General features: G+C 41.3%; 5 protein-coding genes and 1 long non-coding RNA gene across 14 annotated transcripts in view; 3 read left to right on the top strand and 3 right to left on the bottom strand.

Annotated features, from left to right (window-relative positions):
- Window positions 1-323, top strand: part of LOC117743698 — a 4,161-nt gene extending 3,838 nt beyond the window's left edge. For both annotated transcript variants that reach the window (XR_004611114.1, XR_004611113.1), the window contains exon 4: window positions 1-323. This exon is cut by the window's left edge and continues 594 nt beyond it. This is a non-coding gene — a long non-coding RNA (uncharacterized LOC117743698).
- A 137-nt stretch (window positions 324-460) lies between these two features.
- On the top strand, window positions 461-3,309 carry LOC117743697 (cytochrome c oxidase assembly protein COX20, mitochondrial). Its single transcript, XM_034551437.1, has 4 exons — window positions 461-625; window positions 1,111-1,225; window positions 2,276-2,339; window positions 2,797-3,309. Exons 1-4 carry the CDS (start codon window positions 593-595, stop codon window positions 2,939-2,941), a joined length of 357 nt encoding a protein of 118 aa, XP_034407328.1. The 5' UTR covers window positions 461-592; the 3' UTR covers window positions 2,942-3,309.
- A 1,817-nt stretch (window positions 3,310-5,126) lies between these two features.
- LOC117743695 (high-affinity choline transporter 1-like) lies at window positions 5,127-18,955 on the bottom strand. 3 transcript variants are annotated; one of them, XM_034551432.1, is made up of 8 exons: window positions 18,665-18,955; window positions 17,674-17,787; window positions 13,735-13,890; window positions 12,540-12,688; window positions 9,971-10,114; window positions 8,895-9,048; window positions 8,138-8,355; window positions 5,127-7,263 (listed from the first exon to the last, which is right to left on the bottom strand). In XM_034551432.1, exons 1-8 carry the CDS (start codon window positions 18,846-18,848, stop codon window positions 6,712-6,714), a joined length of 1,671 nt encoding a protein of 556 aa, XP_034407323.1. In that variant the 5' UTR covers window positions 18,849-18,955; the 3' UTR covers window positions 5,127-6,711. The 3 variants fall into 3 exon arrangements, with proteins under 3 accessions (XP_034407323.1, XP_034407324.1, XP_034407325.1); XM_034551433.1 differs by having other exon boundaries at window positions 6,421-7,263; window positions 17,674-17,809; window positions 18,665-18,742; XM_034551434.1 differs by lacking the exon at window positions 18,665-18,955 and adding an exon at window positions 14,580-14,658 and having other exon boundaries at window positions 6,421-7,263; window positions 17,674-18,123.
- A 14,601-nt stretch (window positions 18,956-33,556) lies between these two features.
- Window positions 33,557-46,446, top strand: LOC117744030 (solute carrier family 22 member 7-like). 5 transcript variants are annotated; one of them, XM_034552090.1, is made up of 12 exons: window positions 34,340-34,894; window positions 35,711-35,749; window positions 37,322-37,708; window positions 40,081-40,184; window positions 40,356-40,510; window positions 40,739-40,907; window positions 41,198-41,321; window positions 43,473-43,573; window positions 43,695-43,909; window positions 44,093-44,201; window positions 44,868-45,074; window positions 45,772-46,446. In XM_034552090.1, the coding sequence occupies exons 3-12, from the start codon at window positions 37,328-37,330 to the stop codon at window positions 45,845-45,847; spliced, it is 1,641 nt and encodes a 546-aa protein (XP_034407981.1). In that variant the 5' UTR covers window positions 34,340-34,894; window positions 35,711-35,749; window positions 37,322-37,327; the 3' UTR covers window positions 45,848-46,446. The 5 variants fall into 5 exon arrangements, with proteins under 5 accessions (XP_034407979.1, XP_034407981.1, XP_034407980.1 ...); XM_034552087.1 differs by having other exon boundaries at window positions 34,763-34,894; window positions 35,629-35,749; XM_034552088.1 differs by lacking the exons at window positions 34,340-34,894; window positions 35,711-35,749 and adding an exon at window positions 33,557-33,673.
- A 3,419-nt stretch (window positions 46,447-49,865) lies between these two features.
- LOC117743992 (solute carrier family 22 member 7-like) lies at window positions 49,866-59,132 on the bottom strand. Its single transcript, XM_034552030.1, has 11 exons — window positions 59,041-59,132; window positions 58,273-58,673; window positions 57,608-57,711; window positions 57,249-57,403; window positions 56,852-57,020; window positions 56,436-56,559; window positions 52,991-53,091; window positions 52,655-52,869; window positions 52,363-52,471; window positions 51,488-51,694; window positions 49,866-50,836 (listed from the first exon to the last, which is right to left on the bottom strand). The coding sequence occupies exons 2-11, from the start codon at window positions 58,651-58,653 to the stop codon at window positions 50,761-50,763; spliced, it is 1,641 nt and encodes a 546-aa protein (XP_034407921.1). The 5' UTR covers window positions 58,654-58,673; window positions 59,041-59,132; the 3' UTR covers window positions 49,866-50,760.
- Window positions 59,133-70,476: 11,344 nt separating this feature from the next.
- The window catches only part of epas1b (endothelial PAS domain protein 1b), a 32,134-nt gene continuing 31,981 nt past the window's right edge, over window positions 70,477-70,629 (bottom strand). For both annotated transcript variants that reach the window (XM_034551702.1, XM_034551703.1), the window contains one exon: window positions 70,477-70,629. This exon is cut by the window's right edge and continues 5,298 nt beyond it. The gene's annotated coding sequence lies outside the window, so the exon portion shown is untranslated.

The raw sequence follows: 70,629 nt of genomic DNA, 5'->3' as shown, positions 1-70,629 counted from the left end.
GTATTGTGTGTAGAATATAAAATAATTTGTCAAATTGTACCGTTTTATTTTTTCATGCTGGGTGAAGTATAAAACAATAATGAATATGAAATAGGCACACGTATGTTGCAGGATTTGAAGTTGCTCGTTTGGAGAGAAAAAAAAAACATACATGCAGTTTTATTAGCAAAGAATATGCACATTTGATGTAAATATATTATAGTAAGGCCTTTCTTCTTTTTTTATTTTGGTGAAAAATGTTATTGCATTATGTGATTGCAAATAACAAACAAAAAAGGGGGAACATTGGGACATTACACAGTACACACAAGCATTATATTGCAATCAACCAAACATAATTAATCCTTTAACTTATTCACATTATTCACTATTATCACAATTCAACCTAAAGCATTTTAACATTATACCGGAACGTCACACCAGCCCGCTTGCTCGTTTCCAGTCGGCGATTAATAGCGGCAGGACCCATTCGGTTGGTGAAGCGCATGCGCGAAGATGCAAGACGGCGACGAAAAATTGATCGTTACATGACGGGTTTTCTCGCGATATATTGGGTATAAACGTCGCACGAGGAGACACACGGCGACGTGCGATGGCAGAAGAAGAGCAGGAGAGCAAGGTCAAGGTGGGTGAGGCCTTTAACTGTGACGTCACGCGTTTAGGGAGCACTTTAATGGGGGGGGAGTCGTTTTCAGAAGGTCAACCAAAGTGGGTCACAAAGGGTTAACTTGATTCGTGACGTCGGTTTACGTGTTACCTGGTTCAGACTTCATTTAACTCGCCTCAAGTTACCTTTCACTTTATTGAAAGGAGCTTTGTTATTGTCATGCGCAAATAATACGCCATCAATTCATGTCCATTCAATAGGAAAAAAAAACATTCACACACATTATACACACACAGTGTAAACAAGGTTGTGACTATGCATGTGTAAAATGACTGTTGATACAGATACAATATATATATTTTTATTGTATTGTGTATATATTGTAAACATGTTTGTTTTTGCTTCAAACAAATGTATTTATCTATAATAGTTTTGGTTGATTATTCACATTTTAAAGGTCTACTTTCATCTCTTTTTCTTTACCGGTCCGTCTCGTCTTTCAGGGCTTCAGGCTGCTGGGGATCCTGGACGTCCAGAACACCCCGTGTGCCAGAGACGCCGTCCTACACGGAGCCGGGGGCTCGATAGCTGCCGGCCTGCTGCACTTCCTGGCCACGAGTGAGTCTCATTTGATCCTGAACTGTGTGTGTGTGTGTGTGTGCGTGTGTGTGTGCGTTTGTGTGTGTGAGTGTGTGTTTTAACTCTCCACTCGGCTTTTATGTGATTCCCTTTTCTCACATCTTGAAGCAACCTCCAGCCAAAACGGGGCTTTTGAGAATTAATCGGATGGTTGACCACAGCAACATCTCCATAAGTGGACAAGTGCACTGTCACCAGTCAGTGAGAGGGACAGCCCCCCCCCCCCCGAGCAATAAACTAAGGAGAAGTTCATATTGAAATGTGCTCCAACTTAAAATATGTGACCTGATCAACACATCCAATGAAATGCTGGTCAAATATTAGATATCATATTTGGCAAACATCTGTTTCGTGCTCATCTGGATTTGATTTTATTAGCTTCAATTAAAAGAGTTGATTTAATGCACCCCATTTGAAAAGCGTCAATATTGTATAAACCTCGTATGTGTAATTTAATCTCTGTTTTTAGGTTTGTTTTGTGATGTCTGCCTCTCGGGACTACATATGAAAAATAGCCTCTTGGCTAACTCTGACACATTTACAGAAATGTTTTTATTAACTGTCCCTTATCAAGTTATAAAGTAAGTAATAAAAAATATATATATATATATATATATATATATATATATATATATATATATATATATATAGCATTAAATACAATGTGGATATCTCAAAGACTGTCAAATAAATGTATTTAACATAGTTTTGTTGTTTAAAAAAAACTATTGTGGCCCTGTATTTCAGGAAATTCATTTTTAAGTTCTTTAGAAAATCAGCTCATTAAAGATATTACTTTTAAGACTAAATATGTTTTAGTCTAAAACAAATTTTATATTTCCCCCCCGTCTTCATCCAAGTGTGTGTTCTTTCAGTTTTGAGAGCAAAACTCATTGAGGATGTTTTTAAGTATTGAGCCTTTTTAAGGCGTGAAATCAATAAGACCCTGCTGATGAATATAGATGGGGGGGGGGGGGGGTTAAAGCTAAATACTAAACTCTCAGCAGCGGTCTCTTTTGTCGTCCGCAGGTCGGGTGAAGCGCTCCTTTGACGTGGGGTTTGCAGGCTTCATGCTCACGACACTCGGGTCCTGGTAGGTTCTCGTGTTGATTCACACTTCACTTCTTTTTCGGTCTCTCAGCCTCTGATCACAACAAACTCTTCATTTTCCACATAACTACCATGAAAGAAAAGCGTCCTACCCTTTGACAATATTTGCAGAATTTCTCCCCCGAAAAACACGAGCTCACTTCTTACTGCAGTCTCCTCTCTAGTCAATTCAACGAGAGAGGAGCCCAGTGCATTGTGGGAAGTCTCTCAGCAGTCAAGCCACTTCTCTCTGTGTGTGTGTGTGTGTGTGTGTGTGTGTGTGTGTGTGTGTGTGTGTGTGTGTGTGTGTGTGTGTGTGTGTGTGTGTGTGTGTGTGTGTGTGTGTGTGTGTGTGTGTGTGTGTGTGTGTGTGTGTGTGTGTGTGTGTGTGTGTGTGTGTGTGTGTGTGTGTGTGTGTGTGTGTGTGTGTGTGTGTAACCGTGCCGTGTCTCCTTCCACAGGTTCTACTGCAGGATGAGCAACGCCAAGCTTCGTGCGCAGCAGAGGATGATCCAGGACGGCATCAAGAACAAGGTGGTCTACGAGGGGACCGTTCTGGACCCCTCAAACAAATCCAGGACGGCAACGCCATCGGGGCCCTCGTGACCTCCGGCGCTGAAGCTCCTGCCCTTCCTCTGGGAGGAGGAGGAGGAGGAGGAGGAGGAGGACTTTTGAAAAGACTCGGTTGCACAAATGATGGAAAGAACTGCAATTCCAGTATCCAGTTTGTTTTCTCATTATTTATTTTGAGACGTATGGACCTTTTTGATTGAGGAGCAAGCTGTGCAGAGAGTTCATCTCGACCCTGAAACAACACCAAATGATTTAAATTTAATATTTTCTCAATGTTTTTCCAGATGTACCAGTTAAACTCTCACTCCTCCAAAAGCCCTGTGACGCACGACTCATGCTGAGAATTCACCTTGATTGTTCTTAAATGTGTGGAAAATAAATTGTACGCTGATGAAATAATGTGTTTTGTGCATCTTGGGATGTTTCATCAGTGGTGCTGAAATGTCAAGTAGTTTATCCTTTTTTTTTTTTTTTTTTTTTAAAAGGTATCGCTGCCTTTCGATGTCCTCAACTGATCAATTAGTGTTTCTGCAAATACATTCGTAGCTTAGTAAGAAAATGTGAAATCATTTCAAAAAAAGTTGTTGCTTTTATATTCATGGAAACAATATTTAATGCTGCAAACTTCTTTAAGAAAAAAAAGGAAATTGGGTGTTTTTAAAAAAATATATATATATTTTCAATACAACTCAGTCATAACAGAAACCAATGGACGAGCTGTGGAGATGCAGTCCCATTTTAGAGGATGCAGCCGAACGGTGAACATCAGTCTTATCCGCAGAGCAGCTGACTCAGCGAAAAGTTCCCCCTCGGCTGCAGGTAGGAAACCGTCAAACAAAAGGCACATCAACGTTGTCTTATTCTGATCCTCTGAATTACTTAACATTGCAAAATGTTCCGTGTAAAAGCGTCAAAGTGGTTCATGTAGACCGCACTGCTCTTATTCTGCTTTTTGTTTGGTACTTTGTGGATTTAACTATAAAGATTTGATTGTAATGTTCAAAGAACCAGGAGTATTAACTGATATTATTAATGTGTCTACTATAAAAAAAAATTCCACCCCGTTTGGTGCACGTGTTGTACCACCGGACGGCCAGCAGGTGTCGCTGCAGCAGCCTTTTAATCTTTCCGTTGCATCATCGCCCACCAAGTCCTGTGAGCTGAAGTCTACTGAGGGAAATGTTGAAGATGACTTCAAGGTGTAAATTTAGTCTAGAACAAAAACAAAAAGTCATCTTTAATGGTGTTAGTGTGTTTTTTTTTTTTACTGATGCCAGATAGTTTCCCCCCTTTTACAACCAAGTGTTGTGGCTCCAGAGTAAAAAATGATACACACTTTGCTTTATTCATCTCGAAATGTAAGAGCAGATTTCCTGGACGACAACAGCTTATTTTTTCTTTCATTTTCTTTTAATACATAGTTCTGTCAGAATGTGTGCACGTCATATCCGTAACGTCACGACGTAGAAATGACCACAGGCAAGGTTGTTTTTTTTTAAATTTGAAAGTACTCCAGATAGTTCTTTACATGCCCTAACATGATGTTGTCACATTTCTAAAACATTTGCCAAAAAAAACAAAAACATTTACGGGGCTTTTCTCGCTCGCACTTTGAAAATCTTCTAAAAAAAATATACCTAAAACACTATAGCGGCCCCACGCGAATCCAGACGACACAAATATAAGCAAACCAGTAATATTAATGCAGTTACAATTCGGAACGCACCGTCCCTTCACATCCCTGCTACCTAAATGTTCTCGTTTCCCAACAACCCCATGAGGAGGGGGGGGGGGGGGAGAGGAGGCGCCGTCCTTTTGACCGCCACACGTGCGTGGTCTTATTATAGAAGAACTTTATCTCCCTCTGTGTTGCTGTGTCCTCTGGGACGATTTGTTGGCACACCGGCAAGTCGAGAGAGAGAGAGAGAGAGGAGAGGGGGGGGGGGGGGGGGTGTCACCTCGGATAATACCACGCTGATATATTGTTACCTGACTTAGATTGTCACAGTCACGGTCACGAGGGGGGGGGGGGGTGGACATCTGTCGCAGCCCCGGCATGCCACATACTTGTGTCCTCGAGAGCTCACAGCACACACGTGAGGTTCCAGATAATAAAACGTGTTAAGGCTTTTTATTTCAATTCCAAAACGTGTCCATACACATTGTGATTCTTTTTTTGGGGGGTTTCAAACATATATATATATATATATATATATATATATATATATATATATATATATATACGCAGTGTTTTTAATTCCCTCAATACGAACCCATGAAGCTCTCCATTACGCCAGCAGTCACGAGTGAAGGCCGGTCGGCACACCTCCAAATGCTTTCCATGGGATTTAAAAAGAAAAAAAAAGAAAAAGGGATTTACCGCATTTGTATATCTTTTTCCTCATATTTGCATTCGTCAACAAAAACAAACAAAAAAAAGGAAGTAGTCCGCTGGGAATCACTGCGTTTGGCATGATTCGTGGTCGGCTGTCGCGAGAACTTCCCTTTTCGTTGTCGAAGTCATTTGGTTGATTATGTTGACGGCGGCGTAGTGTTTAAAAACAATCAGTTGTGGTGTAAAAAGACACGTCGCATTGACCACCGCCCGACAATGGACCCTGAAATAATGTCCCAGTACGATTTTTTTTTAAAACTATAAAGTGCATGTGTAAAAGAAAATGAGGTTTGTTTTAAACGTTTCAAATGAACCGATTTCTATTAAATGCGCCAGGCCACCGTAAGCCCCCTTTTGCTTCCATCTAATCTGTTTTGCTCAGCCATGAGTACGCCATAATTAAATCCGTGGGCGTTATTGGGTTGTTTGAGCAGCCCTGTTGGTTTTCTTTCCTCTTGTTTTCGCTGCGTCAGCAGTATTAAGCCCTCGGTCACGCCTCGGTTTCAATACTTTACTGGGGGAAAGCTATTGTTTTTAAATGCTAATGCCTGCTTTGAAAACCAGGACTTGTGTGGTGGGTTCAAATATAAAATTACCTTCTTTTTTTTAAAGCTTCGAGGGGATTATCTCATGAGCCTAGCGTGCTCGAGCTTTAAGTGACTTTTATCACTGTTTGTCTTTGGAAGTTCAAAAAAAATAAGAAAAGCTCACTCGAATGCAGCGACGTCTTACTTGGTGTTTTATTTTGCCCCTGATCTCGGTCCCGAGTCTTTTGACATTGAGTAACCTGCCAATATCAAAATCCGATCGGATATTTCGTTGTATTTCCACAGTGCAAACCAAGGTTACAATAAGCCCACATCAAAGTGTGTATGTTTGACAGCTGCGCAGCTCTGCTTTAAGAAGATTATGGCCTTCACAGCAGGTGTCCTTTAATGGTTTCCTAGTAAACTGTGTGCACCGATAGCATGGTGTGTAATAGTCGGGAGATTTGAGAGGGGCTAAAACAGTCCTCCTGAAAAATAAATTAAAGTTAAATCAACAGCAGCGCTTATGGTCAATCTATGACACAACTATGAATATTTTAGTTTCGTAGGAGGGGGGGGGGGGGGGGGGGGGGGGGGGGGGGGGCCCGTTCTACTTGTGTGTGCCCAGCGGTGTGTTCTGTTACTTATCCATCCATTAAAAATATAGCTGAGCTCCTATAATAACAAAGAGCATAGGTGTGATGTTTTTTTTTTTTCTTTCCATTTATGTTGTATATAAAAAGTATACAAAAAAATCAAAATATATTGTACTGTTAAAATGATGTCGTTACACATTGCAAACATTCGTTAATAATCCAGTCCTTACTGATGTATAATGTAAAAAAAAAAAAAAAAAAATGTACTGAAATGAGCTTTCTTACTTAACATGTCGATTCGATCATAGGTTCACACGCGTCACTGTTCTCGTTGGCCTCTTTCAATTTCTCGTCCTTCGTTTCGGACACGGCGTCGCCTTGTGATTGTTTAGAGTACTGCGTCTTCACGTTAAAAACATCCCACTTCTCCGGGATCAGGCCTTTGTTGAAGAGCAGGTCCGCCAGGTAGGAGAACAGCAAGATCGACAAAAAGGCAGACAGCATGCAAATGGTCCTGATCGGGGAGCGCTGGACGTAAACGCCGTTCACCAGCGTGCATCCGGGGAACTTGAGGACGGGTGCGAGCCCGATCAGCGGCTCCCCGCACAGCACCCGCAGCACCGTGCCCACCGCGCAGCCCAGCACGGCGCCGTAACCGTTGGAGATGCTGAAGAAGAGGACGCAGACGAGCTGCGGCAGCATGAGCGTGTAGGTGAGGTCGGACCGGAGCATCCAGATCATCAGCACGCTGTTGTCCAGGAAGGTGAGAGACGTACCGGCCAGGCCCACGACCACCACCGAAAGCCGGATCACCCACTGGATCTCTCTCTCCGATGCCTGGAGGAAAGAAAACGACAACATGTACTTCCTCTAATGTGAACGAGTATAAGGATGTATGTTGTCCTTTAACTCCCACGTGAAGCAAATCTCAAGGACCCTTCAATCGGGCACATCTGGTCCCAAAAAGATGCAGAAAAGCTGGTTCACGCGTTTGTTACTTCCAGACTAGATTAGTGTAACTCCTTATTATCAGGCTGCTCTAATAAGTCTCTTAAATCCCTCCAGTTGATCCAGAATGCTGCAGCTCGTGTACTCACAAAAACTAAGAAAAGAGATCACATGACTCCTGTATTAGCTGCTCTGCACTGGCTCCCTGTAAAATCAAGAATCGCATTTAAAATTATTCTCCTCACCTACAAAGCCTTGATTGGTGATGCACCATCATATCTTAAGGAGCTTGTAGTACCATATTGCCCCACTAGAGAGCTTGTAGTACCATAGACCACCACTAGAGAGCTTGTAGTACCATATTGCCCCACTAGAGAGCTGCGCTCACTAAATGCGGGGCTACTTGTGGTTCCTAGAGTCCTAAAAAGTAGGATGGGAGCCAGAGCCTTCAGTTATCAAGCTCCTCTTTTATGGAACCAGCTTCCACTTTCAGTCCGGGAGGCAGACACAGTCACCTCATTTAAGAATAGACTTAAGACTTTCCTGTTTGATATTTCTTATAGTTAGGGCTGAATCAGGTGTGCCCTGGTCCAGCCCCCTTGATATGCTGGGACAGGGATGTCGTATGTGTACAGATTGTAAAGCCTAAGCCTGTAAAGGCTAATTCGTAATTTGTGATATTGGGCTATACAAAATAAACTGAACTGAATTGAACGGATGAGAATAATCTTCCCCTCCTCCTCCTCCTCCTCTTCCTCCTCACCTGTGGCCTCAGGATGTTCCTGTAGATGTTGGCGGTGAAGATGGAGGCCGCGGACAGCAAGGCGGAGTCAGTGGATGACATCACAGCGGCGGCCACCGCCCCGATGCCGATGATGGAGATGTAGGTCGGGGTGAGGTGCTGCAGCACGAGGGGCAGGATGAGTCCCGCCTCCCCGCGCATATACGGAGACGGAGAACCATAAGAGGTCAAGTTCCAGTCTGAGAAAGACAAATAGACACACACGTGTGTATTAATTTGTGTATTAGTTTCAAGTTGTTTTCCCTTCAATGTTTTTTCATTAATTCTTTTATTTTAAAATATTTTCTCTAGGCCAAAGATTTAATTTAATATAATTTAGCAGGAGGGGATTCTAAAATCTTACATCCTGCACTGCACAAGGTTTATTGTGATTTTTATTATTGATATATTTCATAAAGCGAAGCACCGATCGGACCTTTCTCAGCCCCAATAGCTATCCCTTGGTATTGGCCATCAGCCGAAAAAATAATATGAACATTGCTTTCTTGGCTCAAAAACAAAATGTAACAAATAAATACACAGCTTTTTCAGAATTGTTATTTCATAATAAATGAATACATCTTATACCAGTTACTTTATTGCAGCAACACATTGGAAAGTAACTAAACTGAGTTAGTCTTCCAAAAAGTGAAGGTTAATGTGATTTTAAGTCCCAGGTTTAAACATGTTTTAGCCTGTGGAGTGTCAAACAACAAGATCTCTGTTCCTGAAACCGTACTTGTTGATGCAGCCACTGCACCGAGCAGTATGGGAGGGATGCCCAACGTGGGCACGATGAACGCCGCAGCGAAGCAGGTGATCTTGGCCGTGGCCGAGGAGGCGGCTGACAGCGTCCTCTGGTGGAAGTTCTGAAGACCCAAGTTCCCCAAACCCTTGAAGAGGTGGAGGACAGACAACAGACCAGGTAAGTCACACATTGGATCATAGCAGCAGGAAAGCAGTAGAACCTCAAGGTTCATTAGCACGTGTCCTCATCTATATTCGTGTTGTTTTATCATACACGTTAAGCTAAGCAAGAGCCACTCCTGACCACCATCTGTGTTTGGATTAGAACAACTTACTGGGAAACTATGGATAAATATAGTTTGATCAAGGATTCAGGGAGTCCCCTCCGCCCAAAAAAAACATGAAATGTAAAAAAAAAAAAATCTTTTGGCAGAACAAATGATAAACTCTGTGACCTAAATGTAATGAAACACGAGGGGCACGAACCGGAGCTGGAGCGGCTCAATCATCCCCTACCTTTAAAAAAACAACAAAAAAACAACCTCCACCCCTTGAAGAGCTCTCAACACTGCTGGGAGGTAAAGTCCTTCAGTCTCCTTCACCCAAGCTTATTAACAGATTTAGCAAGACCTCTTTACACGGTGTCATGATTATCAGCTAATCTCGGCTGCAAGTTGGTTTTGAAAACTTAAGCTAGCTGTCAAAGTCCCAACTGTGTCAAGTGGAGGAATTCACATCTCTGCAGGCTCTATTTGGTAAAAAAAAAAAAATTATAAATAAATAATGAAATCGTAGGAGAATGTTTGTGTAACACCTGCAGTGCAGCCCTGCTCATTGCATAAGACAGATAACAAGTCTTTTTTAAAAAAAAAAAAGGAGATGTAATCTTTGAAAAGCATATTTGGACCATGTCCAAAATGTCTGAAACTAGATATGCCGCCCGTGACTTAATAAAACAGTCAACCAGAGGACATCCTTGTCTGCATTCTGGAGCAAACTTCACCTTTTTTAATAATCGTCACCTTTTAACACGCATGCAATCTTTCATGAGAACCCTTTTAGTCTCACCAGGAGTAGAAAGTTATCGATCCACCTCCAGGCCCTGTCTGCCTCCAGGGTACCGACCCACGGAGACTGGAAGGTGGAGTTGTAGGCTGTCTCGGTGATGTCCAACACAGCGGGGCCCATCATCGCGAAAGGAACACACAGCCACTAAGAAACAACAACAATATAGTGTTAGCTCACAAAGGACCTCATGCTAGACCACGTGAAGGTTCATTAAAGTTCATCAAAAAGCAGCATAATAATTTTATTCTTCTCTCAGTTCACCCTAATGGTTAGATGAAGATGTCCTAGCGTTACCTATGTATTTACTGTATCTGCTTGTTTTTATTTATAATTTATTTATAATTTTATAAGTCTGTTTTAGCGTTAACTCATACAGACCGACGCAGTCACACCTCAGTGTCCAGTTCACGTGGTGTATTCTTTTTTTGGACTGGGCAGCGCTAACTATTGAGCCATCGTCACAAAGAGATTCTATCCCATACAAGATTGTGTCAAATTAATTAATTTTGTTAAGCTTGTTTAGGTTTAGCTAACAAAACTACTTGTTTAGGTTTAGCCAACAAAACTACTTGTTTAGGTTTAGTCAACAACACTTCTTGTTTAGGTTTAGCCAACAAAACTACTTGTTTAGGTTTATCCAACAACACTTATTGTTTAGGTTTAGCTAACAAAACTACTTGTTTAGGTTTATCCAACAACACTTCTTGTTTAGGTTTAGCCAACAACACTTCTTGTTTAGGTTTAGCTAACAAAACTACTTGTTTAGGTTTAGCCAACAAAACTACTTGTTTAGGTTTAGTCAACAACACTTCTTGTTTAGGTTTAGCCAACAAAACTTAGGTTTAGCCAACAAAACTACTTGTTTAGGTTTAGTCAACAACACTTCTTGTTTAGGTTTAGCCAACAACACTTCTTGTTTAGGTTTATCCAACAACACTTCTTGTTTAGGTTTAGCCAACAAAACTACTTGTTTAGGTTTAGTCAACAACACTTCTTGTTTAGGTTTAGCCAACAAAACTACTTGTTTAGGTTTAGCCAACACAACTACTTGTTTAGGTTTAGCCAACACAACTACTTGGTTAAGTTTAGCCAACACAACTACTTGTTTAGGTTTAGCCAACAAAACTACTTGTTTAGGTTTAGCCAACAAAACTACTTGTTTAGGTTTAGCCAACAAAACTACTTGTTTAGGTTTAGCCAACAAAACTACTTGTTTAGGTTTAGCCAACAAAACTACTTGTTTAGGTTTAGCCAACACAACTACTTGTTTAGGTTTAGCCAACAAAACTACTTGTTTAGGTTTAGCCAACACAACTACTTGTTTAGGTTTAGCCAACAAAACTACTTGTTTAGGTTTAGCCAACAAAACTACTTGTTTAGGTTTAGTCAACAACACTTCTTGTTTAGGTTTAGCCAACAACACTTCTTGTTTAGGTTTAGCCAACACAATTGCTTGTTTAGGTTTAGCCAACAACACAATTGTGTTAGGTTTAGCCAACACAATTGCTTGTTTAGGTTTAGCAAACACAACTACTTGTTTAGGTTTAGCCAACAAAACTACTTGGTTAAGTTTAGCCAACACAATTGCTTGTTTAGGTTTAGCCAACAACACAATTGTGTTAGGTTTAGCCAACACAACTACTTGGTTAAGTTTAGCCAACACAACTACTTGTTTAGGTTTAGCCAACAACACAATTGTGTGAATATATTCACAAAAGCTACAGACAAAAAGGATGTGGCTGTGAAAGCTAGCTTCAATGTGGCTGAAGCTACCTAGCAGTGCATGCTAAATGTATGTGAGTAGGTGTGCCCCAGACCACATAAAGGTGTGTGTGCAGGTGTTAAACGTCTAGGAGAAATCTACATATCATACAGTTGGCAACATATACATATTCAGTATGTAATGCCTGGGTTGGGTTCAAATAGCATTGTTGGCTACGGACACCTGGGTGCCATGTTATATAAACCTGGGTGTAAATAGCCACAATGGCTTCTGACACACACACTCACTAATAGCATCTGCCATGAATAATTGTATTAGTTGTACTATCAAAAATGATATAGCCAAGTTTTAAATATGGGGCATTTAACCTAGCTTAGCATAAAGAGCAGAAGCAGGTGGAAACAGCTAGCGTGGCTCTCTCCAAAGCTCAAAAGTACACCGACCAAGACCTATAACACCCGCTAATTAAAAGGTGTCTTTTGTACTGTACGCACATAAACATGTAAAAACAGCTGGCACGTGAAGATGCCAGGCAAATGAGCAGAGGAGCAGATGTACTGAGCTTGTGGATATTGTTCGTGACGAAATAGTTCCAGCACGCGACTCCGCCTAAAACCACAAATTGATGGGTTTTTTTACATTTCTGTTTTGAAAACTACTAATTAGTGAGTTTTTAGAGAACTTAGTGGGCCTATTTTTGAACTTTAAACAGAGCCATAATAACAGTGTCATCCTTTTTCAAACACCTCCCTGTTATAGGGAGGTGTTATAGGTTATAAAAAATAATCCACGGCCTATAGGACGGCTTAGGGTACACATTAGGATGCAGCGATAGCGATAACTCACCAAGCTGATGAAAATGAGAATGAGCTGTATGACGTCCGTGTAGGCCACAGAGTAAAGACCTCCCATCAGGGTGTAGGTGATGGCCACAGCAGCCGAAATCCAGATGCTCACAGTGTAGGACAAATTCAGGATCACACTCATCGTTACACCTGTAATATGCACACACACATTAGTGATTTACAAGTGCTCATTTACACATTCAATATACTTGTGAGGACGTGAAACCCTAATGTTGACAGTTGTGTTAATGTTTCACGAACCTTCACTTGTCAACCAAACTTATTTTTCACAATAAGAGAAGTAAAAGTAAGACATCACTTTGTAATCTGTATATTTTCTTCAGAATTTTAAGCTAATCAAAAGAGGAAACGTCCTTCCTTATCTGGATAGAAATACAGCAATGGCACTCGGCCACATGCGTGCTGCTATACTGTTTGAGGTTGAGTATTAACACAAAGTTGTTATTGTACTCGCCAAGGTTTTGTCGGATGGGCGAGTCAGAATTTGATTACCTAATCAGTAGTTAAATAGTTAGACGAGGACAAGCATGCATTGAACTTCAGAAGCTGCATTATTAAATCGCACAAGCACACCCTCAAGCCTTTTAGTGTTTAACTGGTGTAGTTTCTTTATCAATTCAACTGATACGGAGTGTACCGGTTGGTTTCTTGGAACAGAAACTTGTTTGGCCTCTTACTTCATACATTATTAAGTATGACTGTATTTACAAACCAAGTACAATAGAAGAGAGGGCGCCAGAAGATAAATGCTCCTCAAATAATAATTAAGAGATGGGATGTTGGCATAATATGTATAATATTTAATAGCAATTTATCAGGAGACACATAACCAAAACAGAGCTTTTTGTTGGTTAAAGTTGCCTTAAATGTGTCAGGAAACAGACAAGAGAAGAGATCAAATCTAGAAGTCACTGGTATTACCCTTATCTCAGTGTTTGAATGCATTTTAATGCATTACCACAACACTTATCTCGGACCAACCACTCCTCTGGTTCCCGCTGTGACTTTGGGTCTCGTTCCTTTGATGGAGTTATTTCAGACCAGCCGTACAATTAGATAACGGCTTGTGTTTCACTCAACACCTCGGCAAAGGGCTGCGATCAACAGCTGCTCCGCTGCCAGGGTCAACACACATGTATCAAACGCATCACACCCACACATCGAGGCAGTCTTACCTAATCCTATGAGTGTTCCCGTTACCCACATAATCTCTGATGCGAGCGAAGCCAGAGACAGAGCGGCCGTCGGTACTTTTCCATATTTGATCTGGAATGGATCCATCATGGTCACGTATTTATTGTTTCTCATCGGCTCGGCGAAGAACAGGCCACCTCAACGGATAAAAACAAAGACGTGGACAGATTCTTTTGATTAAATGGCTGAAGGTATTGAAACAGTTATTTGTCCATTTGGTACATAAGATAAGCATCATGGTCCACATTAGGCTTTGGAATGAGAGAAATGGATTAGTTTAATTGAGCAGATTTCTAACTTTTTTTAGCGAAACACTACATTTCTTGTTTTTTTCTACAGGAAACCGTTACACAGAAGTGGTGAGCCGCGAAGGTGCTGACACAACAGAGGACAGCCGAAATGTTCCGTGTTTAAATTCAGCGTTTCTTTCTCTCTTTATTTTTTTTTTTATTTAAGAAGTACAAAAAAAACAAAAAAAACTGGCTAATTGTCAAACATATTCAAATATCGAATCACAGCAAAACAAACATGTATTAAAAAGTGTGTCACTGTGATATGTATCCACATTGATATCCGCGGGGCATTCATCGGGGTTTAAGAGCATAAATCTTTCTCTCATGTGATTTTTCATGTGGAAGAGGAATGCCGTTCTTTTTTTTCTCTGCTAATCTCCGGAAATAAGGGAAGCTGTGTTTCCATTGATCAAAAAGGTGTTGTTACTGTACACTGTACTGTGTTATGCATTTCAGGAGATTATGTATGATAAAGTGCTATAATTACCTGTTGTGAGAAAAAACAATTTCTCTTAAACTGCCATAGTTCTTACTTTAGTACGGGATGTCCCACATTGCCCAGCAGGCCTTTTTTTTGTAGTTTCCAGAGAAAAGGGAATCCATACACCTCAACTGTTAAGCAGCAATAGCAACACAAAATACAGAGATGACAGTGTCTTAATGATGCTTTCACATAGTACAACCAAAAGGTCACATGTGCACGTTCATTTCTCACAGAGTCTGTAAAACAATGGACGAAACTTTAAGTTAAAGAAAGGTTGAGCCCAGTCTGACTGTAGAGCTGAGCCCAACCAGCCCAGTCTGAGATGTCCTAAATGGAAAAGACTGGTATCGAGATATTTCTTATGTATTATCGTGGAATTTTCTTGGTTAAATGTGTCGTTTATTCTAAACTGTAATGCATCGGTCAAATATGTGCAGTTTGACCTCATCATTTAACCCATCTTGAGCATTTAGGAGCAGTGGGTTGCTGTATAGCGTTTCGAGGCCACCGGTCCACAGTGGGAGTCTCTACCTTTTGGTCCCACATGCCACAGTTTTTATTTGTTTTCCCTTTTTGCCCCGAGTTCTCTGGTTGCCTTTGTAGTGAACTTGAGAGACTGTTTTGCATAGAGATGCAAAAATCCTTCTAATTTACAAGTGCTGGTAATGTTCCATGTTCCATCGTCGTCGTCATCCTATATATATATATATATATATATATATATATATATATATATATATATATATATATGTATAACGAGCAATATATATGTATAACGAGCAAATGTCCTCATTTTAGGTGAGAAGTTTCATGCACAAATATGTGGGAAGATATTATAATTGTGTCACATTGTGCGATATAATTACATTGTTTTCTCAGTTATAATCCTTGTTTGTTTTTTTAATAGTGCAACATTTCTGCAGAAGTCTCCTTCAGTCTTCTACCCTGAGGACTTTACTGAGTGAGTGAAGACTATTCAGGGCACAGGACATTATTCACGTATCCACAAGAGGTCGCTTAACATAAATATAGTTTGTTTTAAAAGGTCCAATGTGTCAGATTTAGTGGCATCTATGGGCAGATATGGAATATAATATTCATAGCAATGTTTTCATAAGTGTATAATCGACCTCTTTGCCCAGAACGGACAAACCCGACACCGGCTCTATAGAGCTAGCCTTTTCCGCTTTCGGGAAACTGGTAACGTGAGACGGAGTCTGAATTCAATGTCTCCCAAAGTAGGTCGAGGCAAAGGAAATGTTCGCAAATGTGTGATTTTTGGGCTATGCAAAAATAAATTGTATTGAATTAAATTGAAGGTCCTGAAAGATAGCGCGGGATTACCGCGATTTATGGGGCGAGTGTATGGGCATTCAGTCGGTTTACGAACACAGACTGTACAAAATATGGACGCAGTCTCCGTGACTCATAAAGCGTCTACGATCTTAATCGTGCCTCTCTTTGAGCCAAAGATGTCAAACTTGAGGCCTGCCGACAAAGGTAATTTAATGACGATGGGGAAGCGAACGCATTTGTTTGTGCTTAAAGGACAAAACCGGTTAGTCTTCTATCACGAGGCCAATTCTGTTGCCGTTTTGACAACAAACACGGAGCCAAGTACTTTAAATTAAGCCTCAGAAGGAAAAACATTTAAATTGCCTGAGAATTAAAAGGCATAATGCAATCGCAAGACCACATAAAAGGTACGTGAGCAGGCGTGCCTCCAGACCACATAAAGGGTATGTTTTCTGTTTTCTGTTTATTTCTTTAACTGCATTGCAACTTTTATTCGATTTCTTGATTTTTTTACATTACATTACATTACATGTCATTTAGCTGACGCTTTTATCCAAAGCGACTTACAATAAGTGCATTAAACCGTGAGTCCAAACTCAAGAATCAAGCAAGTACAATTTCTTCAATAACGTTAAACTACAGAGTACTATCCGTAAGTGCCATTTAAGTGCTACTAAAGTGCTAAACAACAAAGTGCTATCGGTAAGGGACATTTAAGTGCTACTAGAGTGCTACTACTTTTTGCCTGTTTTTAATGTGTTAATGAATGTTCTTCATTGTTTTTAAATCTCGTTTTCTTTTGCATTATCTTTTGATGCTTTTGATGGTTTTACGTGAAGCACTTTGAATTGCCTTGTTGTTAAAAATGTGCTGTACAAATAAACTTGCCTCGCCTTGGTGTGATCCAGATCACATAAGGGCGTGTGAGTAGGTGTGCCCCAGATCACATTAAGGTCAGGTGTGATCCAGGTCACATTACGGTCAGGTGTGACCCAGATCACATTACGGTCAGGAGTGACCCAGATCACATAAAGGCGTGTGAGTAGGTGTGCCCCAGATCACATTAAGGTCAGGTGTGATCCAGGTCACATTACGGTCAGGTGTGCCCCAGATCACATTAAGGTCAGGTGTGACCCAGATCACATTACGGTCAGGTGTGCCCCAGATCACATTACGGTCAGGTGTGCCCCAGATCACATTACGGTCAGGTGTGATCCAGGTCACATTACGGTCAGGTGTGATCCAGATCACATTACGGTCAGGTGTGCCCTAGATCACATGAAGGTGTGTGTGCAGGTGTGCCCCAGACTACATAAAGGTATGTCAGCAGGTGTGCCCCAGACCACATAAAGGTATGTCAGCAGGTTTACATTTGTTTGACACCCTTGCGTTATGCCTTCATGTAATTTAAACGGATGAGTTGTATAAAAATGCAGACTCAAGTGGCCATATGAGGAACTGTATTTTTTTTTTTTCTGGGACCTTTTTTTGGTTGCAGTTTTGGCTCTTTGGTTGCAGACTGCAAACTTGCCACTAGATGCCACCAAATCCAACACAATGGACCTTTTTTTTTTTTTTTTTTTTTAATATGTGAACCTCCAGCAGATACTGTTATTTTTTTTTTTCTCCAAATAAGGACAATCTCAAGCAGGGGGACCAACTGTACATTTATCCCTATTGGGGATGGGCAGCTAAGAATACCAACGTCCATTTTTATCCACGCAGCGCGGTGCGTAATGAGCATTGCAGCCTCGTGGTTGGCCCACCAGCAGCGGGGCTGTGTACAAAAATGAAAACAAGTGACACCGGAGCGCTGCTCTCAGCGACCGTTCACCGTGAAACCTCACCGATGACGAAGCACATGGTGGCCGCGATGGGCATCACGGCCCAGATCAGTCCCATGGAGGGGTTGTAGACCGCCTCCGCGGTGCCCACGATGAATCCACCTCCGACCCACGTCGCTGTGCACACAAACACAAGAGACTGTCACACACACACACACACACACACACACACACACACACACACGGGCAGAGGGCAGAGGCATGGAAGGTTAGCTTGCTGCTCCTGTCAAACTCAATCATGCATGTAACCCGAGAACCTAAGCCCCTTACTGGACGTAAGGTGATATGTCTATCTTGGATAACAAAAAACAAAAAAGATATATATATATATATATATAACCTTTCAGGACTCAAGGTGGAGGAACCGGGCATGTCTACTGCAACTTTAATAAGAGATTAATTTTAAATAGGGGGAATTTGCTGTAAATTTAATGACCACTTACTTTACCCCCCCCCCCCCCCCCCCCACCCCCTGTCCTGAAAGTGAGCCGACACAAGTGATTTAGGCTGAGAGTCAGTGGCATGCGTAAGGATTAAGCGACATTTCATACGGATTAATTTCCTGCTATACTCCGTTTATTTTATTATATTTATTTATTATATATATATTATTTATTTTCAACCACATTATAACTTCCCGTTTTGCTTTTGTCTCTTCACCGTCGGTTATTATAGCCTAATGACTCACAACATGCACGCGCATCGCCTGCACTTTTCCACAGATTTTTTAAAATTTGTATTCATTCGTATATTTATTTTTATCGATATATATATATATATATATATATATATATATATATATATATATATATATATATATATATATAAATAGATTTTAAAAACGCAGTTTTTCAGGCGGCGAGCTGTTAATAAATAACCCCGGAGTCAGATCATCTTTTCGGGTCTTCACGCGTAAAAAGAAAAGGGACAAGATGACTTCCGGTCTGCACGCCCGCTCCGTCATCCATCCCGTCCGTGTGCCGCAGTTACTCGCCTGTCATGGTGAAGATGCCGACGACCAGGCTGATGCCCCGGTTGCCAAGCAGTGCCATCTCGGTTATATCCCCGTCGCCCTTCTTGGCTTCCCGTTTGGACTTGAAGGAAGCCCAGATGCCGATGCCGAGGACCAGCAGGTAGAAGAACACCATGACGGCCACGCCGGGGATGTTGAGGGCCATGATGGTGATGATGAGGCTGCTGTGGGATTTCCGACTGGAGGACTGAGCGTGTGCCGGGCAGCCTGGATGATACAACACATCCCCTCACTGCTCGAGGGAGGAAAGGAAAAAAAAGAAAAAGATATGCTCAGGAGGCGCCCTGGCGGCGGCGGCGGGGTACTGCAAGTCCGCAGCAGGCAGACAAGCCCCGTCAAGGTGAAACACACGCAGCAGGCCTAACAGTCTATTTTTTTTTTTTATTATTATAAAAAATAAAAAAATAAAAGAAGCATAGTGTGACTGTTTTATGTGGGTATGAGGGCCCGGAGAACATTTCAGCAGCTTCTGTTTGTGTATGTGGGTGTATGCCCTTTGCTTATGTGGAGCGTTTATCCGATCTGGGGGAGGGAGGGAGGTAGGGGGAGGGGGAATTGGCCCCAGTGCTTTTGTTCTTTCTTTTTTTCTTTTTCTTTTTTTCTTAGGTTGTAACAATGCCCATGCCATTCGCCACGCTGATACTCAGTCACATCCTGCTCACTTTCCAAAGAATACAATTATATTGTATATCCACCGTTTTTATAAAAAGAAAATTCAGGCCTGCAAGCGTGTGAGTTTGCTCTTTTTTGTTGTTGTTGTTATTTCTATTCTTACCTTCCGATTTCTATTTATGGCAACAAAGTACAAAAGACATATTTTTGGAAAAGCTTATTTTCGGGCCCAGTCAGTTGACGGTTGTCAGAATGCTTGTTAACAGTAGGTGTTTCCAGTTCAGATTTCCGGTTTCCAGCCCAATCACAACTTAAAACAGTCTTTTCCGAGTAAACCTTGAATAAAAACAGATTAGCACTTAAATGGCACTTTCATGTTTGTAGTTTGGGCTTTCTTCAAGAAATGTTACTTGCTTGATTCTTGTTGTTCTGAGTTTGTACTCGTGGTTGAATGCTCTTATTGTAAGTCGCTTTGGATAAAAGCGTCAGCTAAATGACATGTAATGTAAAACAGGCCCAACTGAATAAATGAGAAACTCACCCTTAAATCATAACCTTGCTAGAAACCCATGAAAAATCGGAAAAAAACCTTTTGATGCAATAGAAAACGCATCATACCCATACAAAGCTTCATATCTACATCAAATATCTAAAGATAAAAAGTGCAGTCGAACAACCAAATACACAAAAAGGTTAATGTCAGCGACGATGACGTCAAGGCAAGTGGGTACTCCTTTATCCCTAATGAGGAGCATCTCATGTCAATCAAACATTTCTCCAATAAAATTAATCTGTTTTTGACCGTCAAATGACTGCTTGTTTAGTTATATTCTTCATTGTTTCTATTGTTGATGGTTCATACCTTGATACAAACCATATGAAACCATATAAAAGAAAAATAGACCTCATTTCCACCCTCTGAGCATATTTTAATTGTATTCAACTATATATTTTTTTGGCTTAAGGAGTGTCGATGTAAATAGTACTGTTGGCTTCTGAGACCTATGTGCTAATAGTCTCCGCCATAACATAGTCTATGGGGAAGCAGTACACACCCTAAGATGACTCTACAAGCATTCAGTGGTGCAATTTTAATTGGTATGAATGTTTCACCGTGCCAACATGTCCATAGACTTTTCATTGTAATGTCATGAACGTAAACAAGTCTAAAACCAGTTTTAAAACTGCTAACCTCGGTTTTTATAACCAGTGATATCCTAATCTGTGAGGTCATGGCGGCTTTAAAACATACCGGTTATTTTCCTTATGCCCTTAAGTTCTTAATACAATGATACTATGTACTTAATTCACAGTGGGATACAGAAATTGGCTTTACCATATGGTTATTTCTACCAATCGGTGTCCCTAGATCTCAGAGACAGTAGTAGTACTACTGATAGAAATATGACTGATAATAATATTAAATGTAGCAGTGGGTGTCAAGCAGGCTCACGGCAAGCAGGCGCATCCCCGATCCATGGAAACCTGCAAAAATAAACAACCAGAAAGGCACTTTTATTGTGAAGGAGTCACAGGAAACACAATGTATTTTTCACCAAGGTTAGTGCTGACAGCGAGTGCTCATCAAAATTGTGTCCACAAAACAACAACAGTGGATTTTTTAATTTGACAAGGAAGTTATAATGATGTATAATATGCCTTAAAATCATCTTAACTTGAGGTCAATTTACTGCCTTTAATTTCTAGAGCTTAACAGCATTTAATGGTCTCAATCAGCAGATGGAGACGGGTTAGTTACAGTGTTCCTCCATTCATGGGTTATACGGAGGGACACTTGGTCCATATCTATGACTTCAACATGGGGGTTGCTCTGGGAGGACATATCTCGTATCCCGTTTAAAAATCAAGAATACACCATGCTTATATAAGAAGCAGCAAAGATTAACACATACGCCTGCACACTATTTAAATACTCAAGAGCTTTCAAAACCATTAAGGGTTAGTTTATTTCTCTTTTATGTGTTGATACTTCCTTTCATACCCAGACTGTGTTGTCTGTTCCCTAACTTAAAAAAAATGGTTTGCATTGCACTGTAAAAAGGCTTCTATTTTTGTCATAGTAGGAACCCCCCCCCCCCCCCCCCCCCCCCCCCCCCCCCCCCCCCCCAAGCTCAGCGAATGAGAGGGTTGCCACTTCAACTGCAGATAAATATACTTTGTGAACATTACAGCAAACTATAAGCACAGGAGGCCAGCGGCACATCATTTTGAGAAATTGTGTCATTGAAATCAAACGATATCGGCTAACATAAGAAACATAAACATGAGATGAGCACGAACAAAGAATCAGCAGGATTCATATTGTCAGCAGGTTATTGAGACCGCACCACCGCTAACGTCATGCTGTTTTTCCCACAATGCAAAGCAAAGGGGAGACTGTCGGTGCTTGTAATGGCGTCATGCTGCAGCAGTTGTGCAGAGCGCAGCATTTGTTTTTTTTTATAATACACGTTTGAGTTGTTTTAGCGCCACTAGTGACCTATTTTATAAACTGATCTGTGTGTTACAGAAACAACAATGACCCCCTCAGTTTTCCACTTTTTCCCAAGAGCCTCTCGAGTACGGCCGCGAGTTCCTCCTTTTGGTTGCGCCACAAAGGGGATGTGACTTGGTACAGAAACTAGCTAAACAGGAACTTAAAAATTAGCTGGCAGATATATTCTCTTCATCAATCCAACTCCATACTGTTCCTTGTCTTTGGAAGGATTCCATAATCGTACCTGTGCCAAAAATAATATTTTTAAAGGCATTTAACGACTGTAGGCCTGTGGCGCTTACCTCTCTCTTTATGAAATTATTTGAGATTATTATTTAGAAAATATGTTATTTTTTCCTCTACTTTCCTCTACCGCCTCGATTATCGCTATTGCATGCTAAAGCCAATGCGTAAGGCGTCATATTATCATTCATGCAACAACGACTAATCACGTCGCAGTAGCGGCGGAAGTCACGGGATGGTGGCGAGTCCTCCTTCTTAGACACGGTCATGTCTCCTGTGGTGATCAATGATCAGGTTGTGCAGTAGTAAAAAATACCTTGGCACTGTAATTGATGACAAGCTGACCTTCTGGCTTGTGGAGGCATAGTAAAGAAAATATCATCAGAACATGTACTTTTATCTTAAGCTTCGAAGGTTTAACGTTGACAATACCTTCATGACGAAATAGTTTTATTCCTGCTTCACTGATCATCGGTCCTCACGTTTACTTGCCCTCAAAAAAGAAACTGTCTGCAGGGTGTGGTGGAAAATAATCGGTTTTAACCTCCTTGTGAGAAATCGACGCGATGAGAAAGCTCTCAAATGTCTTTGAGTATTTTAATAAACACTTAGACACTTAGAATAATTCAATTGAATGGATAGAGCTCCTTCCCCACGGATGGTTCGGAGGTTTAACCACGAGAAAAGGTTTAACAGAGTATATATGCACATTATTTCGGTCTCCCCCCACCCCCCTTCGCAGGTGTCCTCCTCCGTCCGCTGAGACGCCAACGTCAAGGTCCCAGCCTTGGCATGTGCTTGGTAGGTGATGCTGTCTCCAAGGCAGAGGTTCAAGTGCTGAGATCAAGAAGAAAGTACAGTCAGACATATGATACAGTTGTTATTTGGGTTTGTGAGTTTGTGAGGTCAAGATAAGCCGTCTGCATGCACACAATGTTCAGAGTTGAGCGATACAAGTTACATCTAAACATTTTGACATGACAACACAGGGTATTGTTAAAGTGTACACAATGTAAGGTACTACTGTGAATGACTCTCCTCCTCTGTACAAAGTTAGGACTTTGAGGAAGGGTCAATTGTGGCTGATCTCTACCCTGTCTCAATGAGCATAAAGTTGTATTATATATTCTTATCTAAGTGAACTGATATACAAGCTGTTATTGTGCATACCATCACTGCCTGCATTGGGGGAGGTTACTCAGCAGCTCCCTAAGTAGCATGCACATCCTCTTACTTGTTGTGAAGTAATAAAGTCATGGTCAATATCTTAAGGGCAGCGTATATACCTGTTTGTCTTGTAACTAAGCTAACCTATCTACCTGCTTTGTCTTGCAACTTAGCTAACTTATCTACCTGTTTTGTCTTGTAACTTAGCTAACCTATCTACCTGCTTTGTCTTGCAACTTAGCTAACCTATCTACCTGTTTTTCTTGTAACTAAACCAACCTATATACTTGTTTGTCTTCTAACTAAGCTAACCTATATATATGTTTGTCTTGTAACTAATAACCTAGGTACAGGTGTGTCTTGTAACTTAGCTAACCTATCTACCTGTTTTTCTTGTAACTAAACCAACCTATATACTTGTTTGTCTTCTAACTAAGCTAACCTATATATATATGTTTGTCTTGTAACTAATAACCTAGGTACAGGTGTGTCTTGTAACTAAGCTAACCTATCTACCTGTTTTTCTTGTAACTAAACCAACCTATATACTTGTTTGTCTTCTAACTAAGCTAACCTATATATATGTTTGTCTTGTAACTAATAACCTAGGTACAGGTGTGTCTTGGAACTAAGCTAACCTATGTACCTGTTTTTCTTGTAACTAAACCAACCTATATACCTGTTTGTCTTGTAACTAAGCTAACCTATATACCTGTTTGTCTTGTAACTAAGCTAATCCAGCATTCCTTTTGCCTTCCACAGCCATAAAGCATCATGTACCACACAAACACTATAAAATGTACCACTGAGACGAGATTACCAGAAACAATTTTGACAGTAGGGGAATTTGAAACGGTTTTTGTTGTTGATTCAGGTGCCACACGCTCTGTTGTAAAAATAAAAGATTTGCCTTACCCTAAACTTAGTGGACAATATGTCTAATCTGTAGGAGCCTCAAGGTTGATGTCAAATAAATAATTCACGGTTCCCCTCACACGTGGACACAAAGATAAGAAGCTCCCTCCACCGAGAACTAAGTTATGATGTACTGAATTCACAGCGCATACATATTTATAAGAAACTATTCCATACTCGCATTATGCTCTGTGTTTGATGTTGACACACAACACACTGCCTCTCTTCTTGCTGATGCCTCCAGCCTTCTGTCAGAGATAAAGGAGCACCAAAAGAGTGAAAGTTTTGTCCAAGTCTTACAGGCAGTTAATGCAGAAGTCCATCCCGGAGCCCCCCACTGGTCCAAATCCAGGTACCATTTAGTCTCAAGTACCATCAGATGCAACATGGTTTGTCTGTCATTGACCTCTCAAATGCATTTGTCAGTGTCACTGTGCAACCAGACAGTACATTTTGATTCGCTTTTAATTTCACACACACAGGAACAATGTGAGGCAGACACAGTGACCCTTTTGAGAAACCTTGCCGCTGAAGGACATATAGCTAGCCTCCCCAAGTTACAGTTTGTGCAGCAACAGGTAACTTTGTGGGTACATGACATCTCCGGCCGAGTTAAGACCTTTTCCCAAAGACACATTTCTGCTATCGTAGACTTGCCTAAACCTCTGGCTAAGAAACAGCTAATGTAATAATGTGTTCCTAGTCCCTAATTAATCCCCTTGGCGCCCTGATCCAGGGTGAAGGCCTCTCCTCGCATGACCTGGACTCCTGACGTAGAACAAGCATTAGAAACTAGCCCTGCAATCAGCCCCGACTTTGGGCTTACCTGACCCGACCTCTTAGTCAAGCTTTTAACGAAAAAGACGGTGTTATGACTTCTGTTCTCTTATGCTGTGTTCCCACCAAAAGTGTTGCAAATCATTCGCGCGAGTAGCTCCTGTGCAATGCACCGACGCGAAAGGATGCGAATGACGCACATTTTCTCCAGCCAATCAGCGTTGAGACGCTCTGCCCGTCATCACTGACGTCCTGCCGTTGTTGAATCTAACTGGCTGCTCCTACTCTAGTAGTGCTGTAAGCGGCAGTTATCCAGGCGTAGTCGGTGAAAGTTACCGAGCTGTGTGTGCCTACAGGTGATGTTATGAACCTAAACACTAGGGCCTTTGATGTTCTGATGTATGTAGGAGGAAGTATAAAGCAGAAATAGTGGTTATTTATTCCATGGTGGATGGTGGAAAAGGATAACTGTTTCCACGGAGTAAAGCCACAGAGATAAGCCACGCCCCCTCACAGGCGCTAATGAAGCGAATGACGCGAATAAACCAGCGTTGCGAATATTCGCAATGCTTTTGGTGTGAACGCAGCATTACAAACTCATGGGGACAGATTCCGTCCCGGAGCATATTTATTTATCGGCTAAGCTTGCAGGACACCCGCATTGTCTTTGTGCTGCGGCTGCGTCTGCGTCTGAAAAAACGCCCTTTTGGCCTCTCGAGTTATTGTTGGTTATGCACATGTAACTTTTCTCATACCTCGTGCAGCGTCGCTCGTTCTCCTTGAAAATAAAAACGCTGTATTATATGCCAAATGTAACAAAGCGCTGCAATGTTCTGAACCCTGCATCTCTTCTTCCAGGCCCTGAGGATGGCGAGGACCATAACTGTTTGTCAGAACTCCAAGTTCTGTGCCCTCCTCGTCCTGACCCCTCTGAAACTCTTTTGTCTAACCCCGATCTCATTCTCTATGTTGACGCGCGGGAACTAATTGTGTTGGTTGAGTCGCACAGGGCTAAAACAGTCACCATTTACATTGACTCGCGTTATGCATTTGGCGTTGTTCATGATTTTGGCGCCCTCCGCTCTCTTTGTAAATTATTTTCTCACTATGCCTAAGTCAACGCATGGTAAAGATGGCAATACCAGTTTGTCTTGTAACTAAGCCTGTCACTTCCTAAAGCATCATGTTCCAATGAAGTCCCCGCCCTGGTCACTCCCTTTATAACTCTGTGTGACTTCTTCTCTGGAGTGCTCACTTCTACAGACTGCTTGTATCTCTGTATAACTGCATAAAGAGTAACTGTGTAACTGTTTTACAATATTCGTAATTAGCTTAAAAGGACGCAACAGCGGGTAAGGTCAAATTTGCCAACAAATAACTCAATGTGATCTTTAAAATGTACTCATTGTACCTAGTTTCTTTTGATTCTCATATAACAAATTGCCCCTTAGGGATAGTAAATATAATACAAGATGGGCCTTTTAACAGAAATAGTACACAGTATCTCTGAGCACACTGCTGGTGTGAACACGTCATCTGTGAAGACGGACTGAGAAAAGCCGAAAGCCAACGAGTCAAGGTCAACGAGTTTTTTAAAAGAGCTGTAGTTCACATTCTGAGCATTAATGTAGCAGAAAAATGTCCATTATCTTTGTACAGGCGTCGTGCAGTAATGTCTACCATGAGCAGAGAATGAAGTCGCTCACGGCCTCCGCTCCGCACCGCGCTGTCACGTTTGACAACGCCGTCGTAGCCGAGGATGAAAACGGCCGACTCGCCGTCGACATGTTGAGACCCGTCGAGAGGCAATCGAGATGCTCCCAATCTCGGCTGCGGCACCTTTTTATAGTTCCCCTAGAGCACAGCGAGGCAGTAAGGAAGCAGAAAGACAACGCTTTATTGCGCTTACATGTCAGATGACACATTTACATGTTTGTTTGATGTTTATTAGTCATATAGTCACTACACCAGGATTCCACCGGCACATTAGACTTGTGTTGGTCTTTCATTCAATATTAGTTATCATAAAAAGTCCAATTATACACCTATTGTATTGTTCAAAGCTCCATAAAACTAGTCTGGAACACGTGTAATATATATATTTTTCATGAAACCTTCGTTCATGACGACACAAAGTTAGAAGTCTTCACCTCCCGGAATTATAAATCTGACACATTGCTTTCGCCCTGCCTTTTTTTAATCTCATTAGTGGAAGTGAAGTATTTTCATGTGCTCCTAACTGTTATTCACAATGATCCATTGCCGGCTGTATATTTGAAGTGCACTGTATATAGCCTGCCGTTGTTTATGAGAACGGTCCTCGCGTGCCAGTGGCCATGAAACGCTCATGTGACTGAACGACGCTGTCAACACGACCAACAGCTGTGAATTTATTAGCACCGGGTGATAAATTCACTTTTCATTATACCGTTACTGGGCCAGCACTGGAAACGGCGACCAGCGATTCACTTGTCACACGCTGTAGCCAACACCTTTACTACTTGTGGAAGTACCAAGTGGTGCGCCTCAGTATCACATTCTTTAGATTACAAAGTACTCTAGATTACGAGCCAGCGGGCACGGACAGCTAGACATGTTCCCCTCGGCTTTTCTCCGTCGTCGTTTTTAATTCCTGTATTTTATTTTGGTGACCGTGGATCGGTTTGTGTCTGCTGAAATATGCTGTGGGTTATGCATTTCCTTCCTCACGAAACATGTGCTACGCTGATTTCAAAGATATAAATACATCATTGGGGGGGGGGGGCTTCTGTGTTGTGTAAGGTATATTTTTAAATGTTGTTACAATATCTTTATCAGAGTTTCCGGACCCATACCAAAACGACCAGTTATCGACATGTTTTTTTTCTGCAAAACTTTTAAATGAATGAGGAAAAGAAAAAGGTCAAAGAATAAGAGCTGTCAGTCGTTTCTTTGTTTGATTTTTGTACTTAATGCCACAGATACATTCCAGTTGGTACAACAACAACAACAACAACAACAAAAAGGTAACTGAACTTTTTAATTATGTGTCCTGATGAATTGCACAACAGGAAAAGATTGCCACGATGGAGTGATGTGTGGGTGTGTGTGTGGGTGTGTGTGTGTGTGAGATGGATATAAGCCTATAGTGAGCCAGTCTTCTGGTGATGCAATTTCTGTATTGCTTCACTATGGGTGTGTATTAATTTGTTGAGTCGTGATGGTGCCCGGGGGACATCCTTGAGAAGGTCTTATAGCGGCGGGGCTCACCGGGAACATATTGCTCCTTAACACTTCTCATCAAAACGTTGGCACCCTCAGACGTTTCATGTGTCTTAAGATGCTGAGTTTGCAAAAAGATTAGACAGCTAAGGGGGAAAATGGAAAACCTATACATTAAAATGTCACTTTGCCACTGATACCAGCGGTTGCTTTCATATTTAGTTGAGGATAGATGTGGAGGCATGGCAACACGGTCATACTCAATTAATTTACTTTTTTCCAATTACATTTATTTGCATAGCCCAAAATCCAAAAATCATCTATTAGCACAGAAATGTAGTATTGCACATCTATCGAGTTGGAGGACTCTTTTAGCCCAAGCTAAAATAAAAAAAAGCTGGATGCTTCATTTTCCATAATGCAACTCAATCGTGTCTTTTATTAGATCCACCCTCCGTGGCTTTCAAACTCCATGCCTCCTGTTTCTATTGAAGCCCAAGTGAGATAACCCAGATGACATCATCAGGCAACTCTTGCAGTGGTCCTCCGGAAAAACCACAAAAATTGTCAGAATTTCTTTTTTCGCTCTGTTGAGACACACAAACGCGTACAAGAATAAATGTAATATGGAGAAGGTTATCAATATATTGACTCCAGTTTTTCAGGCAAATATCGTCTCCCTGCATTACCATGAACACACAGGATGATGGAGAATATTCAGCACACTCATTCAAAGCAGCCAGCCGAGCTCTTTGGAGATAAGGACGCTCTGCGCCGTAATAAATAGCTTTTCAAGAACACCTTACGCACACACACACACACACACACACACACACACACACACACACACAACTGAAACATTGATATTCAGACAGACAAGTTGTCTCTCAATCTCTGAGTGGGAATTGAGATATTCGAACATGATTCAACACTAATTTAATAACAATCAGCGGTTAAGTCTTTAAAAGCGAGACAACTGAGGGGTTATTCGTGGATGAAAGATGGCATCGTTTATTGCAGGTGAGATAATGATTCAAGGTGATTAATGTGCTTTCCTACATAGTTTTGAATTCCTTAACCACAAACACAGAAGTGGTTCAGAGTCCGTCCTTCACCTCTTTTTGGGAAGACAAGATTCATTTTGACTTCTGAAAACAAGAGTGTAAAAATGAAAGGGGCTCTTGAACAAGAGACCTGGACTACTGATGGAAAAAATTGATACATTTCAATTACGAGACAAAGATGGAGAATTTGGCTTTTAACAGATATAGATATTTAAAGCTCCAAATCAAGTTTAAAAGAATATTAAACCTGCAATAATCAGTAGTTTGGATATTAACATCAATAGTAGTGCTGATATCAACTGTTGAGCATTCTCGCCTGTTATTATGTCACAGTTGCAGTCTAATTGCTCTCATCTGTTTCCATCAAACAAGCACCAGTTAACCCACTGTGCGCTCCCTGCCCAGCAACACACCTCTGGTAAAGAAAGTGGAACATTTAGGAGTTATAAAAAGTCCAGGCTGAGTTGGTGGAGACCAAAACCAGCGCTGAATGGAGGGTGAGTATTGGACAAACCTCACAAATAAGTCACATGTCTAAATAAACAGCTGCTAACATGTTCACCATAATAACTTTGTGATGTGAAAATATATCGGGGATGTAGATCTGTAAGCTTGTTTTCACATTTTTTCGATCCCCTAGTGGCCAAAAACTGAACTACTGCAAACAAAAGCTTCAATTTTCACAGTACAAAAAGAAAAAAATCAAAATGAAACAACCCCTGCAGAATAACTCACTTCCCACAGTGTTGCCAAAAGCTCCCCTCGAAGCTCAGTCAGAGGTTGTGTATTTAGCTTGTTTTTGTTGTTGTTGTTGTTGTTGTTGTTGTTGTTCTGTTGACTGAAAGCTGCCGTTTGCTAAATCGACAACACATTGTGGCTCTTTAGATTCACCACAAATGTTGGGAGGATTCCTTTTTGTATTCTATATGTTTGTACATGACCGCGCACTTTGTTTGAATTAACTGCACTCGGCTGTCTTTGTTCCGAACAAAAACATCTTTGATAAAGATTTTAAGTTCAGTATTTATTTTTGTTCTTACAAAGGGACTGACTTTTTCTCTTTGTTTTGACTGAAAATAGACTGGAGTCGGTCTTCAATGCACCGTACTGCACCCACAACATCAGCTGTGCGACACTCTGCATATCGACTCTAATCTGAGCAGCTGAAACACATAAATAGCTGCCGCGTGTCCTCTTATGACAACTGTCCCCGTCCGCGTCAATGTCACCGGCAACTTCGCTGGCAACGCCACCGCATCCGTCGCTGCACACGTAGCCCAAGTGATTGGCTGGCTGAGTTTGAGCATCGGGCTGCCCGCCATCGGACTGGCTATCTACCCCCTCAATAATCTGTCAAAGGGTTTGTGCTTCCTCTGCTTCGGTCCAATGACTTTATGCATGCACCAAACCATTTGACCACCACCTACACACAAGCAGGATTACACAATTACAATTCCAGTTGGGCCTGGTTTGATACTACTTCTAGTTTTCACCCTTAAAACCTTCAGTATGAGTTTTAGTCCCTTAATAATGGGCCTATTATTGATAATAATAGCATCAGTGGTAATGGATACAGTAGTAGCCTACTAACAATAGTTGCAATACTAATCAGCAGTAGTACATAAAACACCAAATATATGTGTCACAAAGCTCGGTTATTAATTCCGCCTGACAAGTGGCACAAGGTTTCAGGTGCACGAAGGAAGAAAAAAAGGAAAGTAATATCAGTATTTATAATTTCTGTTTCTTTGCTCCAGGTGAGAACAAAATCCCCATGCACGTCATGTTCCTCCTGGCTTCTTCGTCCGTCCCCGTGTGGACCAGGTCACGGCCGCTGGGCCAATGTTCACCTCCAACCCCACCTGACATAATCTTCTACTTTGGTGTGGTCGCCAACGTCACCCTCATGCTGTTCATAGCTCAGGAGCGCCATCTCCTGGTGGCCTACCCGCACTGCCTCGGCCGCTGCGGCAGCGTCAGGTGTTTCCCCGCAGTCACCTTGGTGGCGTGGGCCGCTCCGTTCGACCATCGTGGAACTCGCCGTGTTGCAGTACAACATCTGGTTTGCCCGTGTCTCTGCTCGCTCCCTTTCCCTTCCTCCTCTTCTTCGCCGTGGATTCCTGGAGGGCCCTGATCTGCTCCCGATCTAACCCGACGACCCCAGAGAGGAGGAGGGCGGTGTGGGGGATCGGTGCGATCTGGGCCAACTACACCCTCCTCTACGTGCCTTTCATCGTCAGCGTCCTCCTGGAGGCTCTGTTCTTTAAGGACACGGTCACATACCTGGGGCTGGTGTCTCACCTGCTGCTCTACCTCAGCCCTCTGGTGGACCCCTTCCTCTACATATTCATGACCAACGGGTTCAGAGAGATGCTGCAGGCGCTGCCATGCTGCCGAAAACAAAGTCGGGGAGAGAACATGGCACCCACTGTGGATACTGTGGCCGAGACCGTGGAGACGAGGCTTTGAGGAGGACATACAGTTCTCAAAAAAGATTTTCCGAGCACAACCGTCAGTCTAGTTTGGGACGACACACACTGTAGCAGATACCAAAACCAGGCTAGCTGGATGTCAATGTCAAACATCACACAAACATCTATGTCAGGCCTCAATTAATGGCAGCTACGGGAGAATAATATTTCTTCACTGAAAGAAAAGCAAAGAACAACACTGAACTCTGCGGAGAAGATGGTTCTCTGGAGCTGGCAAACGTTTTGATTGACAGATGGTTCATCCAATCGTCTGCCCGGTATGATTGGAAAGTATCTGGCCTTCTCCAAACAGTTTCCAATGACTGCTTCTCGGCTGGTTTCTGTGCAACCAACCACCCGGCCAGTCAGATTAGCTGTTAGCGCCGTCTTTAGTTGAATTTCACTGGATAAACTCGAGGCTAATCCTCCAGAGCAGTGCCAGCGAGCCCGAGGCTAAAGCTGGGTTTAGCCCACTTTGAATCCGCCAGTGTGAGAGCTTTACTTAGCCCCAGGTTAACCGCTCACTTAGCATGGGTCTAAGTGCGGTGAAGCCTTTTTCCAGCCAGGAACTGACCATTTACAACCAAGGCGGAGCGGGGAAGAATCTTGATAAACGCATACATGAATGTTAAATTGACCAAAAGCTTTTAGCGCGTAAGGAAACGGTCGGTCGGGGTGGTGGAAAGCTTTGGCAGCAAACATCATTGGCATGATTCATGGTTGTATAATAAGAATTTGATACCATCTCCAAGATGGCATCTTTTCAATCCAATGAGAATTGCTCACCAAACTTATTTTCTGCCATATTTCAAAAACCCAGTGGCAAAGAAAATCCCATCAGCTTTTTTGTCAAAGGAACCAGTGTAACTTTCTGGGGTTGGCCAACAAAAATATGTCATCACTGCACCGCTTTATGAGCCAGTGGTTGTGAGGCATAAATGAGCCAGTGCGCCACCTGAAGGACCGCTTACGTAATTTCTGATAACACAACGGTCCTTTCAGGATCTATTGTGGTCACTGAAAAACCAATACGTGCAGCAACTTGTGATGAACTTCTACATTGATACAACGTTTATTAAGGTTCTATTATCCAAATTCTAGTTATGTTAAAAGTGTCATTAGAATGTCAAAAAACATGCCATAATGCCACAGATATCTTAAAATATTACATAAAACATTTGTATGCCATAATTCTTTTTTTCTAGTAAAATTGTGGTATTGTATGCGACTTTTTGACACGCTATTTTATTAAATTACTTTTTTTTACATAATATATTATGACCATTTATGACATAATACATTATGACCATGTTTATGACTTTCTAATGACATATGACTTTATCATGGCATAGTATATTCAGACTTTTTTCATGAAATACTACAATATGATTTTTTTCATGCCACATTATATACCATGACCTTTATATTGACCTTTTTATTACTTACTATATGATTACATTTTATATATATATATATATATACATTATATCAAATGTATATATGTATATATATAAAAATGTGTGTATATATATATATATATATATATATTAGTGCTGGGCAAAGATGGAAAAAATTAATCGATTAATCGCATGATTTTTCTATGATTAACTGCGATTAATCGCATTATGCGCAAAATTCAAGACTGAATTAAAAACTAGCGTATTGCATGCTTTTATTTTAAAGTAATGTTGTCAGAACATTATAACAGGCAGTCTGGGATCAACAGCAAGTTAACATACAGAATATAAATCTGTTAAAAAATTTTTTTGAACAGGTCTAGCACAAAAAAAAAAAAAACACAGCTGTAATTTACTGTGCATGAGACTTTGCCTCAATAAAGCAGTTACACTGACACCCGCCGCCATCTTTGTAGTCCGCTCCGTTTCATACAAATCGACGGAGCGTCTCGAGGCTCATACGCGTCTTTCGTTGCGTTTCACCCCAAAACGAAAGGACGCTCCTCAAACCGACAACTTTCTCTGCAGGAATCGATCTGCAGTCCGCTGCTCTCCACTTGGCCGAGGCATGTGTTCATTGCTCTTGTGTTCATTGTTATTGTGTTCATTGCTCTTGTGTTCATTGCTCTTGTGTTCATTGTTCATATGTTCATTGTTCTGCGTTGGTTTATCGACCGTTCTCCCGCACGCCGCAGTAGTCTGACGAAGTTTCGCTCCACTGGTTGTTTCAATGTTGCGTAATGCCTTTAAGTGGTACTTCAAGTATTTCATGCTCGTGGTATTTCATGCGCGTGGTATTTCATGCTCGTAGTATTTCATGCTCGTGGTATTTCATGCTCGTGGTATTTCATGCGCGTAGTATTTCATGCTCGTAGTATTTCATGCTCGTAGTATTTCATGCTCGTAGTATTTCATGCGCGTAGTATTTCATGCTCGTAGTATTTCATGCGCGTAGTATTTCATGCTCGTAGTATTTCATGCGCGTAGTATTTCATGCGCGTAGTATTTCATGCGCGTAGTATTTCATGCTCGTAGTATTTCATGCTCGTAGTATTTCATGCGCGTAGTATTTCATGCTCGTGGTATTTCATGCTCGTAGTATTTCATGCGCGTAGTACTTCATGCGCGTAGTCCTCTAGTGATAAGATGATTCCAGTTTGAGTGGTTACAAATAACTTTGCTTTTATTAACTACGTCGTCTGGTAGAGATTTAACAAGAAAATGACTACTTCATGCGCGTAGTACTTCATGCTCGTAGTATTTCATGCTCGTAGTACTTCGGTAATAACATAACTCCAGTTTACAGTGGTAGCTTTTATTAACTACGCCGTCATTTAAAAGTGCATTTCTCCATGTTTTGGGTCAATGTGCGCAGCAGAATTAAGCCCCTCCCAATGGAAAAGAATAATTTCCGTTATCGCAAATAAGAATAACAGGAAGAGGAAGGAGAGGAAATGTGATGGGGAGAGGAATGTAGAGAGTGTGCAAGAAAGGACATAAGGAGCGTGGAGAAGGAACAAGGGAACAAGAGTAGAGAATAGAGGAGAAGAAGAAACAAGGGAACAAGAGTAGAGGATAGAGGAGAAGAAGAAACAAGGGAACAAGAGTAGAGGATAGAGGAGAAGAAGAAACAAGGGAACAAGAGTAGAGAATAGAGGAGAAGAAGAAACAAGGGAACAAGAGTAGAGGATAGGGGAGAAGAAGAAACAAGGGAACAAGAGTAGAGGATAGGGGAGAAGAAGAAACGAGGAAAGTAGAGTGTGCAACTGGCAAAGAAAGGACATAAGGTAAGTGGAGAAGGAACAAGAGTAGAGGATAGGGGAGAAGAGGAAACAATTAGAGGAAACGAGGAATGTAGAGTGTGCAACGGGCGAAAATAAAAGAAGAAGGAGAAGAAATATACAGTCGTATGGATTCTGCGTCCTTTCTTCGCTCCTTGCACACTCTACATTCCTCATTTCCTCTCCTGGTTTCCTCTTCTCCACTATCCTCTACTCTTGTTCCCTTGTTTCTTCTCCCCTTTCCTTATGTCCTTTCTTCGTTCCTTGCACACTCTCTCACTCTACATTCCTCGTTACCTCTCCCCTCTTTATCTTTCCTCCACATTTCCTCTCCTCCCTTCCTCTTTTATCGTCTGCTCTCGTTTCCTCTTCTCCCCTATCCTCTACTTTTGTTCCCTTGTTTCCTCTTCTCCCCTATCCTCTGCTCTCGTTTCCTCTTCTCCCCTATCCTCTACTCTTGTTCCCTTGTTTCTTCTCCACTTTCCTTATGTCCTTTCTTCGCCCGATGCACACTCTACATTCCTCGTTACCTCTCACCTCTTTATCTTTCCTTCACACTTCCTCTCCTCCCTTCCTCTTTTATCCTCTGCTCTCGTTTCCTCTTCTCCCCTATCCTCTACTCTTGTTCCCTTGTTTCATCTTCTCCCCTATCCTCTACTCTTGTTCCCTTGTTTCTTCTTTGCGTGATCTTTTCCTGTTTCCTCTCTCTGGAACATACTTGAAGTTGTGTTTCTCAGCAGCGATCCATTCCCCTCTTTCACTCCATTCCTATCTCCACTTCTGTGTATGTTAATGGTTTTTGACGAGCTATTAATTTGGCAGATTTGGGTGAGAGTGGAGTTAAATGAGCGAGTGAAGGAGGTAAGTGAAGGAGTGACAAAGGGAGTCCGTTAATATGTTGAATTATGTGTTTATTTTGGCGGTCCGTGTGGACGAAAAGCGGCGTACCTGAAGAAAACCTCTTATTTTACTGGGTCTGACGGCGGTACAGGGGTTTTTCAACAATTAAGAGAAAATTAAAAATACATTTACATTTTTATATTTTTTTGGCCTTTTTTAAAGTTAAAAATCCAAACATTTCAGTGATTTTAATATAATAATAATAATATGAAATTATTGTCGGCGTTAATGCGTCAACGCGTTAACGTGCCCATATATACATATATATATATATATATATATATATATATATATATACATACATTTTATATAGATTATGAGCAACCTGATGTTGTTGCGACGTGAAACAATTATCTGAGACTACAGTTAGTGACTAGACTGACAATGTCAGTTTATGGCGATAAGCATAACTTCATCTCTGCTCCTCGGTTGATCTCCACATGGACTGTGCTCAGACTGTCACTCTAAAATGTGTCTAACATTAGTGGGCTCTGAGCAGTTTGATTAATGCATAATAAACACATTAGCCTACAATCAAGAGTATGATGGATGGATAATGACACACTGAACTCGGATAAGCGTATTTCCACCCCTTCACAGAAAATACTGTATTATGCTATAATATTACGGTTATCTGCCGCTGTGGTTAAATGACGGCATCAACTGTTAATTTACATGTGAAGGATTAATATTTAACTGTATGTTACAGTTATTATGAAATACTGTAAAATACCGTTAACATGAAATACTATAAGATACCGTTATTATGAAATACTGTAATATGCCGTTGTAAATCCACCATTCTTCCTTGGCTGCCACATCCCATAAAATACAGACAAAAAAAGATGTACTCTTTTTAAGATGGGGGGTACAAGTGTAGATACAAGCATTAATATTTAATTACTTTCTGAGTAAGCAAAATCCAGGGTCAAGGCTAAAATGTATTTTTCAACATCTAAATGGAAACTTCCAACCAAACAAATTAAAAGTGCTGTTTTTTTTCAATGTTTTCTGTATCCATCATGTTAAGATCAGTAAGAGCGGCAGAAATAAAAATTTAAAAAAGCCCGGTGTTTCACATCCAGACAGTTCGATTGGTAATCTAATCAAGATCTTAGTGTCCAAAGGTGACCTGGATGTCAATGATTGACAAGTTGGCTCGGTAGAAAAAGCTGCAAAACCTGAACTTAGTCCATGCTCACCAAAAGAAAAGCACATTGCGGACAGAGTGCAGCATTAATAGTGCATCAGATTAGCAGATTTCTATTCTATTCTAGGTGAGTAATTGCAATTGTTTAATTGCATTGATTAGGTCAGTGGTTCTCAACCTTTTCTTAGGGAAGTACCCCCTAACCACGGCGAAGCATTTTGGGTTTGAATGGATGCTAATTTTAAATATATATATTTTTAAATCTCCTGGAGTGCCTTCACGTACCCCCCATTTGAGAACCACTGGACCAGGGATCCAAACAGTTGATTTACCTCTTGTTTTACTTCTGTCACCATAAAGCGATTCTAAATGTGTTCTTCTAGAACAAGATGACGTTTGAGAATATCCTGGAGGAAATCGGCGGTTTCGGGCCTTTCCAAATCGCCGTCGTGGTCCTGCTGTCCGTCCCTCGAATGGTTCTGCCCTGCCACTTCTTATTGAATAACTTTATCGCCGCGTCGCCTCCTCACCACTGTGACATCAGCACGCTGGGCGGCGGAGGACTCTTCAGAAATTTGACTCGGGAGCAGAGACTCACCGTCGGCCTCCCGGTGCGAGAAGATGGCGCCCCGAAATCCTGCGAGATGTTTACAGAGCCTCAGTTTCAGCTCCTGGCCAACAGCTCGGACGCCGGCAACCTGTCGACCGTTCAGTGTCGGAGTGGATGGGTGTACGACAACTCCACCTTCACTTCCACCATAGCAACTGAGGTACGGCCATTTGTTTTTACACTGTCTGTTCATCATTTCAGTCAGCCAAACGCTTTTAAACAGCAGATAATTTGTCTTTCCCCAAAACAGTGCAGGTGGATCTAATAGCATTATTTATGATGCCTTATTGTTTGAAAATCAAATAAAACCCAGTCTAAATTTGTTTTGAATTGTAAACACAGTTTTGAAACAAACCAACAAGTCAATGCATTCCTTTTTAATATTGCCATCGACCAGTTACGTTGATGATACTATATAAACAATTACTTTTTCTGCAACTCAATTCATATAAATGATCCACTTATCCCAATTTCTGACAGAAATATGTTCCTTTTATCTCAAAAAGTAGGTCATTCTTCATCCAGTGTCGATCTGTCATCAAGAGGAGTGGCCTTGGAAACTGCTGTATGCCCTGGTGTATATTTGGATGGCTTTTCTCCCATTAACCTAGACCAATTGTCCTCAATGGTTTCTACTTCTAAACCGTCTACCTGTCTCTTGGACCCCATCCCAACGAGGCTGCTTAAAGACGTGTTGCCTTTAATTGGCACCTCTCTGCTGGATATTGTTAATGTGTCTTTGCTAACAGGCCATGTACCACATTCCTTCAAAGTAGCTGTAATTAAACCTCTCCTGAAGAAGCCCACTCTTAATTCAGAGGCGTTGGCTAACTACAGACCGATCTCTAACCTTCCCTTCCTCTCTAAGATCCTTGAGAAAGTAGTCGCAAATCAGTTGTGTGACTTTCTACATCAGAATAGTTTATTTGAGGAGTTTCAGTCAGGATTTAGACAACACCACAGCACAGAGACAGCACTGGTGAAAATTACAAATTACCTCCTAATTGCATCAGATAAAGGACTCATCTTTGTACCTGTTTTGTTAGACCTTAGTGCTGGTAAAGGACTCATCTTTGTACCTGTTTTGTTAGACCTTAGTGCTGCATTCGACACCATTGACCATAACATCCTATTGCAGAGATTAGATCAGTCGATTGGCATTAAAGGTACCGCTCTAAGTTGGTTTAAATCCTATTTATCAGATTGATCTCAATTTGTATTTGTAAACGATGAAGCGTCAATGACCACCAACGTTAATCACGGTGTTCCACAAGGTTCTGTGCTTGGACCAATTTTATTTACCTTTTTATATATGCTTCCTTTGGGCAACATTATCAGGAAACACTCCATAACCTTTCATTGTTATGCAGATGATACTCAATTATATCCATCGATCAAACCAGACGAGACCAACCAGCTCGCTAAAATTCAAGCATGTCTTAAGGACATAAACACATGGATGACCTGCAACTTCCTGATGTTAAACTCAGACAAAACTGAAGTTATTTTACTCGGCCCTCTAAAATCAAGAATCACATTTAAAATTCTTCTCCTCACTTACAAAGCCTTGATTGGTGAAGCACCATTATATCTTAAGGAGCTTGTAGTACCATATTGCCCCACTAGAGAGCTGCGCTCACTAAATGCGGGGCTACTTGTGGTTCCCAGAGTCCTAAAAAGTAGGATGGGAGCAAGAGCCTTCAGTTATCAAGCTCCTCTTTTATGGAACCAGCATCCACTTTCAGTCCGGGAGGCAGACACAGTCACCTCATTTAAGAATAGACTTAAGACTTTCCTGTTTGATAGTGCTTATAGTTAGGGCTGAATCAGGTTTGCCCTGGTCCAGACCCTTGATATGCTGCTATAGGCTTATAGGCTGCTGGGGGATGTTTTAGGATACACTGAGCACCTATCTCCTCTTCTCTCTCTCCTTATGGATGAATTTACATCTCTCCATTGCACCTTATTAACTCTGCTTCCTCCCCGGAGTCTTTGTGACTTCTCGTCTCATAGGGTCCATTGAACCTTGGAGGTGTCTGATGCCTGGTGAGCAGGTCTCGCGTTGGCCCTGCTGATCGCCCCACCCCCCTCCTCTCTACCTCCTTCTGTTTCATGGATTGAAGTCCCATTCATACATTGTCATATTCATGTAATGTGTTTATGTAACTTTGTAATGCTGTTCATTCTGAACACATGACATCTATTGCATCTGTCCATCCGGGGAGAGGGATCCTCCTCTGTTGCTCTCCTGAAGGTTTCTTCCCTTTTTTCCCTGTCAAAGGTTATTTTTGGGGAGTTTTTCCTGATCCGATGTGAGGTCCTGGGACAGGGATGTCGTATGTGTACAGATTGTAAAGCCCTCTGAGGCAAATTTGTAATTTGTGATATTGGGCTATACAAAATTAACTGAATTGAATTAAATTGAATAAATATAGTTAAACATCATGTTCTGTTAATGACACCCTATTTAGGATAAAAAACCTGTATCCCAATAGATAATCGAACAACCTTTTCTGTGATCTGCTCTTCCAGTGGGACCTTGTCTGTGATAGAAAGAGCCTGACACAAACCACAAGCTCAATCTTCTTTATTGGAGTGATGATAGGGTCCATTACTTTTGGATTCCTCTGTGATAAGTATATGAACAACATCCATATTGATTTGCATATACTTATACATATACAATATTAAGGGTTGTCTTCTGCTATCTGCTCGGTGGCAGAAGGCCCCTGAAGGCAATAATTTCCCTGTAAAAGCTGTGTCACCAACATTAGTATCTTAAATCTACTTCCCACTCATACTTGCAGGTACGGGAGGAAGAACACTCTCCTGGCCTCGTACGTCATGTCCATCTTGTTTAGCTTCGCCAGCGCGTTTGCAAACTCCTACATTGTGTTTGCGGTGCTGAGATTTCTCACCGGGTTCGGACTGACAGGAATCCTCGTCAACGTCGTTGTAATCGGTGAGCTGACTAAGTTGAGCTCTCCGGCTTGAAAGATGATGCAATGCCAGGCCAGATAATCCGCTTTTGCAGGTTTAAGATTTGAGAAGTTCAAGGTCCAAACAAGCACGTCTTTATCTGATCACACATGTTTAAGCAAACTCCCAGTGAAATGAAAATAAAACAGAAATAATCATTGAATTATCATTATCATTACTAATTCATCATGGCGTTTCCCTCACCTTGCAGGCATTGAGTGGGTCGACACACGTCACAGGGCATGTATCGGAGTGGTTGGCGGCCTGTCCTGGTCTGTAGGTAACATGCTGCTGGCCGGGTTGGCCTACCTGATAAATGACTGGCGGACACTGACCATGGTGGTCACAGCTCCACTGGGCTTTGCGGTCTTGACCTGGTGGCAAGTAAAACACATACTTGTGTTTTCTTTCAAATGAACAATGAAAATGGACATTTCACCCTGTGGAGCTCACCTTAGGTCAAGTATCACTAAAGAAAGCTGTTTGTTTTAAACTTGCTGGAGGCTGAAGGTACTTTGAACTACACATGAAAATGAGAAGAAATAGTACCATTCACTGACTCAATCCAAAATCAGTGGGTCTACCACTTACCAGTTATTGTCAGTGCTATTTCAATAATTTCCTAATTAAAGTATCCACTGATTATTAACTAATTTTAATATAATTGCAGGTGGATTCCTGAATCTGCTCGCTGGCTTTTGGCTCATGGGAAAGTGGAAAAGGCTCAGTTTTACCTGGACAAATGTGCCATGTTCAACAAAAGACCAAAGGTGTCATCCAATGTTCTACTGGAGGTAAGTTTGAGCTTGATGTTTAATGGCTTTTTATGGGGTTATATCTGTATTTATTTTTTACATTATTAAATAAACCATTCTTATAAACTATGTTTGCAGCGCATGTGTTGCTTAGCCAATTTACCAGTCAGAGTCAGAGATGGGCAAAAATACATCAAAATGTAGGCTACTATGCCAGTACTTATTACTCTCTTACCTTGGCCAGTGGCATGGTAGCCTACTTATTACTCTCTTACCTTGGCCAGTGTCATGGTAGCCAACTTATTACTCTCTTACCTTGGCCAGTGGCATGGTAGCCTACTTATTACTCTCTTACCTTGGCCAGTGGCATGGTAGCCTACTTATTACTCTCTTACCTTGGCCAGTGGCATGGTAGTCTACTTATTTCTATCTTACCTTGGTCAGTGGCATGGTAGTCTACTTATTTCTATCTTACCTTGGTCAGTGGCATGGTAGTCTACTTATTTCTATCTTACCTTGGTCAGTGGCATGGTAGTCTACTTATTGCTATCTTACCTTGGCCAGTGGCATGGTAGCCTACTTATTTCTATCTTACCTTGGCCAGTGGCATGGTAGTCTACTTATTGCTATCTTACCTTGGTCAGTGGCATGGTAGCCTACTTATTACTCTCTTACATTTGCCAGTGGCATGGTAGCCTACTTATTACTCTCTTACATTGGCCAGTGGCATGGTAGTCTACTTATTTATATCCTACATTGGTCAGTGGCATGGTAGCCTACTTATTACTCTCTTACATTTGCCAGTGGCATGGTAGTCTACTTATTTCTATCTTACCTTGGTCAGTGGCATGGTAGTCTACTTATTGCTATCTTACCTTGGTCAGTGGCATGGTAGCCTACTTATTACTCTCTTACATTTGCCAGTGGCATGGTAGCCTACTTATTACTCTCTTACATTTGCCAGTGGCATGGTAGCCTACTTATTACTCTCTTACATTTGCCAGTGGCATGGTAGCCTACTTATTACTCTCTTACATTGGCCAGTGGCATGGTAGCCTACTTATTTATATCCTACATTGGCCAGTGGCATGGTAGTCTACTTATTACTCTCTTACATTTGCCAGTGGCATGGTAGCCTACTTATTACTCTCTTACATTTGCCAGTGGCATGGTAGCCTACTTATTACTCTCTTACATTGGCCAGTGGCATGGTAGCCTACTTATTTATCTCCTACATTGGCCAGTGGACTATAGAATGTATGAAATAATAAAACTAAGAATACTTTCATAATATGCCTTTTATATAAAATTAATTGGATTTTTAATTAAAAACAAATGTATATCTACTGTCATAGTCTGGCTAACAGTGAACTATATTATCTGCCAGTAATTGATACGGCATTATGACATTCACATTGAGAAGATACAGCATAATGTGTAATACAGTGCAAGATTAGATAGTCAGACATCTCTTGATAAGGTTATCATGAACATACAAGCTCCCAATCACCCTCTTCCTATAGCTAGCTACTCGACTGATACGTTAACTAGCTAAACACTGACTATGCATCTAGCTTAGACAGCATGCTAGCGTCATTAGCATGTTAGCATCGATAGCTAGCTTGATATTATAACCCTTACCATGTATATACAATAGGCTATGTAGCCACACCCAGATGTAAATTATACATCAAGCTAGTTGACATCTGTCACACTCAGTGTATTTACCTTGGTGGACAATCCGTTGATCTTGAAGAGCTGAAGACTGAACTTGTGAACTGTTTTTTGATTTGTGGAAAAAGTATTTTGAATAGTTTAAATACAAAATTACTCCACTCTAAAGTATTTTGTTACAAATTACCTTAGATTTTTTATTGGCCCTATCGAATACAAATTACAAAATACTCAAAAGTAATTGAAATACGTATTTCAAATACAAGTAATAGAAATACTGCCCATCTCTGCTCAGAGTCCATATTCCTCTGAAGGAGCGAAACAGATTGTAATTCTTCAGCGTTCTGTTAGACAAATCAAAAATGTATCTTCCAAAGGGACTGAAGAACAAGTGTTGCAGTCCCTCAGTCACAACGCTGTCTGGCAAAAACAGATGGAGGAAATTGTACTAAAGTGAATTGCTTGACCATAAAATGTGAACCCACCCTTTAACATTCCCTCTCTGCTTCTGAACAGACACTCTCCGACACGGAAAAGCAAGACAAAAGCTACACATACCTTCACCTAATCAAGACGCCCAAGATGAGACGGTTAACTCTACTGACTGGGATTGTGTGGTGGGTACTACCTGGAAAAATACGACGACAAGGAGAAATATAGATGTATGGAAGGAGACCCATCCAGATACAGAAACATAATAAGTAATGCTTTTGTTTTTGCTCGTGAATGATTATGCAGGTTTGGAGTTGCATTGACCTATTATGCAATCAGCTTGAACATCGGTGGATTTGGTTTGAACATTTACCTCACACACTTCATCTACGCTGCCATTGAAGTCCCTGGTAAGCTGGTGATCTATTTCTGTCTCGACATCTTCGGACGGAAGAAGTGCCAAGCAGGCACGCTGTTACTGACCGGAATCAGCATCGTCGTCAACATTTTTATACCACGAGGTCATTATTGCCTTTTTACATTTGACAGAAATGACATAAGTGACACACACGGGCCGATGTGGACGTTATTTTGTATGCGACACCGTGAACTGGCATGAGCAGTCTCCTTTTTGATTGAAGCTAGCTGAACGTTTTACACACTCATCTTGTGCCGCATGCTGCATCGACTGTACCTCCCCGTAGATCTGTGGCATGTGCGTGTTGTTGTCGCCGTCCTTGGAAAAGGCCTGTCGGAATCTGCCTTCACGACCGTCTTCCTCTACACAACCGAGCTCTACCCCACAGTTGTCAGGTTGGTTACTGTCACAGCTGCATTAAGCTGCTGCATTGACACGGCCTTATTGTGCTCATCATTCATATGAGGGTACATTTTTTTTTACCCTTGGATCATGTCGGTAGGAACTCTTTCCAAAATGTCCTCTTTTTGTCCAAGTAGAGATGTGTGTGAAATTGTCATAGCACGAATTATTTAGTTAAGGTTAAAAAACGTGTGATATTTGACCATCAAATTTGAATCCGTTCATCCGTTCATTTGAAGAAATCCCTTCTTGGTGTTCCTGAAATATCACATTTACGGAAATTCCGAAAGACGTGTTCACCGCGACCTTGACCTTTGACCTTTGACCACCAAAATCTAATCAGTTAGTCCTTTCATCCAATTCGTCTAAACTCAGTCAAAGGTGTCGGGAAATGATGAGAAAGGAACGGACGTGAGGTATAAAATTGGCCAAAACTGTGTAAACAAATGTTGTAAAAAAGCTGTGACTTCCCCTTAAGTTTGTAATCTAATATTTAGGTTAACACCTTCTAACCTTTTAGATCTCCATTTCATTGGTAGAAAAACATATTTTAAACTGAAAAGCTCTGAACATTTCCTGTCTGCAGACACAGACATGGTTGCGTAACGACGATGGAGGACTAATTACAAAGTTTATTTATCTATCTTCTGCCTCTCCAGACAAAACGGTATGGGCTACAGCAACTTCATGAGTCGTCTGGGCGTGGCCGTGGCGCCGCTCGTCCTGCTGCTGGTGGACGTGTGGTCCGTTCTTCCTCAGATCATCATCTGCACCGTGGCCATCGGCTCTGGCCTGGCGGCTCTGCTGCTGCCAGAGACGCTGAACGTGAGGCTGCCGGAGACGATCGAGGACGTCGAAAAAACGAGGTTGGTAAAAGGATAGGTGAACGCCACGATGTGTACAATTTGAATACGTGTTGGCGACATCTGGAGGTTGTATGCAGAATGAGCAGCAAAGACCTCTGAATTATGTTTCGCTTCTGATATTCAAACTGAAAATCAAAGTCTTTTTCTAATAACGCAGCCGGCCCATAATCAACTTGGCATTTTCACTGGATTAGGCATTATAATAATAATAATAATAATAATAATAATAATAATAATAATAAACATATTGATCATATTTACAATATTTATCATACTAACACAAATCAGATAATATTTATTAGATCAAATCAAATATCTCTATTTAAGTTTTTATATTGAGAGTTTTTAGAAAATTGCTATCCATTTCTACATTAAACATTTGAATCAGGAGTATAAAAAAAAAAAGTGTATGGACACAATAATATAAACACATGTACAATCAAACCCAGTGAGTGTTTTAGAATTGCGTTTTTTAAATAAAAATGAAGACTCCTTGAGTTACGCAGAAAAGGAGTCATGTCACCTTGGTGCATTATTTGGAACCCCCCCCCCTTGTCCCTTTTTTCCAGTTTGAGGAATGTGATTGGCCCATTGGTTTATATGCATGTGTCTGTACAAGAAAGGTTTTAATATGGGTCACACATGTGTCAAGCGTGTCACCAATAGAAACGTTCGAATTGTTTTCCTTTCATTTCAGAGGAAAGGAGGTCTCCTCTCCCTCCGCGGAGTCTCCAGCTGATATCCTGGAATTGAAGAGCACGACTGACATGTAGCAGTGACTTTGTTTCATGTCCACACACGTAAATGGTTTTAGTTGAGTATATTTTCTCTGTTCCCTGATTTAAGTGTGGAGAGAGAAACCCTTTCACGTGGGTCAACAGATCTCTGTGAGTGAAACCTTTTGTTTGTACCTTTCACACGGGCTGTTATTATTATAGCATTATCCCGCCTTTATCGAATTTCTGTGTGATAGGTACGGACTCGGGATGAGTGGAATTAGTTCATCATCTGCGTCAAAGGAACAGCCGGTGTTCAAGACTACACGCCAACACTTGTTGTATTTGACAACTGAAAGTATTTTTATCTACACTCTTCATTTTTAATATAATTAATTAATGATTAATCTTTATGGACTGTATTTTAAATTTTTTAGTTGCATTCATGACATACTGACTTTTTTTCTTACTACACTTTTACTTTATTGCGATATATTTGACATATTGTAATTTGCCTTTTCTGATATACTATGTTATGACTTTTTCCCAAATGTTATGGCAGACTATAATCTATGATTTTTTATGGCATACCTTATTCTTGACACTTAATGTATAGCTTTGAAGTCTACTAAGAGAGAGAGAGAGAGAGAGAGATTTTTCAAAAACACTTTATTTACATATGAATTTTTTTACAATTTCTTCAAATAAAATGTTAATGCATTAAAAAGTTGCTTTTGTTTTGTTTAAAAAACTGCGCAAACACCAACTCCTCTTCAACAACATAACAAACAATATTATTAAAACACCAACATTATTTAAAAGCGTCTAAGTCTCCAATGTGCTTATAAAAGTGGAACTCAAGCCAGAGTCTGGCCGTGATGTTGCAGAGCCACACTGCCCTGGCCTCCTGCCCCTGAGATAGTCTCTCGAAGGTCACAGAAGGGGCACTGGCTCAGGACAGAGGGATTAAGAACAGAAATAAAAGCATTGCAGGCGACAGCACCGTGTAACATCCTCCACGGTGGGCCAGGTCCACCTTGTCCCAGTCTCTCTGACCACACAGTGGGAAGCCTGTTGCACAGTCCGGACCTGTTTGTGCTCTTGACACGTGTAATGTTTCTGGGTGTGTCGAAGCAAGCAGGGGGCCGGTGAGTTCCCCTAGCCCTGGGCTCAGTGAGATCTCGAGGGAAAGGGTCTGCAGGGTCCGGCTCGATTTCTCCTTGGCTGTAGTCCATGAGGAGGCTCCTCTCCTTCCCTGTCAGCCTCTGTCTCCACAGCTCCAGGAGCCTCCTCGCCACCCGGACGGAATGCAGACCCAGCAGAACGCCCAGGGCCGGGGGGTCGCTCAGCGTCGGCCCCACTGCATCTACCAGCTGCTGTAGGCACAGGGTCCGTGACCTCATCAGCGCGACTCTGATGAAACGGCATAAGCCGAAAAACTCACTAAAACCAGGTAAAACCAGACCTTGCAGGCTAGAGCGTATCTTGATGAGGAGGGGCTCCAGGGAGTGTGCATAGAGCATCCCGGACAGAGCACAACCCTGCCGGACCCCTCTACCCACTCTAAAAGGAGCACACAGACTGCCGTTTATCTTCAGCACACTCTCAACCTCATTGTACAACACCTTGATCTTAGCTATGAAGCCAGCGCTGAACCCAAACCTCCCCAGGACTTTCCAGAGGAAGTTGTGTTCAACGCGGTCAAAAGCCTTTTCCTGATCTAGAGAAATCAGACCAGTGTTAATACCCAACGAGCCGGAGACCTCCAAAACATCCCGAATGAGGTAGACATTGTCTACCATGGACCTGCGGAGTACACAGTAGGTCTGGTCCCGATAGCTTCCCTCAGCCTGGCGGCGAAGACTTTGGACAGAAGCTTGTAATCCACACACAGTAGAGACACAGGACGCCAGTTTTCGATGTCCTGCAGGTTTCCTTTCTTTGGCAGCAGGGTTATTACTGCTCTCCGGCAGGACATCGGCATGGAACCAGAGGCCAGACTTTCGTTAAAAACATCTAGGATGTTATTAGAAAATACATCCCAGAAGGCCTTCTAAAATTCGGCAGGGAGGCCATCAATGTCGGGAGCACGCCGTCCCTGCATGTCCTGCAAGGCGGCCTTAAACTCTTGTAGGCTTATGGGCCTGTCGAGCTCCTCATTAGTCTCCTCAGAGACCTGAGGCAGCTCCCCAGAGAACCCCTCCATTAATGCTCCCTCCTCCCTGTAGTCACTGGTATACAGGGAGGAGTAAAAGTCCACCGCTCACCTTCTGATCTGGCTTGGTTCCACAACTGGCTGCCCTGCGTCTGTTAACAGTGAGTGGATTACCCTCCTCTGCCCACTCTTCTTCTCCAGGCCGAAGAAGAACCTAGAGGGAGTGTCCATCTTCTGTGATGGTCTGGAATCGGGACCTGACCAGTGCACCCTGAACTTTAGGACTTCAATATGTCCTCCACCTCCCGTGGACTCACTTAAACTCTCTAGGTCCACTATATCAGTCTCCAGGTCCTTCATAGATCTGGTTATGTCTCGGGTGACGTTGAAAGCATGCTGCTGACAAAGAAGCCTAATCTCAATCTTACCACGGTCCCACCACTGCCTAAAACTGCTAAACTCACTCTTCCTTAGCCTAAAATCACACAGAAATGAATAAGAACCTCTCTAAAATTATTATCAAAGGTTAAAACTGAATTAAAATGCCAATATGCGCTCTTGGGTAAAATGTTTCTAATAAAAACATGACATAAAAGCAAAGAATGATCAGTAAAAAAAATCTGTCAAAATATTTAAATGGTGCTTAAAAACATAAATACGGTCTAACTTGGTTGAGGAGATCCTTTCCTCTCTACAGTGGGACCATGTGTACTCTCGGCAGTCGGCATGCATCCTTCTCCACACATCCACCAGGGCATGAGAATGGACCAGCTGGCTCTGTGTGATTACGGCCTTTTAATTCATTTTCTGTACAGTTAAAATCCCCACCCAAGAATAAAAAATCCTCCGAGGCACAGCCATTTAAAACATCATTAACTTTCTGTTAAACTTTCTCTGCACCGGTTGCTGGAGCATACACACTGATAAAAACAGTAAAAAGGTTGAACTGTGCTTTAACTAAAAACAACCTCCCCAAGATGATGTGTTTGACCTCCAGTGAGACCGGGATAAAAGACCTGGAGAAGAGGAAGCCCACTCCTCCACCGAGGTTTGTGTGGTGACTCAGGAGGACTTCCCCTTCCCACTCCCTCCTCCAGTCGGCCTCGTAGGTGCTGTCGCTGTGGGTCTCTTGTAGGAAGAGAACATCAATACCTTTCATCTTTTTAAATTCAGAAATTGATGTTCTATTCTTAACATCTCTGGCTCCGGTCACATTTAAACTTCCCACTCTAAAAGTATTCATTAAAAGAAAGATGTTAAAAATAAAACAAAAATAAAAAACAATAAATCTATTAAAACACACATGGAGCTTTCGCCACCACCCTTATTATGTTTTTTTTAGTCTAAAACCCGGTGAGGCCAGACTACTCCCTCCGGCTCATATGGTGTCTGGCAGAGGTATAAAATAGACTTACTGTAGGTCAGGAAAGAAGTCTGCAACTTTGACTCATTTCCTCCCTTTTGTTTTTTGTAAAAACATTCTTATTTTTTCAGCAGTGTACATCTTTTGCTGCTGACTTTTACTTAAAAACACAGGAGCATCACTGCTGTCTGACACCTCCTCGTCACTGCTGTGCATAGTTGGCAACCCCTATGGTAATACAGAGTGTGATAAAGCACGATAACACATTTTAATTGAATGAATGTGGCAATATGGCTGAAATTCCAAATGACGTCACAGAATATGATAGGTCACAGTGTGCAGAATACAGGGGGATTTCGGGAGGTCTGAGAACCCTTGATTGACACTTTAGACCCCCCTGAAAGCCCCAACAGATACTTTTTGGTGGGTTTCTGAAACAAATCTTTAAAGAATGCTTTGTCACTTAAAGTTCCCCATGTCCACCAGTATTTACTACTCAAAGCCTTTATTGTCAAAAATGGATTCAAAACAATTGGTGGTATTTCCTCAGATATTGCCATCGAATACTCGTCTGTTTCTGGTAAGGCCTTCTTCTGCATGCGTGGCGCTGTTCCAAATGGTCCACAATGCTAATTGAGTTTAGAGAACCTCTTGTTACCCCACGCCACCTGAACCAATACAAGGTTACACCCGGTAAAGGACAAAGGAGACATAAATAGTACATGAGATCATAATTTAGTTACAAGGACACACAAGTGTGTGAGAGGCAAGTGTGTGTATTCGTCTGCAGGGCATACGTAGAGATGTTGCGTGGTGTTGTGCGAGTGGCCTTATTGTTAACGAGATTAGCCTTGATGATGATGTGTGTGCAAAGCATGTCGGCCTTCAGCCTAATTGATTGCCTTGGCTTGCGTCAACTAAATCTTGTATATCGGATACTGAGTCCGTCAGACTTCCGGATACAACAAGTGTTGGCGTGTAGTCTTGAACACCGGCTGTTCCTTTGACGCAGATGATGAACTAATTCCACTCATCCCGAGTCCGTACCTATCACACAGAAATTCGATAAAGGCGGGATAATGCTATAATAATAACAGCCCGTGTGAAAGGTACAAACAAAAGGTTTCACTCACAGAGATCTGTTGACCCACGTGAAAGGGTTTCTCTCTCCACACTTAAATCAGGGAACAGAGAAAATATACTCAACTAAAACTATTTACCTTTCCAGCACCTTTATATAAATACATTCTCTTCAATATCTGATTGCATCTTTATGTTTACAAAGCATCCAAACGTGTTTTGACCCATTTTCTAACAAACAGCAGTGATGACAACATTTTCTATACATGATAACAACGGGCTCATCGCCGCTGTTTACACCTGTAAAGGCAGTGAGTACATAGCCGCTCTGTATGTTGTGTGTGGACATGAAACAATGGTGATGAAACACTGCTACATGTCAGTCGTGCTCTTCAATTCCAGGATATCAGCTGGAGACTCCGCGGAGTGAGAGGAGACCTCCTTTCCTCTGAGATGAAAGGAAAACAATTCGAACGTTTCTATTGGTGACACGCTTGACACATGTGTGACCCATATTAAAACCTTTCTTGTACAGACACATGCATATAAACCAATGGGCCAATCACATTCCTCAAACTGGAAAAAAGGGACAAGGGGGGGGGGGGGGGGTTCCAAATAATGCACCAAGGTGACATGACTCCTTTTCTGCGTAACTCAAGGAGTCTTCATTTTTATTTAAAAAACGCAATTCTAAAACACTCACTGGGTTTGATTGTACATGTGTTTATATTATTGTGTCCATACACTTTTTTTTTTATACTCCTGATTCAAATGTTTAATGTAGAAATGGATAGCAATTTTCTAAAAACTCTCAATATAAATACTTAAATAGAGATATTTGATTTGATCTAATAAATATTATCTGATTTGTGTTAGTATGATAAATATTGTATATATGATCAATATGTTTATTATTATTATAATGCCTAATCCAATGAAAATGCCAAGTTGATTATGGGCCGGCTGCGTTATTAGAAAAATATCAGAAGCGAAACATAATTCAGAGGTCTTTGCTGCTCATTCTGCATACAACCTCCAGATGTCGCCAAAACGTATTCAAATTGTACACATCGTGGCGTTCACCTATCCTTTTACCAACCTCGTTTTTTCGACGTCCTCGATCGTCTCCGGCAGCCTCACGTTCAGCGTCTCTGGCAGCAGCAGAGCCGCCAGGCCAGAGCCGATGGCCACGGTGCAGATGATGATCTGAGGAAGAACGGACCACACGTCCACCAGCAGCAGGACGAGCGGCGCCACGGTCACGCCCAGACGACTCATGAAGTTGCTGTAGCCCATACCGTTTTGTCTGGAGAGGCAGAAGATAGATAAATAAACTTTGTAATTAGTCCTCCATCGTCGTTACGCAACCATGTCTGTGTCTGCAGACAGGAAATGTTCAGAGCTTTTCAGTTTAAAATATGTTTTCTACCAATGAAATGGAGATCTAAAAGGTTAGAAGGTGTTAACCTAAATATTAGATTACAACTTAAGGGGAAGTCACAGCTTTTTTACAACATTTGTTTACACAGTTTTGGCCAATTTTATACCTCACGTCCGTTCCTTTCTCATCATTTCCCGACACCTTTGACTGAGTTTAGACGAATTGGATGAAAGTACTAATTTATCAGATTTTGGTGGTTTAAAGGTCAAAGGTCAAGGTCATGGTAAACACGTCTTTCAATTTCCGTAAATGTGATATTTCAGGAACACCAAGAAGGAATTTATTCATATTTGGACTCAAGGATGAACTGATTCAAATTTGATGGTCAAATATCACACTTTTTTTAACATTAACTAAATAATTTGTGCTATGACAATTTCACACACATCTCTACTTGGACAAAAAGAGGACATTTTGGAAAGAGTTCCTACCGACATGATCCAAGGGTAAAGAAAATGTACCCTCATATGAATGATGAGCACAATAAGGCCGTGTCAATGCAGCAGCTTAATGCAGCTGTGACAGTAACCAACCTGACAACTGTGGGGTAGAGCTCGGTTGTGTAGAGGAAGACGGTCGTGAAGGCAGATTCCGACAGGCCTTTTCCAAGGACGGCGACAACAACACGCACATGCCACAGATCTACGGGGAGGTACAGTCGATGCAGCATGCGGCACAAGATGAGTGTGTAAAACGTTCATCTAGCTTCAATCAAAAAGGAGACTGCTCATGCCAGTTCACGGTGTCGCATACAAAATAACGTCCACATCGGCCCGTGTGTGTCACTTATGTAATTTCTGTCAAATGTAAAAAGGCAATAATGACCTCGTGGTATAAATATGTTGACGACGATGCTGATTCCGGTCAGTAACAGCGTGCCTGCTTGGCACTTCTTCCGTCCGAAGATGTCGAGACAGAAATAGATCACCAGCTTAGCAGGGACTTCAATGGCAGCGTAGATGAAGTGTGTGAGGTAAATGTTCAAACCAAATCCACCGATGTTCAAGCTGATTGCATAATAGGTCAATGCAACTCCAAACCTGCATAATCATTCACGAGCAAAAACAAAAGCATTACTTATTATGTTTCTGTATCTGGATGGGTCTCCTTCCATACATCTATATTTCTCCTTGTCGTCGTATTTTTCCAGGTAGTACCCACCACACAATCCCAGTCAGTAGAGTTAACCGTCTCATCTTGGGCGTCTTGATTAGGTGAAGGTATGTGTAGCTTTTGTCTTGCTTTTCCGTGTCGGAGAGTGTCTGTTCAGAAGCAGAGAGGGAATGTTAAAGGGTGGGTTCACATTTTATGGTCAAGCAATTCACTTTAGTACAATTTCCTCCATCTGTTTTTGCCAGACAGCGTTGTGACTGAGGGACTGCAACACTTGTTCTTCAGTCCCTTTGGAAGATACGTTCTTGATTTGTCTAACAGAACGCTGAAGAAACGTGTCAGCTTCAAGTGAACTTTACAATCTGTTTCGCTCCTTCAGAGGAATGTGGACTGGGCAGTAAATTAAATATCCAATTAATTTTATTTAAAAGACATATTATGAAAGTATTCTTAGTTGTATTATTTCATACATTCTACAGTCCACTGGCCAATGTAAGAGAAATAAGTAGCTACCATGCCACTGGCCAAGGTAAGAGAGTAATAAGTAGGCTACCATGCCACTGACTATAGTAAGATAGAAATAAGTAGGCTACTATGCCACTGACCAATGTAAAATAGAAATAAGTAGGCTACCATGCTACTGACCAATATAATAGAGTAATAAGTAGGCTACCATGCCACTAGCCAAGGTAAGAGAGTAATGAGTAGGCTACCATGCCACTGACCAATATAATAGAGTAATAAGTAGGCTACCATGCCACTAGCCAAGGTAAGAGAGTAATGAGTAGGCTACCATGCCACTGACCAATGTAAGATAAAAATAAGTAGGCTACCATTCCACTGGCCAAGGTAAGAGAGAAATAAGTAGGCTACCATGCCACTGGCCAAGGTAAGAGTAATGAGTAGGCTACCATGCCACTGACCAATGTAAGATAGAAATAAGTAGGCTACCATGCCACTGATCAATGTAAGAGTGAAGTAAGTAGGCTACCATGCCACTGGCCAAAGTAAGAGAGTAATGAATAGGCTACCATGCCACTGGCCAAGGTAAGAGAGTAATAAGTAGGCTACCATGCCACTGGCCAAGGTAAGAGAGTAATGAGTAGGCTACCATGCCACTGGCCAAGGTAAGAGAGTAATGAGTAGGCTACCGTGCCACTGGCCAAGGTAAGAGTGAAATAAGTAGGCTACCATGCCACTGGCCAAGGTAAGAGAGTAATGAGTAGGCTACCGTGCCACTGACCAAGGTAAGAATGAAATAAGTAGGCTACCATGCCACTGGCCAAGGTAAGAGAGAAATAAGAAGGCTACCGTGCCACTGGCCAAGGTAAGAGAGTAATGAGTAGACTACCGTGCCACTGGCCAAGGTAAGAGAGTAATGAGTAGACTACCGTGCCACTGGCCAAGGTAAGAGAGTGATAAGTAGGTTACCGTGCCACTGACCAATGTACGATAGAAATAAGTAGGCTACCATGCCACTGGCCAAGGTAAGAGAGAAATGAGTAGGCTACCATGCCACTGACCAATGTAAGATAGAAATAAGTATGCTACCATGCCACTGATCAATGTAAGAGTTAACTAAGTAGGCTACCATGCCACTGGCCAAGGTAAGAGAGTAATGAATAGGCTACCATGCCACTGACCAATGTAAGATAGAAATAAGTAGGCTACCATGCCACTGATCAATGTAAGAGTGAAGTAAGTAGGCTACCATGCCACTGGCCAAAGTAAGAGAGTAATGAATAGGCTACCATGCCACTGGCCAAGGTAAGAGAGTAATGAGTAGGCTACCGTGCCACTGGCCAAGGTAAGAGTGAAATAAGTAGGCTACCATGCCACTGGCCAAGGTAAGAGAGTAATGAGTAGGCTACTGTGCCACTGACCAAGGTAAGAATGAAATAAGTAGGCTATTATGCCACTGGCCAAGGTAAGAGAGAAATAAGAAGGCTACCATGCCACTGGCCAAGGTAAGAGAGTAATGAGTAGGCTACCGTGCCACTGGCCAAGGTAAGAGAGTAATGAGTAGGCTACCATGCCACTGGCCAAGGTAAGAGAGTAATGAGTAGGCTACTGTGCCACTGACCAAGGTAAGAATGAAATAAGTAGGCTATTATGCCACTGGCCAAGGTAAGAGAGAAATAAGAAGGCTACCATGCCACTGACCAATGTAAGAGAGTAATAAGTAGGCTACCATGCCACTGGCCAAGGTAAGATAGAAATAAGTATGCTACCATGCATCTGGCCAAGGTAAGAGTGAACTAAGTAGGCTACCATGCCACTGACCAATGTAAGATAGAAATAAGTAGGCTACCGTGCCACTGACCAATGTACGATAGAAATAAGTAGGCTACCATGCCACTGGCCAAGGTAAGAGTGAACTAAGTAGGCTACCATGCCACTGGCCAAGGTAAGAGAGTAATGAATAGGCTACCATGCCACTGGCCAAGGTAAGATAGAAATAAGTAGGCTACCATGCCACCGGCCAAGGTAAGATAGAAATAAGTATGCTACCATGCATCTGGCCAAGGTAAGAGTGAACTAAGTAGGCAACCATGCCACTGGCCAATGTAAGAGAGTAATGAATAGGCTACCATGCCACTGACCAATGTAAGAGAGGAATGAGTAGGCTACCATGCCACTGGCCAAGGTAAGATAGAAATAAGTAGGCTACCATGCCACTGACCAATGTAAGAGAGGAATGAGTAGGCTACCATGCCACTGGCCAAGGTAAGATAGAAATAAGTAGGCTACCATGCCACTGGCCAAGGTACAGTAAAAGAGAAAGAAGTAGATTACTCACTTGTTAAGTTACCTGTTCACCTTTGTATTGATTTACTATTCAACTTATATCGTTATGAATTTTTCTGTGCAGAACTTTATGTACAATAATTTATTTAGACTCTTTACCTGTGTACAACTGGTTTTAATTCTATATTTTTGCTTTTATAGTGTACATAGGCCTAATGTGTGATGCTATTCATATGTGATGAATATTTTCTTGCTGATACAAAGCCAAAGTTTATGGGCTGTTAAGTCCCATTAATAATATATATATAACCAATCAAGTTGTTGTCTTGTAAGAGCTTTGCTTAGTTCCACTGACATTATGTGACTGTTCTTCCTTTTTGTGGGGTTCACCAGAGCTTTGTGTACATTATATATCCCAAACCCGAATGCTCCACTATACCAAATTGTGAGAAAATGGAAACTACAGAAAAAAGTATTTCATATATTTTAAATACAAAATACATCTATTGTATTTCTTTTACATTTTTTGCCACCAGTGTTTTGTATTTTATTTTAATACATTTGAGGGGTATTTTGTATTTTGTATCAAAATACATTTTGATGTATTTTTGCCCATCTCTGACTTTGACTGGTAAATTGGCTAAGCAACACATGCACTGCACCATTTATTTATTTTTTATTTAATCATTAAATATTTACAGATATTACCCCATAAAAAGCCATTAAACATCAAGCTCAAACTTACCTCCAGTAGAACATTGGATGACACCTTTGGTCTTTTGTTGAACTTGGCACATTTTTCCAGGTAAAACTGAGCCTTTTCCACTTTCCCATGAGCCAAAAGCCAGCGAGCAGATTCAGGAATCCACCTGCAATTATATTAAAATTAGTTAATAATCAGTGGATACTTTAATTAGTACATAAATGAAATAGCACTGACAATAACTGGTAAGTGGTAGACCCACTGATTTTGGATTGAGTCAGTGAATGGTACTATTTCTTCTCATTTTCATGTGTAGTTCAAAGTATCTTCAGCCTCCAGCAAGTTTAAAACAAACACTGCTTTCTTTAGTGATACTTGACCTAAGGTGAGCTCCACAGGGTGAAATGTCCATTTTCATTGTTCATTTGAAAGAAAACACAAGTATGTGTTTTACTTGCCACCAGGTCAAGACCGCAAAGCCCAGTGGAGCTGTGACCACCATGGTCAGTGTCCGCCAGTCATTTATCAGGTAGGCCAACCCGGCCAGCAGCATGTTACCTACAGACCAGGACAGGCTGCCAACCACTCCGATACATGCCCTGTGACGTGTGTCGACCCACTCAATGCCTGCAAGGTGAGGGAAACGCCATGATGAATTAGTAATGATAATGATAATTCAATGATTATTTCTGTTTTATTTTCATTTCACTGGGAGTTTGCTTAAACATGTGTGATCAGATAAAGACGTGCTTGTTTGGACCTTGAACTTCTCAAATCTTAAACCTGCAAAAGCGGATTATCTGGCCTAGCATTGCATCATCTTTCAAGCCGGAGAGCTCAACTTAGTCAGCTCACCGATTACAACGACATTGGCGATGATTCCTGTCAGTCCGAACCCGGTGAGGAATCTCAGCACCGCAAACACAATGTAGGAGTTTGCAAACGCGCTGGCGAAGCCAAACACGATGGACATGACGTACGAGGCCAGGAGAGTGTTCTTCCTCCCGTACCTGCAAGTACGAGTGGGAAGTAGATTTAAGATACTAATGTTGGTGACACAGCTTTTACAGGGAAATTATTGCCTTCAGGGGCCTTCTGCCACTGAGCAGATAGCAGAAGACAACCTTCTCCCATGTGCATTGCCCATCCGAATGTTCCCTTTAATATTGTATATGTATAAGTATATGCAAAAAATATGGATGTTGTTCACATACTTATCACAGAGGAATCCAAAAGTAATGGCCCCTATCATCACGCCAATAAAGAAGATTGAGCTTGTGGTTTGTGTCAGGCTCTTTCTATCACAGACAAGGTCCCACTGGAAGAGCAGATCACAGAAAAGGTTGTTCAATTATCTATTGGGATACAGGTTTTTTATCCTAAATAGGGTGTCATTAACAGAACATGATGTTTAACTTTATTTATTCACATATTCATTTTGGGGCAAATATTAATGCATAACTGTGCTGGCGTGTGTCTTGGGAACAGGTGCAGACGCAGAGTTGACTAAAAAGCTGTAAAACAAGTGTGGTGTTGAAAGAATGACCTACTTTTTGAGATAAAAGGAAATTGGGATAAGTGGATCATTTATATGAAGTGAGTTGCAGAAAAAGTAATTGTTTATATATTATCATCAACATAACTGGTCCATGGCAATATTAAAAAGGAATGCATTGACTTGTTGGTTTGTTTAAAAACTGTGTTTACAATTCAAAACAAATTTAGACTGGGTTTTATTTGATTTTCAAACAATAAGGCATCATAAATAATGCTATTAGATCCACCTGCACTGTTTTGGGGAAAGACAAATTATCTGCTGTTTAAAAGCGTTTGGCTGACTGAAATGATGAACAGACAGTGTAAAAACAAATAGCCGTACCTCAGTTGCTATGGTGGAAGTGAAGGTGGAGTTGTCGTACACCCATCCACTCCGACACTGAACGGTCGACAGGTTGCCGGCGTCCGAGCTGTTGGCCAGGAGCTGAAACTGAGGCTCTGTAAACATCTCGCAGGATTTCGGGGCGCCATCTTCTCGCACCGGGAGGCCGACGGTGAGTCTCTGCTCCCGAGTCAAATTTCTGAAGAGTCCTCCGCCGCCCAGCGTGCTGATGTCACAGCGGTGAGGAGGCGACGCGGCGATGAAGTTATTCAATAAGAAGTGGCAGGGCAGAACCATTCGAGGGACGAACAGCAGGACCATGAAGGTGATTTGGAAAGGCCCGAAACCGCCGATTTCCTCCAGGATATTCTCAAACGTCATCTTCACCGAGCCTACGGTTTCTAGAAGAACACATTTAGAATCGCTTTATGGTGACAGAAGTAAAGCAAGAGGTAAATCAACTGTTTGGATCCCTGGTCCAGTGGTTCTCAAATGGGGGGTACGTGAAGGCACTCCAGGAGATTTAAAAATATATATATTTAAAATTAGCATCCATTCAAAAATCCTTTAAAAATAGTTATTTAATAAATCTAAGTGTAAGTTTGTAAACTGAATTTTATATATTCGGTATTAAATCAGGCACGGCGCTGTATATTACATCTTTTTTTCAAACCCAAAATGCTTCGCCGTGGTTAGGGGGTACTTCCCTAAGAAAAGGTTGAGAACCACTGCCCTAATCAATGCAATTAAACAATTTCAATCACTCACCTGCATAGAAATCTGCAAAGGATTGATGCACTATTAATTCTGCACTGCTGTTCTGATTCAGCTCTCTGTGGAGTTCTCTGTCCGCACTGTACTTTTCCTTTGGCGAGCATGGACTAAATTCAGGTCTTGCAGCTTTTTCTATACCGAGCCAACTTGATCATTGACATCCAGGTCACCTTTGGACACTAAGATGTTGAATAGATTACCAATCGAACTGTCTGGATGTGAAACACGGAGCTTTGTGTATTTTATTTCTGCCGCTCTTACTGATATTAACTAAAATGATGGATACAGAAAACATTGAAAAAAAAGCACTTTTAATTAGTTTGGTTGGAAGTTTCCATTTAGATGTTGAAAAGTACATTTTAGTCTTGACCCTGGATTTAGCTTACTCAGAAAGTAATTAAATATTAACTTATGCTTGTATCTACACTTCTGCAAGTATAACACACACAAATATATATATTGGGGAACCTAGCTTCTCACTGTACATCATGTCCAACAAGCTAACATTTGTATAACAGATTTGTATGTACAGTAAACACAGTGCTTGTCTTTTTATTGTTAAGAATAACTAGAAAATTTCCCCCAGAAATTTAGATGGTGTGGCTTTTACCGAGAGGCGTTCGGACGCGCGCGTACGTCGACGTTGTGAAGAAAAACACCATCAAATCGCCAAAATAGCATCGTCGTTAGAGAGGAAAGACCGAGCCGAACGCGCCGATGCATAACCGGAGTTACCGCGGAGCTCTTTCTCCTCTGATCTCTCTATAAAAGACGTTTGACGCGCACGTGACGTTTGTGTGCACGTGAAGTTTTAGTGAGGGGGGGGGGGAGAGAGTTCTACCAAACAATTTAAAACATTGTAAAGAAAAACACGATCAAATCACCAAAATAGTACCATCATTAGAGAGGAAAGACTGAGCCAAACGCGCCGATATATTGGATATCTTGGTGGAGTAAATATAACCGGAGTTACTGTGAAGCTCTTTCTCATCTGATCTCTCTATAAAAGACATGCGCGCGCACGCACACACGCACGCAAGACATGCGCACGCACGCACACACGCGATGTGTGTATGCGCATACACTGGACACAGGCGCAGCACGCAGCGTGCGCTGTGTGTGTTACTGGACACAGACACGCAGCGCGCGTTGCGTGTTTTACATGAGACACGCCCACATTTCTCTTTCCCTCGTGTACCCCTGACTAAGCTGGGTATTTCATGAAAAAGATACCGTCGAAATGTGGACTTTAACAGAAAACCATAACTCTGATCCCAAAAGTGTGGACATTATGAGCGGCTCAAGGCTTTTGTGAACGTGTACATGTCCTTAAATGTGTTTTGGGGTTTAGATATGATGCCTTAATCACAGTTTACAAAATGCTCCCACTTGTCTAAAAAAAGAAAATCTGGTTCTGTTTTTTTTAATGGGGGCGGATGGGCAGATTTGTGGACTTGCTCGCTTGTTAAGGGTTCTCCTGACAAATGTGGAAAACATTGTGGATTCTATCGACACATGTGAGCACCGGCACAATATTCCCTACGTTTTGATCCATAAATGGTGTAAATAGAGTGCCGACTGTGAGACTTGTGGCAAAATATGTTTTATTTTTTAGGACTTTCGCTGGCTCCTCTTCCACTCTGTGTGTGTGCTGCTCCACTCTGTAGCTTAACATTCCAACCACATACACACCCATTGTAAAACTCTGAAACAGCCCAGAAATCTTCGAAACTCGAACAAAGATTCCGTCTAAACTGTACTAGTTATGAAAAAATGTCCAATTAGGCAAATAAGCTCCATCCTTTTGTTAACGTTTTAAACTTTAAATAATTGATCTACCTTAATGTATGGCGACACAGAGTGGGCACAAAGATTAGTGTAGCTTAGCGTTTTCTTTTCCCGAAACCCCATTCAAGTGGATGGGACAATTTCTCGCCATTTTTTGGCGTTTTGGGGGCGTTTCCTTAGTGGTCCAAAGTTTTTTTCCCATAGGGTTTGCGTTTTTTCGCAATTTTCCGAGAAACGGCCGGGCCGATCTTTCCGCCACTTAAATGCACACGATTCCCGATCAAGCTGCACGTTTTGACGTATTTTTTATGCAGATCCATCAAACGGTTCGAGCTCTACGCTCGACCAAAGTTCTGGCGGAAGAGAGAGATTTGGAAGAATAATAATAAGCCTGCAGGATAACATACAGTGCGGCTTTTGCTTTGCAAAGCCACACTGAATAATATCAATAACGACAATGTTAATATTGCCCCAAAAAATAAGCACAGTAATAATAACTAAAGCAAAAAAATGTCTTACATTGGAAATAAGTATAGAAAAGTATATATATGTCCATGTGGAGATCAACCGAGGAGCAGAGATGAAGTTATGCTTATCGCCATAAAGTGACATTGTCAGTCTAGTCACTAATTTTAGTTTCAGATAATTGTTTCACGTCGCAACAACATCAGGTTGCTCATAATCTATATAAAATGTATATATATATATATGTATATATATATATATACATATATATATAACATTTTATAATATAGTAAGTAATAAAAAGGTCAATATAAAGGTCATGGTATATAATGTGCCATGAAAAAATCATATTATCGTATATCATGAAAAAAGTCTGAATATAGTATGCCATGATGAAGTCATATATCATTAGAAAGTCCTAAACATGGTCATAATAAATAATGTAAAAAAAAAAGTAATTCCATAATACAATCCATACAATACCACAATTTTACTAGAAAAAAAAAGTGATGGCATACAAATGTTTTATGTCATATTTTAAGATATCTGTGGCATTATGGCATGTTTTTTGACATTCTAATGACACTTTTACGCTTCTTTTTTTTAAGTTAACATAACTAGAAATTGGATAATAGAACCTTAATAAACGTTGTATCAATGTAGAAGTTCATCACAAGTTGCTGCACGTATTGGTTTTTCAGTGACCACAATAGATCCTGAAAGGACCGTTGTGTTATCAGAAATTACGTAAGCGGTCCTTCAGGCGGCGCACTGGCTCATTTATGCCTCACAACCACTGGCTCATAAAGCGGTGCAGTGATGACATATTTTTGTTGGCCAACCCCAGAAAGTTACACTGGTTCCTTTGACAAAAAAGCTGATGGGATTTTCTTTGCCACTGGGTTTTTGAAATATGGCAGAAAATAAGTTCGGTGAGCAATTCTCATTGGATTGAAAAGATGCCATCTTGGAGATGGTATCAAATTCTTATTATACAACCATGAATCATGCCAATGATGTTTGCTGCCAAAGCTTTCCACCACCCCGACCGACCGTTTCCTTACGCGCTAAAAGCTTTTGGTCAATTTAACATTCATGTATGCGTTTATCAAGATTCTTCCCCGCTCCGCCTTGGTTGTAAATGGTCAGTTCCTGGATGGAAAAAGGCTTCACCGCACTTAGACCCATGCTAAGTGAGCGGTTAACCTGGGGCTAAGTAAAGCTCTCACACTGGCGGATTCAAAGTGGGCTAAACCCAGCTTTAGCCTCGGGCTCGCTGGCACTGCTCTGGAGGATTAGCCTCGAGTTTATCCAGTGAAATTCAACTAAAGACGGCGCTAACAGCTAATCTGACTGGCCGGGTGGTTGGTTGCACAGAAACCAGCCGAGAAGCAGTCATTGGAAACTGTTTGGAGAAGGCCAGATACTTTCCAATCATACCGGGCAGACGATTGGATGAACCATCTGTCAATCAAAACGGATACAGATGTTTTATTTATTACTATTATAGATAAATATACCAGTATCGTATCGTATTTGTGGTATCGTATCGAATTCTGGTATCGTATCGTAAGTATCGGGTATCGGGATATTTATGGCAGGTATCGTATCGAAGTTATAATTTTGGTATCGTGACAACCCTAATATATACAGTATATACTGTATATATACGTGTGTGTATATATATATTTGTATATATATTTGTATGTATATACATATATATACAAATATATATACTACTTCTCTGAGGCTATAAATAGACCAAACCAGAAGGTCCTGGTTACACTGAAATGAACATCTTTGAGCATCCTCAGATCGTCTTCCCTTGGCCGCAACCTCAGTGTGGGTCCAATTTTATTTGAGTGTGTTCAAAAAAAGTGCATGTGGCATATCTAAGATTTTTTGAGCCTCCAAAGTCCTGAAAAATACGTTTTTTAATCACACAAGGTAATAGAAAGTACAAGATATTGGAAACATATATAATCGATACGGTCTTCAGAGGCTTTGTTTTTATGAGCCCAAGCAGAATGAAAATCAAGCCTCAATGTAACAATAATCCTCCACTGAACTGAAATGCATCACTCCTAATTACTTTTTACTTTTTTGCCGTACTATACCACAACTTTCTATGACATGTAAAAATAAATGATGTTAAACTATACTATGATTATCTTTGTATTTTTTCGATGGCATACTTTATTATTACTTTTATGACATTTGTTTATCATATACGAGATTATTTCTCTTTTTATTAGTTTCAAATTCATATTTTTTTATTATTTTGTTATGCCATTGTGAGAAAACTATGCTAAAAAGCACTCCCAGTGACAAGTATTATGTATTACAACGTTTGAAACCATGCTATACCATGATTATTTTATTTATTTATGGCAAACTACGCTATGATACATATTTTCTTTATGACATACTATATTATTTCTGTTTTTATGGCATACTATACTATGACTTTGTAGGACATCTTTTACAACTACATTTCTGTGTTCACTGCTGTAGTACATGTTTTTGTCCACTAGATGACGATGCATATTCACATGTAAATGGCTAATGAACTTCAGCATGTTGCAGCTGGTGAAACAATAACATTCAAAGACAGTAGCTGCAGAGGAATAGCTGGATTGTCAGTTTTCCATATTGAAAGTAAAATGTCTCACAATTATTTCATAATCTCAAATTGCTATGTGCAGTGATGAAAATGTGCAGATTTTTAGTTAGAGAGGCTTACATATTATATGTTAAGATCAACAACAGGGACAGTGGAAAATGGGTGAAATAATGTATTATAAAGCATAGAAAGAAACTAAATTAATATTTTTGATAAGCTTGACTTACATTCATTCCCTTGAACCACACAGTAAGTGAAAATAAATAGTCAAATTCCAGGGCTCAGCATTTATCAATTAATTCCAGGATAAATACTTGAACTCTGTACCTTACTTACATAGTTAAGTGCAAAGCAAAAGTCTTAACCTCATTAAGTTGTTGCTTGAACGGTGCAACCCAATTCAGTTTGTGTGACTTAGAGATGGATTTATGAAATTCTTTTATTCTAGACTTCGGTTGTTCGACCCGGGTAAAGAACAAGAGCGGTGACGTCCGTTTCCCGGACCCCAGCCGAGGGTCGGCGGCTGTTTGGCGGTTGACGACGAGAGGTGCCTCATAAAGAACAAGTGAGAAGACGACCTTTTGTTAGACTGTCTGTGATTGGATAAACTAAATTGAGTTGTCAACAGCAGAATAAGCCTCTGCCCGTAGTTCAGAAATAGTTTTACAGAAATTCTCCCTGATCACACGGAAAGTAAAAGCACATATTTCCACTGGGTTTTTTAAGAGGGGAAGAGAATAAGTGTCCACTGGTAGGGATTTAGGTAGAAGAATAAAGAGTTTAAATGGGACTAAGGGACAATCGTGGGAGCGACCAAGGTCCACTCTTAGTCCGTAGCAATCCAAGTGGAAGTCGGTGGGAAGACGTCGAGACCTCTGGTAACTGACAGGTTGCTCGGACACGGTTAGTTTAGGGTATTACCGCGCAAGGCGAGGAAGGACACAGGGAAAGTTTTATTGTTTTCAATGCACTGTGGGTTTTTGTAGGTCTTGGTGATTTTAAGGAGACCTGAAAACCTGCTGAGAATTCCTCGGAAGAAAGTTTTCGACCAGACTACATCTCTGTGGGGCATTAAAAGTGGAATGAAAGGGGAAATCCTATAGGGGTAAGGAGAAATAAAACAATATTTGTGAACTGGTGTTATAAACCCCAGGGATCGAGCGCTGTATCCGTCTGTGGGTCTGAATTCGAGGGCTCCCGTTGAGATGGAGTTGAAACCAGAGACGATTCCAATTTATCGTCACCAGTATCCCTTAAGGATGGGACAGACTGTAAGGGTTTCTAAGACGATAAAAAGGCTGTTGGAAGCAGGTGTACTGGAGAGGACGAGGTCCCCCTGGAATACGCCTATTAATCCGGTCCCTAAACCTGCTAAACCAGACTACATATTGGTCAATGATCTGAGGCCAATAAATAAGGTTGTAGTGCCGACTCACTATGACACCCCTAACCCATACACAATGGTGTGGGTCCAGACAAGACATGGTTCTCCTGCATTGACTGGGCAAATGCGTGTTTCCTAGATGTTGATGAAAAGGACGGATTTGTGAATTCGTGAATTTCAAAAGGGGGATTGGAGCAATTAAAATTGTGTTTGGAAGAGAGAGAGAAAGACATTTTTTGTGGCATACATTATTGTTGACACATACTGTAAAACTTTGAAGTCTGCTAATAAAGAGAGAGAGAGAGAGAGAGAGAGCGAGAGAGAGAGAGAGTGCAGTTAAAAGAGAAACATTCTCATGAGAAGGACGATGTTTGCCAGCGGGAGGCTTTACAGCCAGATCTGTCTGTGGAGTTCACTTAAAAAAAAAAAAAACACACACACACACACAATGAAGGATGAAACAGCTTCTCCTCAATCTGTCTGTGGGCTTCTTTTCCACACAGGAAGTGGTCTCAAGGTCGTTGAGAGGTTTGGAAAAGGCAGACAGACACAAGGTCCAAAGGTCCCTCAGAGATCAGTATTGCCTTTAATGATTTCACTTACTTTGAAACGATCAGTTGATGAAGAGAAATTGAATCGGCAACTCTTTTGATATTGAAATAATCGTTGTGTCATTTGTAACCTTTCTTTATATTAGAGTGAAATTGCGATTACAGTATTTCTTTCGGGTTAAATGAACCTTTACGATTCCCAGTAAGATAATGTCTATTTGGAAATGTACCTTTTTGGAGCTCTGAGGAGCTACACCTAGCCACTGGCAGCTAGCAGCTAGCTAGATGAACTAATAATTATGAATTTCAACTCTCTGTGCAGAGCTTTGTCTGCACTTATAGCAGTGAGGGTTTGAACAAAAACACTGTCGACATGTGCCTTTGTAGTCCGGTTCCGACTGGCAGTTCAATCAGAAAAGACACTATAATTCTTCATTATTACCAGATGATATCTGACGATAAAGTCTTGACAGCCGAGACGCAGAAGAGACCAGCTGATATCATGATTGACAGCCCCAATCAATGACAGCAAGGCACTGATGAGTGAGAGGAGTGAATGGCAGAAGTATGAGGAATAAACAGTACAGCCTTCCTGACTCAACTTACGCCAGAGCTTCATTCTTTTTGTAGTTCCCCTTAGCAGAATCAAGAGAGACAGAAAGATACATGAAAATGTCTTTGTATTTGATTTGAGTTCATTTTCAAAGGTTGTCCTCCCAGCCACTGATGGCGGATGGATGTGGTTCTGTAAAATCATCCGATCCATCCATCCGATATAAGCTGCAGCCAGAGGTCAGTTACTTCCTGTGTGTGTACATTGTCTATATAAATATTTGGGCTTCTTCTGTTCCACCACAGACTTTGCTTTGTTTCAGATCAGCTATAACCAATACTTACAATAGCGATGCATCAAAAGACAATGTGATTTTAACATTCAAAAGTCTTTTGACATGTAGAAAAATAAGAACAAGCAGCAAACTTTGCAAACTTGAAATATTGAATAGGAATAAAACGATTCTCCATAGCGACCTGTGGACGAGGGCACAACCATCACCAGCGACACACGAAACAGGATAAGACGGATTGTTCACAGACAGCGTGTAACACCAGCATACAAGCGTTGGCATGGGACCCTGAAGAGGAAAAAAGATACGAGAAGAAAGAAAGCGAATGACCTTTGAACTCTGGAGGTCCCTTGTCGACGTCATATACTCCAGGAGGGTTGTCAGGCCTAATTGAAAGTGAAGATACATTCATCCCTTTGTGGGGCAAAAGCACTAAGTAGAATTTTTACTGACTGCAGTACTATTTAAAAAAAATGTAATAAAGCAACATGAGCATGTTTTGTCTGTATCAATACATTAGAGTCTCTTTATGATCTATAATGTACAGCTGATACCATTTCTGACCCACATATTCAGCACTTACATAACCGAAGGACAGAAAATAATCTGTGTATCCTGCCCATTAAGTGTTTGTTTATTTGCTATGCGCAAAGAATGTCCTATCCTCTCTAAATGTACTGTTCTCCTATGTATTAATAGTGAATAGAATCACTGACCCTCTCTCCACCTCGTCCAATCAGAAGGCTTACTTTTGGCTCTTTTCCGGATCAAGCCTAAGTGGGATACAAAGGGGTCAAACAGTGAGGGGGGATTGAGCAATCGTTGCATAAGCTCTTTGTCTTCATGCTTCCCACATCAGAACAATTGCCGAAAAACGCAATGGTGGGCTGGAGAGACTTGACTTGGCCTGATAATTGTATTTCCGAACGAATTCTCACAGAAAAACAAAGTCAGAAGAAAAGACACCGGACAATCAGTTTGTCAATAATTGTGTGACGTAAGACATCCATTGTGTTACTGAATAACAGAGGGGCCAAAGTATATCCAGTGTCGCCCGACTCAAACATTTTGTTGACTGAGTCATAAAGGTCTGCCGTTGTTCTCGTGAACGTCTGTTTCCCCCAGATGGAGAAACAACCAAACTAATCAGGGTCGCACAATGTGTTGTTGAGCTATGGGAGGCTCACCCACAGTTCTCTGTTCAGATCGCTGAGTGTCAGCAGACACGAGCCCGAACGATGAAAAGGTATAAAGGTATGCTCACTCGCCTAGCAAGGTCAACCCCGTTAACTCCTAAGCATCCTCGTGAGGAGGTAGGAGAGGAGGGGAAATAAGCCCGGAGGAAACCCCGTTGACCCGCTGCTGTACTGTGATAGGTCTTCACGAATCAAGTGACCTTCCGTTCTTGTCGAAGAGGTCGTAACATTGTGGTGCTGTGAATTGTATCGTGTTCTACTGACAGGTCTTTGAATGTTTAGTCTACTCTCAGAGTTTGTACCTCTGCAATTCGTCGGCGTTCTCGGCGTTTGGTTTGATGGTTGTTTGGTGCCAGTACGAGAAAAGACTAACTCAATAATGCTGCGGTGGGGAGGAGGTCGTGTCTGGACCAATGTTGAACACCCACACTTTTGCTGGGCACTCGGCTCTCTTTTGAGCGGATCTGTTGTCAACATTTATGCCAGTGGACATTTTGTCTGAATCATGAGGGTTCCTCCTGTGGGGGATTGTGAATATCGTCCTCTGGACCAATGCCTTGTTGGATGGATGGCCACAAAGTATTCTCGTCCTCGGTTTTTGAGAGAAGCATTTCAAGAAAAGACCATTCTGACTGTCATTGTGACCCCCTGACTTTGATGTTAGTCTACAAAAACACACAGTACACTGCATACTAAGACTGTTAGAACCCAGGCATAAGTAGTCTCTGATTCTAACATGGGAAACTGAATGTTTGTTTACAGTAAGATTTGAGCTCAATCAGGGTTAAATCCCAGTCAGAGCAGCTCAGTGTCATGGGATTGGACCACAACATAAACAAACTGTCCTAGATAAGCATATTGGACAGTTGTCCTGAGACCTGCTGAGGTCCCAAAGGACAGTAATAAGAAAGGTAGAAGTGACCTGGGTCGGCACATCGCGTGACACAGCAGAGAGGGGTGCTTTATTCTGTCTCCGTGTTTTGTTTTTGGCGGTTTGGATTCATTTTCGAGCTCAGAACCTCTCGCTTTTCCTAGAAAGCATTGAAAGTTGTGGATTTTGATCAAATAAAAAAAAGCAATTTGAAAGGGAGGTCTGGTTGCAACGGAAATTCGTGTCACGCATTTTCGTTTACGTTGAGTATTTTTCTCAAAAATGAAAAAAAAATATCATCAGTTAGGAAACGGCAGGAAACCCCCCCAAAAAATTAAAATTACCAACGTTGAAAGGTCCATTGTTGCGACAACCCATTCGAACGTAATTGTTCCAGAGAGCAGAAGACGCTGGAGAAAGGCTCTCCCGGTCTGAAACGGGAGGAAGCTGGTCGCCCTGAGACGCCGGTTCCTCCCTTTTTTTTTTTTTACCTCCATCGTCTTTTTCCTGACTCTCCACCTGAGGGAAACAAAAGGCTCTGAATCAGCTGGAACAAAGAGATGCCAGACTTGCGAGTGTGTTTACCGACGTTCCTGTTACGAATCTCCATTATGCCTGTGTTGGCGTGCCCATAAAGTTTGGTTCCTGACTTCCTGCAGAGGAAGGAAGAAGAACAAACTGAACTAAAACGGACTATAAATCACTACACTGTGCAAGCGCTTTCCCAGAGTTCCCATCATTCCCAGTGTCTTGTGATCCGGTTTGACCAGCAGTGATGAAGTGCCTTTTTCCACCTTATTAGCTAACTTGAATGAAACCTTGTTTTTTCTTCTTCCCAGTTCGATGTTATTACATATTATTACATATATGTGTAAAACGGATTGTTTTAGTCTCACACACATATTATCCTGCTTCGCTGAGGATAAATGATGGAAATCAAATAACATTTTGAAGCCACGTCGTTCCTTCAAACCCAGTGAGGCCTTCAGGTTAATTAGGCTCCTTGATTGTGTCGATGCTATTAAGGACTGGAGCGCAGTAAATTGTTTACAACTGAATGATAATAAGACGGAGATTACGATCAAGCAGAACATTGGTTCACTCTCCTCTACGTCCACCTCAACCTGCGTAATCTCGGGGTAATATTTGACTAATCCTTGTCGTTTGACCGCCGTGTTAATAAGCAGCTTTTATTATCAACAGCTGAATTAGAGATGATCATATATGCTGTTATGTCTTCTTGTATTGACTATTGTAGTCACCCCCATTCTCAGGTCTGTACAATTCAAACTTCATGAGCTAATTGTATGTTTTAAGTAGTTAGTTAAATAATCTGCAACTATCTACATATTGTAATGTATAATACTGTTCGTTTTGACATTTCATCACTTTACTCCTGTACCTTGACTTTTTCATGGCATAATATGAAGACATTTGTCTTGATTTTGTTGTTATGACAATCTAAACTATAACGTTTATAAGATACATTAAGAAAATCGTTAATATATTTACAAAAAAATCATTTCTGTAAATATTTAGATTGGAACCAATCTAGAAATGGAGAGATGTGCTACTTGAGGCCATTTTACTGGGACTGAACCTTTTAGTTCTAATTATTAATTATTAATGAATGATTTCCTCCATCGAAACTATTAATGATCAGAATATAAATTAAAATGAAAAACAATAAACCACGCAGGAAGCCAGTGAGGGAGGGTAAGATCAGTATGCTTTAATTATAAGATATCAGTGCATAAACACAAACTTCTTATCGGGTTAAATTCCCCATATAGTAATAACATTGATAATATATGATAATAATAATAATAATAAGATCGATACGGATTTTTTAGCATATTA

Source organism: Cyclopterus lumpus, chromosome 15 (genome assembly GCF_009769545.1).
Source record: "Cyclopterus lumpus isolate fCycLum1 chromosome 15, fCycLum1.pri, whole genome shotgun sequence".
NCBI lineage: Eukaryota > Metazoa > Chordata > Actinopteri > Perciformes > Cyclopteridae > Cyclopterus > Cyclopterus lumpus.
Note: the sequence above shows the minus strand (reverse complement) of the source record. Positions and strands in the feature narration are given on the sequence as shown.

Excerpts from the sequence above, each read along its gene's own strand:
- LOC117743697 (XM_034551437.1), top strand. The coding sequence starts at position 593 with ATGGCAGAAGAAGAGCAGGAGAGCAAGGTCAAG. Across the intron at positions 1,226-2,275 it reads GCTGCACTTCCTGGCCACGA|GTCGGGTGAAGCGCTCCTTT; the intron begins GTGAGTCTCATT and ends TGTCGTCCGCAG. Across the intron at positions 2,340-2,796 it reads CTCACGACACTCGGGTCCTG|GTTCTACTGCAGGATGAGCA; the intron begins GTAGGTTCTCGT and ends CTCCTTCCACAG.
- LOC117743695 (XM_034551432.1), bottom strand. The coding sequence starts at position 18,848 with ATGGCCCTCAACATCCCCGGCGTGGCCGTCATGGTGTTCTTCTACCTG. Across the intron at positions 17,788-18,664 it reads CGGCATCTTCACCATGACAG|CGACGTGGGTCGGAGGTGGA; the intron begins GCGAGTAACTGC and ends TTGTGTGCACAG. Across the intron at positions 9,049-9,970 it reads TCGATAACTTTCTACTCCTG|GGTTTGGGGAACTTGGGTCT; the intron begins GTGAGACTAAAA and ends CACCTCTTCAAG.
- LOC117744030 (XM_034552087.1), top strand. The coding sequence starts at position 35,675 with ATGTTAATGGTTTTTGACGAGCTATTAATTTGGCAGATTTGGGTGAGA. Across the intron at positions 35,750-37,321 it reads TAAATGAGCGAGTGAAGGAG|AACAAGATGACGTTTGAGAA; the intron begins GTAAGTGAAGGA and ends GTGTTCTTCTAG. Across the intron at positions 40,185-40,355 it reads TTTGGATTCCTCTGTGATAA|GTACGGGAGGAAGAACACTC; the intron begins GTATATGAACAA and ends TCATACTTGCAG.
- LOC117743992 (XM_034552030.1), bottom strand. The coding sequence starts at position 58,653 with ATGACGTTTGAGAATATCCTGGAGGAAATCGGCGGTTTCGGGCCTTTC. Across the intron at positions 56,560-56,851 it reads TTTGCGGTCTTGACCTGGTG|GTGGATTCCTGAATCTGCTC; the intron begins GCAAGTAAAACA and ends ATATAATTGCAG. Across the intron at positions 53,092-56,435 it reads CATCCAATGTTCTACTGGAG|ACACTCTCCGACACGGAAAA; the intron begins GTAAGTTTGAGC and ends GCTTCTGAACAG.